This window comes from Nuphar pumila, chromosome 10, assembly GCF_984573655.1.
Source record: "Nuphar pumila chromosome 10, dmNupPumi1.hap1.1, whole genome shotgun sequence".
NCBI lineage: Eukaryota > Viridiplantae > Streptophyta > Magnoliopsida > Nymphaeales > Nymphaeaceae > Nuphar > Nuphar pumila.
In genome coordinates this window covers 97629404-97701492 of record NC_143258.1, presented here as the reverse complement: position 1 = coordinate 97701492, position 72089 = coordinate 97629404, and the positions used below count along the sequence as shown (strand labels likewise).

Here is a 72089-nt window from a genome sequence, read left to right as displayed (position 1 = left end):
TCTACACATTTATCACCATCTTCCTCATCTTCAAGGAGTTCTGAATCTCCTCCTATGAAGACAATAATTCTTCAAGAAATTTATGAAACAGCAAGAAGAAATCTTGAGGAAGACTTGGTGAATTTTGCTTTATTTGCGGACGTCGATCCAATTACTTATGAAGAAGCATCTCAAGAAGAGAAGTGGAGAATTGCTATGAATCAAGAAATGGACTCAATTGAAAGAAATCATACTTGGGAATTGACTGAGCTCCCAAATGGACACAAATCTATTGGCGTCAAGTGGGTATATAAAACAAAATTCAACTCAAATGGAGAAGTTGAAAAATGCAAAGCTCGGCTGGTGGTAAAAGGTTACAAGCAAAGGTATGGTGTTGATTTTAATGAAGTCTTTGCTCCTGTGGCTCACCTTGAAACAATTCGCATGGTGTTAGCTTTGGCTGCTCAAAGAAAATGGTAGGTCTTTCAAATGGACGTAAAATCAGTATTCTTGAATGGTCTCCTTGAAGAAGAAGTGTATATTGATCAACCTCTGGGTTATGTAAAGAAGGGTGAAGAAAACAAAGTGTGTCAATTAAAGAAGGCTTTATATGGGCTGAAACAAGCGCCAAGGGCTTGGTATAGTCGCATTGATGGATACTTCTTGAGGAATGGTTTCAAACAGTGTCCTTTTGAGCATACTCTGTTCATCAAAGAAGGCAATCAAGGGGAGTTCTTAGTCATATGCTTATATGTTGATGATTTAATAATTACCGTCACTAATGCAATCATGTGTGAAAATTTTAAGAAGGATATGATGCACGAATTCGAAATGACTGACATGGGGCTTCTCCATTTTTTTCTAGGCATTGAAGTAAAGCAAGCTGAAGATAGAATATTTATATCTCAAAAAAGGTATGCTAAAAATATATTGAAAAAATTTAGAATGGAGGGTGTCACACCTCTTAATACTCCCATGGAAGTTGGCTTGAAACTTAGCAAAAATGATGGTGAGAGAAAGATCGATGCAACTCTCTATAGAAGCCTTGTTGGTAGTCTTATGTACTTGACTGCTACAAGACCTGATCTTATGTTTGTTGTCAGCATGATTAGCAGATTTATGGAATCTCCTAATATTCATTGGGACATAGGCAAAAGAATTTTGAGATATGTGTATAGCACTATCAATTATGGAATTCATTATAAATATGTCGAAGATTCAAAATTGGTGGGTTTTTGTGATAGTGATTGGGGTGGAAACAAAGATGATAGTAAAAGCACTTCAGGTTTCATTTTTCACATTGGCTCAGGTGCAATCTCATGGGCATCGAAGAAGCAAGCAGTTGTGGCTCTCTCCACAACCGAAGCTGAGTATATTTCATTGGCTCTTGCTAGTTGTCAAGCTCTCTGGCTAAGGTGGATTCTTCATGAGCTGAAGCATCCTCAATATGAAAGCACTCTTCTGTTTTGTGACAATAGTTCAGCCATAGCACTCACCAAAAATCCAGTTTTTCATGGAAAAAGCAAGCATATTTGAATCAAGTATCATTTCATTAGAGACTTGGTCAAAGATGGAGATGTCAATGTCAAGTTTTGCAAGACCCAAGACCAAGTGGCTGATATCTTTACAAAAGCATTGAAGAATGAAACTTTCAACAAATTGAGAGAAAAATTAGGTGTTGTCATAGTCTAGCTTAAGAGGGGTTGTTGGAATTATAAGCAAGACTCATCGTTTTCTCCCCTCATTTACTTGTCTTGGGAACCCGTTTACATTAAGGCTATTTGCAATTTTCTATGCAAACTCTTTGGGTTCCTCTCCCATTTATTTCTTTTCCTTGAAAATGTAATAGTCTTTTAGTTTTTCTATGGTAGGAATTTATTATGTAATTAAATTCTGATTGGGCTTGAATGCTATATATATAGCAGTCATGTATCCTCATTTTGACAAGTCATTGGATTGTTTTGAAGTCATTTGTAGTCTTCTCCTTTTCTAGCACCATTTCTGTGTGTTTTCACTCTAGAGAACAATCTTCTTCTCTAGTTTGCTGTTTTATTTCCAACAAGTGCTCGCCACCTAAAACAAACTGCATCTAAATGACAACACACCACGGACGATAATATCCAGAACAGGTCAGGTCCAACACTAACAATTTTTCAATTCCAAGCATACGTTATTGAACCTCGAACAGATTGCTGGACACTTATTTTATGTTTGTCACACACCAGACAAAAACACACACATAGTTGTAGGCTTAGCATACAAGAGTTAAAATCAGATTCTTTGTTTCTTTACGAAATATCACTGGAGGCACAGTATTTTTTTTCGGTTTCTAATTCTTGGGTGGGTGACCGCCCACCCATGCCCACCCCTGGGCTTGACCCGAGTTTTGATTAAGATCCCTAATTTTTCAATGAAAAAATGATAAAAAAAATGATTTTACCAAGGTATGGGTCTGGTTCATGTAATCCTTATAGGATCCGGGTTTGGTTTCTCTTATAGTGAATCCAATTAGATACGGATCCGAACCTGGTACCATCATCTCAAATGAGGTTTGGGTTTGGTTTCACCTGGATCCCAACCAAATCCTCAAACCTGTCATTTTAAGTCTAAAATTGGATATTTCTCTTATTAGGTGCATTTTGACCATCAAACGACATTTTAAGTTTTTGCAACAAGATATTAGATTTTCAAAACCACAAAAATCAATTTAATCGGATATTAAGATGAAAAGCTATGACCAAAACAAATTAAGCTATCCGCAAGCCCACTTAATGACAACCTTGGTTTTTTAACAATAAACTAACTAGTAATTAAGTCTGTTAATCTATCATTAGAGAATGTTTTCATGTTATTAATAATTTTATCTTGTTAATGATTTCTTTCTATTTTTGGACCTAAAGGCATTAGAAATGAGAATTTGCATGAACCATATTTAAAAAACAAAAAATGATCGTATTGTCCTTGAAAAATGGTGTTTCCCTAATATCTAACAATTTGACAAAATCACTGGCATATCCAAAATTTTGATTCTCGGCCCTTTTTAGGATATTTTTACCCCTCGCAAATATAGCATGACCTTCGCAACTATTGAGAATGTCTCCGAAATGTGGGAACTTCCATAAAAAAAACTGTCCAGGCAGGAGAACATTCACAAATACAGTATTATATTTGCAACTCATGGTTCTGAATGTCCTCAAAACGTGTGAATCTCCTTTTATTAAGTACTCTTACATTTGTGAATGTTCTCACACATTTGTGAATGTTCTCCTTTCTGTGCTCCTTAGCAACTCATGGTTGTAAATGTCTCCATTTTATCTATGGAGGCCTGCACTAGGGTCGGCTGGGTTAGTGCAAACAGATTGGATTTAGGCTGGATCCAAGTACATGTAACTCCAAATTCATACTTCTTGATTATCATCAAAATCCAACACAATGAATATGATCAGATTTGAAAGGTCAACTCAGAATCCAATCCAATATTATTACACAATAAACCGAATCTGAATCCGATATTGAATCCAAAAATCTGGATCAGAGTGAGAAAATGACAGGATAAACCAAATCTGACCATTTGGGTTCGGATTTTTATTGGATCTTCACTATAATCATGCTTTGTTATATCCATATTTGCAAATAAAGTATGGCAAACAAATTGATTCGATACTCATTTATCTGAGTTTTTTACAGAATGAGAAAAATGTCTCGTGTCAACAAATTTAATTAGGGGATATATACATTTTCTCATGTAACAACAAACTTTTTTTTAAGGTCCAAAACCTGTATATATATGAGAGGTTTTGGACAAAGAGGATGAAAATGGGGACATTTTTTATACAAAATTACTAACATATAGGCTTCTTATAGGATAATATTTCAAAATCTCATTGGTTAAGCAAGAATCTTGCAGTTATAAAGTTAAGGTGATCAAGAATCACCCTACGCAAGCACAATAGAATCTACATTGCTAAACAAGTACAAAATCAAAGCATAATATTTGCTTGAGACACTCTTCTGCAATTACCATTTGCTGTGAGCATAATACAGCATGCAGAACAGAAACTCTCTTTACTACAGTTCACAGCCATGCCTAGCCATAGGGATGGCAGTGGACTAGGAGAAAATGGGGTCCCGCCCTGCCTTGCCCCGTTTGGACTAGGGATAGAGGACATGAAACGAGGATGGAGGCAGGAAGCAGATCAGGTCATGCTGAACATGAGCGTTTTTGCTCATGCCGACATCATGGCCGTCTGTTTGCATTTTGGATGAATGCCACGTGGTTTTGTTGACTTTTGAGCTTTTTAAAATGCAAATCGGATGGCCACGATGTCGGCATGAGAAAAAACGCTCATGTTCAGCATGACCTGATCCGCTTCCATGGAGGCAGGGATGGAGATTAAAATCAAAACCCGTGCAGGGATGGACTTACGCTCCCCCCCCCTCTGGTCCACTGCCATCCATACCCAGCCACACCACATCTCCCCAACCAACATAAGTCATGGGTGAGGCCCATGAGTCTCACCCAATGTTGAAAGTATCACCTGTATCGGTATCATCCCTGAATTGTTTGGCAACCGACTCAGCTGTATCATCCTATACCGATACTCAAGTGAATCGTTGTGCATCGGACCAAAATAATAAACAATTATTATGTATCAATCATAACATGACACATGTTAAAACTATTAAAATAAATTTAAAATAATATTAAAATTTATTTTTTAGTATTTTTATATTTATTAAAAATAATAGATTCAAGCTTGAAGCATATTAATTTTCTGCCTATACGATGTGTATCGGGCGATACAGGCCGATGCACACCGATACTGACAACATTGGTCTAGCTCATGAAAATAGAAAGGATAACAGATTCAATATAGAAAATATATATTTTAAGGGTAATATATAGTAAATATATATTCTATGTATAAATAACATGAAATTTTTTTACAAGAGCCATCTTGTGTTTGGCTGGCCTCATTCCGGGTCAAGATGAGCTTGAGCTCTGTTCCCTGGTAAATGAACAAAGCCTGAACATGCCCTGTTCGGTTCATTCGGGTCCTTTACCTGCCCTTGCCCTAGGTGACACTTGAAAGGTATATCATTCTTCAACAAGCTGTTCATATAGGGCCGCCCGCTTGGTCAGCGGGGTGGTTGTGACGGTGCTGAGATGATAAAACTGGATCAAACCCCATTGACACACGGGTGTCTGTAGTTTTCAGAGGTGGGCCAAGTAAGGCAGGTTGGTCATGGGGTCTCACTAGGGGTGGCAAAATCTGACACGACCCGCCAACCCGCTTCATAGCAGGGTTTGGGTTTGTCTTAAACGGGTTCGTGTCGTAAACGGGTTGACCCGCCTAACCCGTTTATTAAATGTGTCGGGTTCGTGTTAGGGGTATGCCAACCTGGCTGACCCGTTTAATAAACGGGTTAGGCGGGCGGATCAACTCGTTTACCCGAACCCGCCAATCCATTTACTCAACCCCGACCCGCCAACCCGCCTGCCAACCCGTTTACCCGACCCGTTTATTAAACGGGTTAGCCGTGTTGTGTGTGGTTAACCGTTTAATCAATGGGTTGGGTTCGTGTTTGCCACAGCCGATTCGCTTAATAAACGGGTTGGGTTCGTGTTGAGGTATGCTGACCCGCCAACCCGACCCGATTGCCACCCCTAGGTCTCAGCCGGGGTTTTACTTGCTTTGGTGAGGGTTCCTCGTCATTAAAAAACAAATTATATAATAAAAAGAAAATGAACATTCATATTAAAAAAAATTGAACACCAAAATAAGGTATTGAGCCTGTATTAGCAAAACTTTACAAAAGATGGATAAAATGAATTTGGACTTGCTCATCCAACCTTTAGAAGTGCACTTTCCATGCCTTCGGTCTCATGTCAGGATGTAAATGGGTTGGATATATCCAACCTAAGCCCATGTCCCAAACATATTAGACCTGACTTGACCTGATTTTGATTTAACCTGAACAGATGTCCAACTTGACCTGAGTGATTTTGATAGAACCATGTGTTAGAATGCAGTCTGAAATATTGACCCATTTGAAAAGACAAGTCATGTTTTTTGTATAGAAAATACAAACACTAACCGGTTTGGACCTGAGCTGTTTTTATGCCTGATCCAAAGGTTTTATGCATTTTATAACCAAACTGAAGTGAACCTTGATCCAAACTGTTCTATACAAATTATATCCAAACTGAGAATTCAACTCAAATAAAAATATCTATGGATAAACCCCTTGATTCAAGAACGATTACCAATTAAAAATAAGATTAAGTTTTGATTGAAAATAGGTAAGTTTCTTTCATGTCAGACAATAATAACTAGATTTGTGAGGATTATGACTCTTTTGGAGTATATATATATACTAAAGACAAAAGCAAGATTGGCCCGTTCTATTGATTAACTCTTAACCCATCTGTTCCCAAACTCATTTCATACCCAACCATATCCAAACCCAAACTCGTTCCTACGGTGACCCATCACCCAACCAATCCTAATCCTCAAACTATTGTAAAACCCGTTATAATAAATTTTCCCCTAAAAAAAACCGTTATAATAAATTTAAACATCACTAGCATTAATAAAAACATGATTAATCAAAGTTTTTTTTATAATAACTAGTATAATAATAGACTCACCCACAAAAGCTCCACAAGTACAGTTGAAGGACATCAAGAGTTCAATACCGAGGTGCACATCTCTTCTCACAAAGCTGAAGCAATAGAGGGACCTTTCTAGCAGAGGGAGGGGGGTGGTACTAAGGGTGTCAATGGGTCAGGTTTGACCCGTACCAAAGCCTATAGGTTTAGGGTTTGGTGATAACGAAGGAGGTCTGATTAATATATGAAGCCAGATATGATTTATATGGAATTTCATACCAGACCCGGGCCCTACCCAAGTTCCCAATAAAATCCACAAATTTTCAATAAAAAATTAAAAATATACATTTTATGGATCTGATTATTAGACATTTTTAAAAGATGGTCTGTTTAAGGCCCATCCCAAATTATACCTAAACATGTTAACCTATACGGTCCACAATTTTGGTCCGACCTGAAACAAGATCTAGATCGTAGTCAAATTGGGTTGGGTTTGGGTTTAAGTTTTTAACCTGATGCAAAACAGGTCTATCTCTTGAAGATTCGTCCCATTTATACTGGACTTGAATTATACCCAAGTCATTATTAATCCATACAAGTCTACAATTTAGGTAAGACCCAGATCCAATCCCAAAACGAATCAAATTAGGTGGGGTTCAAGTCTAATTTTTATGCCCAATAATAAATGGGTCTGGCAAAAGAGTGCATTTTGTTAATGATATAGATTTATGTTCTTTTTTTGTCATAAAAAGAAACATTATTACAATTAACGGTATTCATCATATCTGAAAAAATAAAAAGTGCCACACTTTGAAGTTTGAATTACCATTTAAAATTTCTAACCCGTCTCTTTTGGTACTTTCCCGGATGAACAAGATAAAAATATGTGAAAATGGAGACGCGGGGAATCGAACCCCGTGCCTCTCGCATGCGAAGCGAGCGCTCTACCATATGAGCTACGTCCCCGTTGTTGATGCTCTTAGCTTTTAATTAAATGGTGAACTCGGCTAAAACTGTCCAATCTGAGATCCCCCCAAGAGAGAGAGAGAGAGAGGGTTACTGTCCATTGTCCAGTTCTAAAGATCATGCTCAAGGCAGTGATCCACATCTGAATTTTGGTGTCAGACCCCAACCTAAGAAGCAATGGGTCGATATGCCTGTCAGGCAACATTAATTTAGTGTATTCCCAAGCTTGGATAGGTCCATTGAGCCCAAAATTTTATGCTAAAACACATCCTACAGTCTCTTAAACCATTCTGGCTAAGGAAAGAAAAACTTTGAGTGTTTGATTAATCTGAACTGGCAAATGTATCCATTATAGTTTATTTAACAGAAATCCTATATTTGATTATTCAATTTTCATCTGTAGATATATTTTTAAAATCACAAAAAACAACGCTTCATATTGCACTAAAACTTGATAAAATAAAAGTCAAAATTTTTCATTAATGCGATTTAATGCAAAGCATAGCTTTTAGTAAATAAGCAATGATGAACACACAGCTGCAAGTTTAGATTAAGCAAAAAAACCTTTCAACTATGTTTTCTAAAAGTGTCTGCAACATTTTAGGATATAAAACTATTTAGGCGCTACTGATTATCATGTGTGTGTTTGTGTAGCTCTTAAACAATCTTATCTCCTAGATCATTTAAAATAGCTTGGGAAAAGCTATGGATGCATGTTTGAACAGTTTGAACATATAGATATAATGTACATAATTTGCTTAGCCAAAACATGTTTTGTATGCAGCATTTTTTATATTTAGATGTGTTTTCAGAGCCCTCATATTGCACTAAAACTTGATGATAAGAAAAATTATATTTTTTAGTTAATTTGATTCACCACCTTTAGTAAATAATTAATGATAAACACATTTGCAGGTTAAGCAAAAAATGCCTTTAGTGGTGTATTTTTTGAGTGTTTAGAATGTTTAGGAGATCAAAGTTGTTGAGGAGAATTTTTAAAAAATTATGAAAAAACGTAAGGATGTTTGAAACTATTGAATACAAATAACCTTTCTTTTCATTTTTTTTCGTAAACCAGGTCCTGCAGATTGTGGATCACTATTTAAAAAATAAAAATAAATTTTCAAAACAGTTTTTTCTAAAAATGGATCCAGGTTTATTCAAATAAGACAAGGTCTCCATTCTTCAAGAAAACATGTCTTTTCTCCTCCGTTGATCAGAGGTGCAACTTTTCATCTTTCAATTTCTTCACGTGCAATTCAACGTATCTCTACCTGATCTCCTAAAAAAAAGTGAGGTTACTGCTGTGGGGCACCATCAACACTTGAAAATCCCAAGAAACCAACAAGGATGTGAAAATTAGAGAAAACACATTCTAATAAAAATAAAACAAAATAAATATGAAAAGTGACTTATCACGAACTTAAGGAGCCCTCTTAATACTAGTTGATGAGCGCAGAATTCAGCAGCACCTCCGCAAGGCACAGGCTAAGGGAGGCTCGGGTCCAATAGAGTAAACCCTAGGGCTGAATCTAAAACTAAGTTAGGCTTGCTTATTCTGTAGAGTAGGAGCACCTAGGCTAAGGTAGACTCTCAGTGCAGTAAGGATTCCTCACTCCAATTATAGATGCTGGGAGGGGGGTTGGTAAACGAACCAAGCAGCTCGTGACTAGAATAGGTTCTGCTTAGGGATGGCAGTGGACCAGGGGAAAGCGGGGCCCTGCCTCGCCCCATTTGGACTGAGGATGAAGGGCATGAAATGGGGATGAAGGTTAAAATCCATCCCCATGCAGGGATGGACTTACGCTTTTCCCCACCCCGCCCCGTCCCCATCACGATCCCCGCCTTGCCCCACCAGTCCCATCCCCAATCCTTCTAAAGGATGGCAATAGACCGAGGGGAAACGGGGCCCCGCCCTGCCTCATCCTGTTTGGACCGGAGATGAAGGACATGAAACGGAGATGGAGGCGGCGGTGGAGGTTCGAATTTTGAGACGGTGCGGGGGTGGAGACTTTGTCCTCTGCCTCCGCCCCCGCCCCACTCCATTGCCATCCCTAGTTCTGCTAGGGGCACAGTTCTCATTTTAGCAGCTGTCTAGTGGCCAAGGCCCCCTCCACTTCACCAAACCCCTTGGGGCCTAGTTTGAATAAGGGTTTAATATACGAAAAAAGGAAATGATAGTTTTTGGAGATTAATGAAAGCAACCAGGAGAAAGAACACCCTATTTTCGACAGCAAATTTTTAAATGTTCAGTTTTCATAAGATTGGTAATTGTTGGATGGGTTGGAGGAAGAGATATCTCCTCTGCTAATTTTGTATATATTATGGACAAGGGCAAGACCAACAAAATGGGTGTTACCGTGGTGGGTGAGTCTTTAGTCTCTTTAAAAAGTGTCCGGGGTTCAAATCCCACCATTTACGTTTTTTCCTTTCTATCTTCTTTTCAAATATATATAAATAAGCTCAAATACCATGCTAGCCTGATTTGTTATTTCATCTTCAGGAAGCAAGGAACGTGCAAGGCATATGTTCTCAAATGGGGGCAAGGAAATTTACCAACTACAGGTTTTACAGAACGATATTAGACTCCACCTCTAAGGTTTCTGAACTTGCAGTTGCAGGGGCCATCACTGCGCTTACCTTCAAATTTGAGGTGGTTGAAATTTTTTTATTTTTTTTTTGAAAGGCAAGCTGGGGTTAGGCAAACCCATACCAATTATACAAAGATACTATTGGGATTTGAACTTGCAACATCCCAACCCAAGGTGACGTGCACTAACTGCTCCTACCAGACAAGTGGAGGCCCCGTTGGTGAGGTGGTTGAAATTGACATACTGTTATTTTGACACTCTGCCATATGACTAATCTTGAGGATGTTGTGGTGCTTGATCTATCATACACCAAGATGTAGGTAGCTCTTGACTTGCAATGCTCATTGGCAGATAAGGTGCGCTGTAGGAAGCAACACTCTCTCAGAGACCTTTTTCTCATATTTTTTCCTAATCAAAGGCTGCGGTCAAAGGGGGTGTGCCCGGTTTACACCCCTTGGGGGATGGTTTCCCCGTCCTAATTGTGAAAAAAAAGTAGAAATATGTAACTTCTCATCAGCAGGTGTTTGGGAAATTGAAAGTTCTGGATATTCGAGGCTGCGGATTAACTGCGACACTGGATTTTTGCAAACATGCCTTGCTTAGAGAAACTGATTAGATGATTGTGATGAATTGCTTGGAATTTCATGAATCCATTGGGCTTCTCAAGAGCTTAGTTTTCTCGAGTGTGAAAAAGTGTTCCTCACTCGGAGAGCTGCTTGATGAGATGTGAGTTGAATTCTCTTAGTGCAGGTTTGGAAGCCAGAAATAGATGTAGGAAAAGTGATGCAATCTGACCTTTCTAAACCAGAGACTTTTGCTGAAAGAGTTTTTCTAAAAAGTACACTTTTTTTTATAACAAACATTCTTCCATGAAGGGTGGTGGAGGAATGTTTGCTACCAATAATTAAGATAATTTACTTTTACACTCCCCACCACCCATCTTACCACATCTCACCACCACCCTCTTCCTCCTCTCATTTTTTTTCACTTTGTTTTTCTCATGCTACACAAACAGGTGAAAAACTTTCGATGAGCCAAGCTTTCCCCGTGGGCAAGCATCTTTTAAACATTTTTCAGGTTAAGGGCGAGGGATGCCATTAAGGTTATTAGGTTAAAAAAAACGAAACCAATCTCTCTATCTACGGCACCGCTGCTGGCATGATGCAGCCACAGTTTCTTTTCTTTGTTTTTGTTAACCAGGTAAACGGCCTAACTTAATTTGTTTGCAAGCATAAAAAATTTACAGATGAACGGTCATTAACGTCGAATGACCGAATGACCTTCCGGTCATTGAACGAATGACCTGATATGTATATTGAAGCTTGGGATCTTTCAGAAAGATCATTTTAACAGAGACACCTATAGAACGCAGGAATTGTGAGTCCAGGCCACCTTCTTCCGTGTTTCTCTCAGATGAGCAAATTAGAGACGCTTGCTTCATTGAGAAGTCTGGATTTAAGCCTCAACGAACTTGACAGCCTGCCCTCGATTATTAATATATAACCTTTCCAAACTCACGGAAACGGATCCCATCGTTTGAAATAGGATGGGTTCCATCATACATTCAATCCTAGCCATCCATGGCTAGGATTGAATGTATGATGAAACCCATCAAACATTGAATGGCTAGGATTGAATGTATGATGAAACCCATCCTATTTCAAATGATGGGATCCGTGTTCCAAACTCAAAAATCTCTCTCTAAATCGTTGCAAGAAGCTCAGGTCACTCCCCCCCCCCCAGCTTCCTTTATCCCTAGTCACGATCTTGACGCCTATGGCTGCAATATTTTGGAAATAGTTTCTGATGTTTCAAACTTGATAAATTTAAAGAGTTTGCTTCTAACAAGATGCCCTCAGCTCATTGATATTGGAGGACTTGAAATGCTTGCAGCTGTGTGGGTGCACAAGCCATACCAAGCCCTACGCCCAGGTGTGTTGCTGACTTGGCCTTGAAGACAATCCTAGACCTCCTGGTGGCCCAGATATTCGAGCCGACTTCTTGGGTGCAGCTGCTGCAGGCATGAGTAGGGCTAGGGCTTGTAAACGAACCCAGATTGGGCTGCTCGGGTTTGACTCGTTAAAGGTATACCCCAGCTTGAGCTCGGCTAGTGAGCTTGTCATGAGCTGAGCCGAGCTTTGTGAGCCGGTCACGAGCTGGCTCATTTTTCTTTAAAATTTTTAAAGTATGTTTTAAGCTTGATAATATATAAATATATATAATATGTATGAAATACATATAATATATATATAATAAATATATAAAATACACATAATATGTATATTATGTATAAAATATATAAAATGTGCCTATATGAGCCAAGTCGAGCCGAGCTTGCCATATTCATGCTCAGCTCATTTACCTAATCAAGATGGCTCGTAGCTTGGCTCGTTGAGCTCAATTTTTTAATCAAGCCGAGCTTCTCACAAGCCGTGCCTAGCCAAACAACGAGCTACTGGTCTCATTTTACAGCCCTAAGTAGGGCTGGGTTAGGGTTGAACCCGCATCCTCCCATATAACTAATAACCAGGTTCGGGTTTTGTTGGATCACCAAAATAAAATCTTAAACCTTGACACACACACACACACACACACACACACACACACACATATATATATATATATATTTATATATTACTCAGGTCAGGTACTCAGCAAAAAGTGACCCAAACCTAGTCCGTATAATTGCTCAGGGTAGAGTTTGGGTTGACCCAAATATTATTCGGGCCAGCACTTTCCATGCTCATACCCTGAAATTCGGGTCAGGTCGCGTGGGGTACTCAATACAAACCAGACCCATTGACAGCCCTAGGCATGAGACTCGCCGGTTGGCTTGAGTCTCACCAGCCTTGCAATCCTTGCTTGCATATACCCAGCCAAACATGCCCAATTAGTAGATCCAGCTGATTATTTTAGGGATATGTTAGAGTGGTTGCCAAAATTGGTAACAATAAAATGAAACTAGAGGTCCCTTATGCTCTTTGTGCTACCGTCATGGGGTGGCCTTGCAAACCAATGAAGTCTATGTTTACCAACAATAAATTGTGTTTGCAGCTAGAGACAAACAGCAACAGTCACCTTGCTATCTTGCTGCCAGCCTTGGTGACAAGCAATCTAGACGGCCCAAGCCAAGTCGCCCTTGGCTAACTCAGTGGTTGGCAACTATGGCAACCACAGTAGGAGGTATTGGCGTGCCGCAGGAACATGTTGGACATGGGGATGTCAATGAATTGAATTTTATCTGATATTCAGACTCCATTTAGTTGCATTTGGTAAGCCATAACCATATATGATTATGGTCCGATGCAGATATGGTTTTCATTTTTTGCTGTGAATCCAAAAAATATCCAAATTTGATGGAAATCTGAATCCGTTTAAGGTTAGATATGGTATGAGCTTTTCACCATCCGAATCCAAATCCATTTAGCCAACATCTGATTAGTTGAATATGGTATTGGTCACATTCAATCTGAATCCAAACAGTTTACATCCCCAGTTGGGACATGTCATCAAGTCAGTAGCCCCATCACATGAGTAATCAGTCTCTAGTTGGAACTGCTTTGGGAGCCATGCACTTCTCAAGGCAATCCGGGGTTTCATCCTTATGAAGATGGAAGAAACTATGGGTGAGTCCAATACCTCAAGGGAAGAGACAATAGATTGAAAGACCATGCCTTGAGGACAATGAGAGAGAGAGAGAGAGAGAAAATCTGTCCAATATATGATTAGAGTCATCCTAAAGTTAACTGGGCAGGTGATATAAGAGCGGAGTAAAAGATAAGGGTCCATTTGGTTTTATTTGTATTTTGAATATTTATTTGCTGTTTTGATATTTTTGTATTTTGGTTTATTGGTAACAAATATTGGATTTATTTATTAGATCTAATATCTGAATTTTATTAGATTAAGATAAGTTTTATCTTTTTTGAGGATTATAAAGGTAGGTAGTTTAGGAAAAATCTCATTTATTTATAGATGATGCATCTTAGTGCGTGGATGAACTGTTAAGTTGATTTGAGATAATGAATTCAGTTAGTTCCTTAAGTTCTTGTTATTTTTCTGTTTACTCTAGTTATTTCTTGTTTTTCTTAGATAATCACAGTTGGGCAGGATTTTGGTGTAAATCGAATCCTCCTATTTGCATCAGTAGGAAAGACTGGCATGACTTATTTTTTTTGTTCAAGATGTCCATATCCTTTCCTTTGAAGAGAAGGAAGTGTTTCTCTCTCTATCGCCATTCCTACCTAGCTCCATAGTGACAAACTTTAAAAAACAGAAAAATCTCGTTTTTCAAAAACTTGTGAGAATTTGAAATTTTTTCATAAATCTCGTATTTTTTTTGGGAAAATCTCGGCAATAAAAAATAATTTAAAAATATATATAATTTATTTTTATAAAAAATATAAATAAAATTTATTTAATAATAAAAATACATGTGTTTTTCATGATAAATAGCCATTTAAAGCATAAATATCATGTTTAAATCATGACATTTATGTTTTTTCCACAAATCTTGTGATATTTTGAAAATCTCGCTAGAAATTGCCGTTTTAAACTTTCAGGCAATTTCTCACAAGATTTTCATAAATCTCACGATATTTGTCACTATGCCTAGCTCCAGTTCTATCATTATTTCATGACATAAAATCCCAATTAAACTCCATATTAATTAAATCCAAAATTTTAACATGGCAATATAGCAAGTGATATTGTTAATAGGTTAGGCTAGAAAAATTATCTTAATCATTGGGTCCTTTCTCAATTTAGCAAATTGAATTTATCAAAGATCATTGAAAATGATATCCTATAAGCATGTGGTGGGTGGTGCATGAAGGATGTGTGCTCTTTTGTGAATGAGGTTGGGCTCACAATGAAAATGACATGCGTGAAACAATGTGACCAATAAAATATCACCTACTAAAAATTCTATGGGCCATCCATCAAATTTTAACCAGCATCTATCTCAAAGGTGAAGAACATTACATAAATTGTCCACCACAATCAACTGAGTCTCTTGTTTTCTCATAATTAAGTTAATTTTTTTTAGGAAGTACTTAGATATGTTTGCTAGTCCAAAAACTTGAAAAAAAACAACAGGATATTGCACCACCCACCACACTGTGATGCCATATCATATAATGACTTTTTAGAATTGTCAAGTTTATCCAAACTCTAAAGAACCCCAACTCCTTTTCCTATAATTTAATCTCTTTGTAAGACCCAAGGGGTTTGGCGCCGTTTGACGAACAATCTAGGTTCAAATCCCATGGGCGTCACCGGCCCCTTCATAAGCCGAAGCTTGGCGACTCCCTGGGGTTGAGGGGTAAGCCCTCAGAGTTTTATGCTGACATGAATAGAGACTGTAAGTAAGGCAGGCTGAGCCAGCGCGGCTAGGTCTGTGTGCCTGAAGAGGTTTTTTCAAGTAAAATAAAAATCTCTTTGTAATCTTAGATATAAAGACAAGTAGCAGATAGAACTCGATTGAAGCATGTACTTTTTAATAGATTGATTGTGATACACAAATTTTATTATCTTAATAATATTTCAATAAAATGCATTCTTAAATATTAAAATATCAAAAGTAAACTTTTATTTATTAAAAATTAAATAAATCAACTAACGATTCAGACCCACGTGGCAAATCCTTGTATCCACATATCCTTGTAACATAGATCCTACCATTTAGCATTTGAGATCTCTCCTTCTAGTGACGTTTAGCTTTGAGAGATGCCTGCGAAATCTGGGGCATCGCTCAAGCCCTACCTCACCATGCCCAATCAAGATCCTAGCTTCACTTAACTTACCCTAGTTTACCCTAACCCCCTCAGCCAAGTTATCTTGAGCCTAACCTAGCTCAGTTTATTTCCGAATCGAGTGCACCCCAACCTAGCCTAGCTAAAGCTTTTCCAGATCCGGTCCAGATTCCCTAGCTACCTGACCCTATAGCTTAATCAAAACTCTGCCTCAAGCCTCACGTAGACCTAGTCTAGTATAGCTACCCTATCCTAGCCCGAACTCTACCTGAGTCTAGCCTAGTCAACTCACAAACCAACTTTAAACCCTGCCCAGGTTTTAATTTAGATCTAATTCATTTCCAAGTGCAAGTTCGAACCCCATTAAACTCACTTTAGAATGAAGCCTACTTGAAGGTCCGTCAAGGAAGAAGATTTTTTAATTTTTAATCAGTAACAATATTTTTTGATATTTTAATATTTACATATACAATTCTTTTGAGATATTATTATAAATTATTAATAAATTCTAAAAATAATAAAGTAAATTTTGTACGTACGTGACATAGTATGTCCTGGGACATGCAGACAAAATGGCATGCCCCTGTGACGTAGTTTTCTTAGTAATTTCATGAGGAAATGCTCTCAATTGAAAATTGATTTTAATTAATTTATAGCTCCTTTATTTGCTTATTTTGCCATTTGATTATAATAAATCCTTTGACAATTTTAGGAAAACAGGTTGATAAAATGTTATTTAAAACTTTTGCCCCAAGTTTGAGAGACATAATAGATTTCTTCTCTTTCTATGCTAGAGGTCTACTCATCTTTGGGAAGCACTCTCTAGACTTACACCAACATAGGAACTTTTTTCATATCCATCGCTCTTCCCCTCCAGCCAAAGTCGGTGCCAGCTGTGGTCACAATGGTTTATGGTCCCCACTGCAATTCTCGATGAGAAGAGTTTTGGTCGGACCTTATCTTGGCAGATGTGTACGCCATTCTGCACATCAACCTTCCTAAGCTTCAGCGCAATCAGCCTTCATCGCCACCTCCTGAACCAGGGTGACGATCGTCGATCAACTGTATTTGTATTTTGCTTTTTTTTTTGGGCTTCTTAGCTTGTATTTTTCGGCAGGTTCAATGCTGGTTGAACCTGTTTTTCGCAATGTTGATGGCTATAGTTCGTCTCTCTCTATATATAGAGAGAGAGAGATATAGAGAGAGAGACTTGCTAAATGAAATGTGTTAAATGCATTTTTTTGTTCTTTTTTGCAGTTCTGACCACATAAATGTGTTGGGCATGGTTGATTTAGAAGGAATCCACACCTGGATAATGTGTTTTTTGACTAAAAAATATGATATTTAGAGCCTAAAAAATTTATAAAGATTTTGTACCGTTGATTGTTTGAACATTATAAAAACTCACCCATGTGTAGGAATCGATCACTTCAAGAATTAGTCCCCATAAAATCAATTTCATAGATCACATCTGTTTGGTCAGAATTTAAAAATAAAACAAAAAAACCCTAAAAACTCATTTACAAGGTACCCGTTATTCTATATATATTCACTATCAACTATGCATTTTCAAATGAATTTTATTGTATGAATTTGTCATGGCTTCTTTTATAGAAATCGTGTTTCGCATCTAGCAATTCCGATGCTAAAGTCATTTTATAACAATATCATTTTGGCGCAATTTTACCATCATTTTTCCTTGTAATTTTTAATATGTACTTTAACATGCTTTGGATCAACAAATTTAAATGTTTTTTTCTCTCGAAAAACATTTAAATTTGTTGTTGGAAAGCAAGTTCTATACTTACATGGTAAGTGAACCACAATAAATCCATTTATAATCATTGAAATTTTCACCAAGGACCTCTCTCTCTCTCTCTCTCTATATATATATATATATATAAACACAGACCACTCACAGAGACAAGGGCGTGTACTCACACACGCACACAAACTCTCTCATACACAACTGAGTTTTTTTCCATTTTAGGCAATGCATAGGTGCACCTCATTTTTTTTTTTGAAAATCAAACTGGGGTTAGGCAGACCCCCACCAGTAGGGGTGGGCATCGGGCTGGGCCAGGCCAAGTTCTAAGCTGGGCTGGCCCAGCCCAGCTTAGAACTTGGCCTGACCCATTTACTAACAGAGTTTTGGCCGGTTCTTAATAGTTTGGGTTTGAAGAGCTGCCCATAGCCCGACTCAATGGGCCAATGTGAAGCGGGTTGGGTCTGACCCGACCTGACTCAAATATATTTGTAAATAGTAATAATTAATAAGTTCTCAATATTTCATGCATCCAGTTAATTATTTTTTTATTTTTTTATAAAATTAATGTAACTAATTAGGTATATAATAATAGTTAACAAGTTACTATGTAATAGTTATTTTTTAATTTTTATATTATTAGAAAATAATAAAAACTCAAGCTCATCGGACTGGCACAATAGCCCCCAAGCCAGCTCAGGTATATAACAGGCCGGGGTTCGGCCCAATACCTAACGGGCTCGGGCCTAAAATCTTGACCTAAACCCAGTCCATGGCACGCCGGGTCGGCTTGGCCCATTGGGCTGGGTGACCTTACGCCCACCCCTACCCACCAGTTACTATTCAAAGTACCACTCAGGTTTGAACCTGCAACGTCTAACCAGGCCGAGCCCCGTTGGTACCTCAGTTTTTTTACTTTGAACGATAAAATCATAAAAGCAGACTTAACTTGTACCTCAGGTTCCTTGACTTTTTTGCCTTACTAGATAATGCTAAATTAAAGGTGTTGAGCCTTTTAGCTACCGGTCAGAATTTATTTCGTAAAGATTCCGAGCTTCTAGAGATTCGTCCCTGTGGTTGCTTGGTGGAAATTAAATGTTGGTTAACTTAAAAAAATAAGTTTTGCTCGATAGGTTAGATGGTCTAACTAATGCTATCTACTCGCTAGATCCAAAGCCCATCATATCATATTTTCAGATCAACACACGTTGGGCCTCTTGATTATATGCATTGTGAGGTGTAGGCACATCGGTTGTAGAAATGAATGTTTTCTTTGTTCATGATGGGGAATGAATTGTGTTCGAGGTACGATAGTTAATCAGTTTAATGAATGCCATCTTTCAGTCTTGTGCAAGATTTGAGAAAAATTGGGTGACTTGAGCAAGGGGAAAAAGCATCCCTCTACCATCCCGTCAGATTCTCTCTCTCTCTAGAAGTTTCCAATTTGAGTGAACATAAGAACAAAAGAAAAAAGAAACCCTACATGCATTCCAGATGGGGATAAGAAATGACCTCGTGAATGAAGATTAGATTTACAGTTAAGGATTGTCCTTTCGAGAAGATTTCCAGAGGGAGAATTGGCCTATTTCACAGTTACCATTCTAACTTTCAAACCTCAAAAGTAGTTGGTTTGCTTAACTCTTGGCGTTGTTTTTGACCAAAATACGACTCACATAATTTATTTGCCCCTTTTGTGTGTGTGTGTGAGAGAGAGAGAGAGAGATGTACGAGGCTATTCTTGTCCACAGAATAAGTTCACAGAGCAAAATAAGTTTTTTCTAGTTGTTCAAGTTGTAGAAAGTGAGAAGAGATGCATCCTTAAATAGGGAATTGTGGGAAAAACCATCGACAAAAAGAGAGGGGGAACGTGCTCGACTTTCGAGCAGATGCGTAAATTTTTTCCAACAATCAAACCCGGTCAGAGCCCACAACCAAAACCAAAACACCTAAAAAAACCAATAAAACCCGAAGAACCATCCCATAATCCCCCAAAGAAAAGAAAAGAAAAAAAAAAACGAAAAGAGATGAATAAAATCTGGTGCAGAAAAGCCCATTTCAATCCCAACATTATTTTTCTCTTTTTCTTAATCCCCGAATCTCGTGGGGAAGAAAACCTCACAAATCTCTCTCTCACTTTACTCTTTTTTCCTTTCCTTCCATTTGTTTTTAAAAACATTTTTTGTAGCTCCCCATTTGTTTTCTTCCCTTGATTCTCATTTGTTGACCTTTTTTTTTGTGTCATATGGTTCTAGAGATAGAAGAGAGAGAGAGAGAGAGCGGGATGAGGACGCACAAGCACACACACGAAAATAAAACTGACACCTACCCATTTAATTTTAGGTGACAAGTTTCTTTTTACTCTCATTTTTTTGTCTCTATTTTTATTCCATTTTTGGTCATCCCATCGAATGCATCCATCCTAAGAAAAATATTGATGATGGGTGGTGATGATGATGATGATGGTAGATTTTAATTATTTTTAGAATGTACTCTCTCCCCTTTGTCTATGGTAGGGTTTACTTTTTGGCCTTTTGGCCTTTCTTTGTTTTAGGGTTGTCGATTCCGTCGAGTTTATCGTTTCCCTTCTCTCCCTTCTGTTTCTCAATATATTTTCTCCCTCTGCATCTTTTCGGCTGCTTTTTTCTTAATGCTAGATTTTGGCTTGGTGGGTAGGCTTGTTTTGGGGTTCTTTTGCTCTCTTTTTTGGGGATTCATTGTGGGTGGGAGAGGAGTTTCTGGGTTATCTTTTCGTGTTTTAGTTGTTTTTGTTGGTGGGAGGAAAGGGGGATCATTTGGGGTTTGGTGGCAAATGAGGAAGGGTTGTTTTGGGGGGATTTGAGGGAATTTTCTGAGGGTCTGGTTGTGGAAGTGGGTGTTTGTGGTGATTGAGGAGTGGCTGTTTTGGGGAGTGATTGAGATTCCGAGGGGTTGAGTTTCTTCTTCGATTTTTTTGGGGAGAGTTGTCACATTTGGGTGCTTTCATTTGTGAAGTTTTATGGGGTTTCAACGTAGATGGGTGGGTTGAGATTTTTTTTTAGTGAACATTTGTTCTTGGCGCTTGGTACTCTGCGGTTGCTTCTAGCGTTTTGAATGTGTGGTCGTCTGGTGGATGCAAATTGGTGTTAGAAGGTTGGGATCACAAGAGTTTGTTTTCTGGGATTTTGGAAAGGTTTGCTTGGTGGGGTTTAGATTGTGAGCAGAATAGTGCTTTTGGGGAGAAACTGGTGGGTTTAGGTTTGGTCTTTTGGTAGGTTTGTGGTTTTAATCTGCTGTACTACTGGTGTTACGAGTCTTGAGCACTTGAATTTGATGTAGATATTAGTAGTTTCTATAAAGTTGAAGAAGAAAAGTATAGTTCGTTGGGTGTCATGTATACAAGATGTGGCAAGTTCAAGGAGGTTCTTCTTTTCAGAAACAAACGTGTACGCTTGTGGCTGTGTTTTGTGGGAAAGGATTCAATAAGAGAGCCTATGAGACTAAAAGCGACAGACTGGTTTATGCGTTTCCGGAGCTTGTTTCTGCTGGGCGCCTAGAGGCAAGTACTTTGCTCTAATTTTTCTTGTTTGAATTAACTCATCTGCTATTGGAGATTCTTACGCCTGTAAATTTTCATGAATTAGGTATTCACTTCTGTGCATGATTTTTTGATACAATGCTATATTCTCATCCTAATCACATTAATGGTTGTTATAATTTACTGAAGAGCATGAATAGTGGGTTTCATTTAGAGCTCCTACTAGTGTTTCTTCAATACATTTTTCCCATTTTGTATTTACTGATATAAATTATTGAAAGATTTGAATAATGGCTTTGCTGAAGGTGAAGACTTGCAATGCTTCTTTTAATAAACATGCTTGCTTTCACCATGTTAATTACTTTTTTCTCTTGCCTATCTCTATGTCAGCCAGTCTCTTGAAGAATATAAGAATGCTGTTTCTTTAAAAAATTTGAATTTCCATGGCTTATTTGTGTAATGTGTCTACCTTGATGTGGTTTTGATACTTCATTTTGGATGGTTCTTGATGGGTACAATTTGCAGGTTCATACTCTTAATAATCCCAGCACTGATGAATTTAGACGGACTGTGGAATCATTGGAGCCTGATTTTGTTTACTTGCAAGGAGCAAGCACCAATGAAGAGAAAGAAGAGATTGACTCGCTTGTTTGGGGAGATGTTGAGTTATCCACCGTTGAGGCTATAACTGGTCTTTTTGATTCTGTATTACCAACAACTGTAAGTTCTCTTCCTTCTTGCAATACTGTATAATATGTACTGGACTTAGAACCGTTTTTATGTAGAATTTTAAGAATATGCCTGTTTCCATGATATTGAATGTAGACTCTTTAGGAGTAGGAAGAGGCTTAATATGTCAATGATGCTCATGATCTCCCTTTTACAATGTCCATCTTTGATTGCTTAATAATAATTCACTTTTATTGCTTCTAAAAAAAGAGAGATATTGCATCATATTTGTCTTATTAAATCCAACATTTTTTTTATATGCAAGCTGGGGAGATAACCCTTATGGGATTTCAACCTGAGACCCCTCAGTTATGATAGTATGACTTAATCATCCAGCTCTCATTGGACCCTAATCCACCAAAATCTTTATTATACATTTTTGGTATCATGTAGAAGATACTATTCCAATAGGAAGGAAAAAACCAATTTGGTATTGTTGTCCTTGGAAGAAATGAACTGGAAGTAAATTGTACTTTTTCTCCGGAAGCAAATCTATTGTGTGTACAATAATACAATATACTATATGAGCTACGAATTTGCAAAATAAAAAATAAAAAATTTAGGCAGATTTCAATTGCTTTTTGAATTTTCCTCTTTAGAAACATGTGTGCTTACTGTGGAATCTTTAGGTCTGTGCCTCCTATGGTTGACTGGCCTTGCTTATTTGGCTGATATGTTTTCTATATGTGTAATGCATGCTTTTAGATAACATTTTCTTTCCAGTACTATTTTTTTACCAAATGGACTTTCTTTAACACAACAGAAAATACAAAAATGTGTAGTGTTTATTCTGTTACATGTTCTGAGAGTTTGCGAATGTGAATGCAGGTTTATTTGGAGATTCCTAATGGTGAGAAGTTGGCAGAGGCCCTTAGGTCAAAGGTGAAAGTTCATTTCTGATTCCCATTCGATGCTTTTGTTTGTTCATTTTCTTTTATCATACTATATGAATATTTTCATGCACTCTACCTAGAACAGGAAAATTCTATTTTTTCTAAGACTACTGATCTAGGAGTAGTGCAGCTGACCATGGTATGTCCAGAAAAGTTGCCAGTGAAATATAAAGAGATGCTCTGAATTGGTCCCACCTAACTTTTTCTGCTCCATGTTCATAGCCCGAGTTTTCACTAGTGAGCTGTACCATGTTCTTTTGAGTGCAGACGTGGGTTGAGATGATGTAGATAGTTTTTCATATAGAATGAATGAAGGTTTATAACTTAAAGCTAGCACAAAAATACTTCTTTTAGAGTCTTGCCACTTCATAATGCAGCTAAGTAGCATTCTTTATTCAGTACTTGACTTGAACCTTCATTCTCTTTAGCACAAGATTCTGATCTTGCATGTCTCCAAAATCACTATCAAGGCTTCTTAAAAGCAAATCATATTCTCCATGAAATGATAAAGGCTCATTGTTTTTCATGAGTTAGAGATGCAGAGTATACTGACCAGGCAGGACTGATTTGTTTGACCATTTGTCACTTATTATGTCTGTTTTGGATGCTTTGAGCAACGAGTGCTTTAAACAGAATTTTGTCCCTTCACTGAAAGAAAAAATAAGTTAATACATTTTAAGGCTTAAACACGTGTTCTATTGGTAGTTAACTATCAAATTCAATAATTTCGATATGAAAGGTGGAAGTAGCAGTCATATAAGCAGTAGTTGGAAACAATTTTTAGATTTCAGGCTTTACGGTGTGCAATTCAAAATATCTGAAAACTTAGTCATTAATTATTTCTGTGCTCTTCAAAGTAATTATAAAACCTATTCATCTATAAAACATTAGTATGATTCATATAATCAAGAAATTCTTGGTATGTTTGCAAGTGAATCTGTGAGGAGATTCTTAAAAAATTGTCCTATTGGGGGAAATCTTCGTAAACTCGAATTAAACATGGAGTGGTTTATGTTCAGAATATTTTTCTATTTTTTCCATAATTCTGGTGAGTTTCAAGAAAAATGTGATGATATTGACTTTTCTTTTGAGAAATTAAATGTCTTGCAATGTATCTCTGAGAATGTCACTTTTTTAATTTCCTGCTGGCTGATATTTGTGACATGGGTTTTAACTTTTAATCGCCAAACAAGAATGATGTGGCCACAAATATTCTGTAAACTTGATTTGAAGTATGGAAAACTAATTGCAGGTTGTTGCCCACAATATTTTTTGGCATCCATATAATTGAGAATAGCTATTCTTCTTTATTCTTGGCATGGAGGTTGCAAGCTAGGTGCTAATGATATTATAAGTTGTAATTTCTTTAACTAGTGGCATGATATGTTACCATCTCGCTATTGAAAATATAAACATGATCCTGCAATGTTATAATTTTTCTTTGACAGGGTGTTCCATATGTAATCTATTGGAAGAATGGATTTTCATGTTATGCAGCCTGCCATTTTTGTCATGCACTGGTGTCAGTTTTGCAGAGGTGGTTTTCCCTTTTTTATCAGTTCTTTGCTGGTTTCTTAATTTGGGACTGATGATTCTTTTGATTAGTTGTTGTGCCTCATTCCTTTTGCTTTTGGAGATAACAGTTCTATCAGCCATACCTGGGATGTGTTCCAGCTTGCACTTGCATCCTTCAGGCTATATTGTGTTCGAAACAGCCGCGGGCCTGCTAGTGGCCAAAAAGTTAGTGCTAAGCTTGGTCCCCGGCTTCTTGGAGAGCCACCAAAGATTATCATCAAAGATACAAACGAAGGAGAGGGTTCACCTAGTGCACTTCCTGCCATCAAAATATATGATGATGAAGTGTCTATGCGATTTCTTATCTGTGGAGTATCGTGCACCCTGGTATGCATTGCATGATATTTGTCATTTGTGGTTTAGTGTTAATCGGTCATGTTGGAAGGATTGTTGCACCAGTTCAGGTTGAGTTTGGCTGTTAGTTCAATGGAACCAACCACTTTAACCTTGATTTGTTGGTCATTGCTTTGGTGTCTTACCCAGTCATAGCTGATCATCTTGGTTTGACATGGTGATAGGTCCAGCTATTTTGTGGAATTGATGGACAGAAAGTTTCTCTCCTTCCTTTTTTTTTATTTCTTTCCAACATAGGAAAAGAATTAAAAAGCATGACTCCCTTTCATAGGAAAATAATAATGCATGAGTCATACTCTGAGTTGAAATCTGAGAACTGAGAAGAAGTTTTTTGCAATTTTTCCCATTATTCTTTATTGTCATTGTTCTGTTTAAGGTTATTGTTATTGAGATCATTGTTGGTGTTATGTTTTCAGTACTTCTAAATTGCTTCGTCTTGTCATTCTTGATTTTTCTGCCAGAAACCTTAGGAACCCAATCACACATGAATGCGTAGGATATTTTATTAAGTTTATTCTTTTGCAGGATGCTTGTTTGTTGGGATCCTTGGAAGATGGTCTGAATGCCCTGCTAAACATCGAAGTGAGTTGGCTATGTGCATTCTTTCTCAATTTGTATATTTGTGTTCCATGGTCACTATGTTACACACTTGTGTCTATGGTACCACTGGTGCATGCTCTGATGGTTTCTGTCCTTTGCAATGCTGAGTACTGGTGCAGTTGTTGGCATCTAGCAAGAGTCAATACTCATGGCAGGTTTCCAGCCTTCTTTTTGAGGAAGCTGAAAATATTTATTAACATAGAAAGATCATCAAGTACAAAGAGTATGTCCTGATGGTTGTTCAGAATGGATTTTAACCTGATTGTGAGCAGAATGGTGCATCCTATCTATCCAAAATTTCATAAATCTCCCTGGCCAAGTTAAGGATTGGTGTGACTTTTAGTTCTTCCAAAATTCCTATCCAATCTTCCCATAACCCAGAGCCACGTTTCAAACTGCTGGTATGTACCCTTCTGTGTGGTCTGTCTTGGATGGGATATTACTTGGTTTCCATCCTTGTCCCAGATGTTACTGTTGGAATGCCATTCAGGTTCCTACAATATAGAGAGATTCCAAGCTTGACCACCGAACCCTCCTCAATCAGCATCATCCTCACACCACCTTAGCTGGATATTTATCTGTTTGGCTGGCAACGTGTATCCTAGAAGGTGTGCGCACCAACTATTTATGATCAATTTGCTCTAGAAAATACTAGTCCCATGACAGAAAAATATGCTTGTGCATAAGTTATGACCTTGCACCTTGTATGTATGAATATGTGCCACAGTTTGGTAAGTATGGTCTTTATATGGTTGAATTATTAGAGAAGAGCTTTTAGGTTTAAATTGTGCATGCTGCTTCACAAGAAGGGAAGTCTTTGACGGTTTTTTGCCATAACTGTGTTACTCAGAGACCTGGTCTTATGCTAACCAGCATCTAGTTGCATTTGGCATTTCCATGGATGCATAAGCATATTAGCATCAGCAACTTGTTGATTTATTCATTTACTTATGCTCTTGCATTTCTTAATTTGGCTACTGCTTGGGTTTCAACCTGTTCCCTGTTTTCTTCCTCAGATACGTGGGAGCAAACTTCATAACAGAGTCAGGTACCATGTTGCTTCTTTTACTATAACTTTGTAGTTTGTGCAGATTGTCCAGTATTATAGAAAATGAATTCCTTAATATCTACTTTTCTGCTTCAGTGCATTGTTAGCTGTCTTGTTATCTTGGCATTTGTTGGAGCTTTTTGTCGTTGTGTTTATAAAGTGATTTCACCTTTCTAGTAATTTTTCATGGAGTAGTCTTTGGTTATTATACCATTTAGTCTTGTTCTTTCCCTATTCCCTGCTGGTTAGTACTTCCGTTTGTGTGGCCCAAAGATTTAGATGGTTCATTTCACATCCTTAAGCAACTGGATTTGTTAGCTGTTTCGGTAACGGGAATGCTATTTACAAACTTCAGGATATGAAAATCTTGCTTTAGAACAATAATAAATAAGAACTAGATTGTCAGTTCTCGCATGTAAGAATGCAGTATCACATTGTTTTGCATACTTCAAGTAAAGCTTTATATGTATGGATATAGGTAACAAGAATAACTAGTTATTATAATTCTGGTGTTCATCCCCTTATCTATGCATATCGTGGAAGGCTCATACTTGGGTATAATGACAAAATTGTTTAATACTTAAAAGCCATCACTCTCTTCCATGGGCTGTCTCATCTACAAGAGGCATACACCCGGACCTCTTCTTGGATAGAAGATGTTACTTCGTCTCTCTTTCTCTCTCTCTCCATATGTATGTATGTATACAAATTACCAATCATGCAAAAAGGAATGGGCTTAAAGTGGATCCTTGGATCGAAAATGTTACTTCGTCTCTCTCTCTCTCTCTCTCCATATATATGTATGTATACAACTTACCAATCATGCAAATTGTATATGAACTGGGCATTTTCAGCACAATTCTAGGCCATTGATTTTCAAGCCCTAAAAAAATATCATCACGTCATTGGACGTTCCAAAAGCTTTCGTACAAAATCAAACATGTAGAACACATCCATGTGGTCAGATTTAAAAGAAAAGAGGTGAAAAAACCCTAAAAAAACTCGGTTTGTAAGGCATTTTGTCGGATCGATTACCTCTCTCTATATATTTATATATATAAATCAGTCACCTATATCGTTAAAGGTAATTTCTTGGCGAGGGTATTTCTTGGAGAGATTTTCAAAAGTTGATAAATCTCGGGAATATCTTGGGAGTTTAAAAAATTGAAAAAATATAAATAACAACAAAAAAGCTAAGAAAATAATAAGTTTTGCATTATTTTTATTTCAAAAATATAAAAAACATGTTATAAAGGTTTTAAAATATAAAAGAAACAAAAAATAGGAAATGCAAAGTTATAATTAAAAAAAGAAATTTTCTCAAAAAATATCACTATATTATTGCAATATTTTGTTTCTTGCGATATTTTGAAAATATCACAATATTTTCAAAATATCGGCGGTATCGATGACAGTGATATAAATGTCAGTCACCTATATCGTTCAAGGTAATATCTCAGCGAGGGTATTTCTCGAAATATTTTCAAAAGTTGACAAATCTCGGGAGTTTCAAAAATTGAAAAATATAAATAATAACCAAAAAATAAGAAATAATAAGGTTTTCACTGTTTTTCTTCCAAAAATATAAAGAAACATGTTTTAAAAATATAAAAGAAACAAAATAATAGGAAATGCAAGCTTAAAATATAAAAGAATAGTTTTTTACCAAAAATTTTGTGATATTATCCCGATAATTTGAATTCTGGCCATATTTTGAAAATATCGCGAGATATTACCTTTAATATCGGCTACCTTCAAATAGCTGATATTAAATTGATATTTCAAAATATCGTCGATATCGGTGACACTGATAAATATATAATATAATATTATATATATGTGTGTCTAACTTTTTAAGGCTTGCCGTGTTTGACACTTTTTACTGATATCCAACACTGAAACTCATGTCAGTATTCCAATAACATAGTGTACAGTTATAAGTGACATGCTACAAGCTGTTTATCGATCTTGAGATATATTATGATACTCTTGGAAATAAAGAAAATAGTCAAAGCTTCAAGTTTTGCAATATTTTAGCCTATTTTGACCTCAGAGACTAAGTTCTTCCTTGTCAATTTTACCAATTCTTGTTTCAGCAATGTATCAAAGATTTCCCTTTAAACCTGAGAGAATCAAACTTTTGAATTTTTTCATAGAAAATCCTTTACGAGTAAGTACCTAAAAGGTTTAGGAAGTATGAAAAATGATTGCAACTCTTAGCTTGCATGGGAAACGCTACATTTGCATGCTGTGGTAAAAGTAGCCAGCTACATCTGTTTCTGCCATAGTGCAATGCAATGAGAGTAAGGTGATAATGTATTTGAAATGAGACCAAAAATCTGAACTTTGTGCCTTGTTCTCTTAGCTGTGGCCCTTTTTCTAGCCTTTAAGTTGGTGGGTGATGCTTTCTTAGATCCATCTTAGTATAGTGGTTATCTCGATCCTACTAGTATGTTCAGTGCCTTGTTCTCTTCAACATCTTCAGAAGCAGCATGTCTTTGATTCTGGATTATCTGGAAAAATTTGGGATGCTCATTCACTCATGGAAACACTTAAAGTATCAAGTTTGAACACTATGGACTAGAAAATGCACAGGGCCACAACATGATTGCTCCAAATTCCTGAAGATACCTCTATTATGATTTCTCTAGAATCTTCACTTTCTTTTCCTAAATTCTTCATTTGCTCTTTGTTTTTCTGTTTTTTGGCATCCATGTTGTACCTCTTAGTTTCGTATTCTGCTATAGAATTATGACCACGTTTAGGGCATGTTTGCAATGCCTTGGGGTTCTTGGATTTTCTTAAGATCTTGTGATTGTAAATCACGATCACAACACTTTCTGAAGGTTAGTGAAACATGAGAAAAGTACAAGTTGTGATTGTGATTTCCAGTTATGATTGTTCCTGCCTTTAATCTTGTGAAAGTTGGTCACAAGATTGACCTTGTGACCAACAATCACAGCTTCTACTTTCTCTGCTGTCATTGTTCATCCTCACCTTTCACCAAAGAAAACATGTCCCTAAAGCTGATTTTTTAAGATTCATGTTCTTGTAAATTCTGGAAATATTTTAAACAGCATCTGGTTCTATCAAAATATATGCACCTATTTGTCTTTTCTATTGACCTATGTGGATTGTGAAGAGTTAATATAATTGCTTTGCAAAGTAATGCCTTTGATGCTTCTTGACACTTAATATTTCACGCTAACAGGCTAACTTTTCCTTTTTCATGGGCAGTGCTGCACCTCCACCTCTTGCTGCTGGAACCTTTTCTCGTGGGGTCATCACAATGCGATGTGATATGTCCACTTGTGGTTCTGCTCACATATCACTTCTGGTGTCGGGTAGCGCACAGACTTGTTTTGATGATCAAGTATATCTTCCTTTAAACCTCACATTTTATTAGTTTTTTGTCGATAATTGAGTGTAAATTTCATTTTTATTTTGTTTGAGAGGTAAAATTTGGATTAAGAGTTATATTTTATTGTCAGTTGTTAGAGAGCCATATCAAGAGCGAATTTGTTGAGAAAAGTCAGCTGGTTCATGCGGTGCCCCGTTGTGATGAAACAAAGCCATCTTTATGTGAACCCCGTAGATCTGCATCAATTGCTTGTGGAGCCAGTATTTTTGAAGTTTACATGAAGGTTCCAACATGGGCTGCGCAGGTTCCCTTATGCCTAACCCTTCTTGTTTTTTCTTTTTTGTTTTCTCTTTTTCACTGTTTTGGGTGCCCCTATAACAGTTCTGGTTTGATGGCTTTTTCAATTTCCACTTATAAAAGATAGAAAGAGAATTATGTGGTCAATCTTTCCAAACCATGTCAATCTCAGATGAAACAAGAAAGTCTCTGAGTCCATCCAAGTTGGTTTTGTAAAATGTAGACACAATGTATGCCTGCTGTAACATTATGTTTGTTGTGCATCATATAGTGTAGGTATCATGGAATCAATTGATCTCTTATATGCGCTGCTGCATCATTCATCAGTTACCAACTATTGTTGTCATTTTTAAATATTTTAAATACATTGTCTACTACCTGGCATGTAAGTGAGGAATGATTCTATTCTCACAATTACAGTTTTTTGTTTCTGCTCTTTTCCCACTTTCAGATTTGAGTGCAAAAGCATTTATTGTTGAAGTTCCAACCTGGCTTTTGAGTTTAATTGTGTTTCAGTTTGTTGAGATCTATCTTAAGCTTCCTTGGCCTATGGATTGGGTCCTTATGGTTTCTTGTGCTGATAGCATGTTAAAACCTTGAAGTAACAGCTTTTACTTCTATCCAGGTTTTAAGGCAGCTTGCACCTGAAACTTCTTACCGTAGCTTGGTTACACTCGGCATTGCAAGTGTTCAGGGTTTGGCTGTTGCTTCTTTTGAGAAAGATGATGCTGATCGCCTTCTCTTCTTTTGTAACAAAAAATCAAAAGACTCTGTGGCACTGGAGAGTCATATGGAGCCACCAGACTGGTTGAGGCCTCCTGCACCTTGTCGAAAAAGGCCTTTTTTATTGCAAACTTCGAGGCCCTCTGTCAATGGCTGTCCAGTTGATAAGGTTTCTAGAGCTATGAACACTGACCAGGACCGGGATGTGCATATGGAAATCGAGATGAGAGAGAGCAAATCTCTGCCCTCGTTACCAAGTAAGCAAAGACTAAAAGTTCCAGCCATGAGGCCTATTCCACACACCAAGAAGCATAAGTTACCATTTTCTGGTGTTTCTGAAGTTGAACCACATGAAGGAAGCCTCTTGAAGACTTACGTTTCCAGTATGCCATCCTCGAAGCCCAATTATGCAGCGTCTGCTCCAGTTCACCGGAAATCTTCAAACTCTTTTCAGGCGCAACAAATTATTTCCTTGAATCCCTTACCGCTGAAGAAGCATGGATGTGGTAGAAGTCCCATACAAGAGTGCTCTGAGGTATTTACAGTCTAACAGCCCTTGTTTTTGAAGTTCTTCAATAATCACTTGCATACAAAATGGGTCAAATTATAAACTTGGATGAAGTTGGTCAATAAAAACCAAGTACTGGTTCCAAGGATTTGATTGAGTTTGTGGTGTTGTCATAGAACTACCAGCTGGATTGAAGCTCAAGCCTCTGTCAATGGTATTCATGAGATAATACTTTACTGGCATGAGGCGTATGACTTACTACTCACCAATCATTCACTGAAGATTTAGGCACCTGACTTATGCTGGATGGCTTCTTAGCTGTATCCTAGTGCCCTTCTGTAAATTATCTTTATCATAGCTTACCTTTTCAGCTTTCATTAGAACTTTGAAGTGCTTCTAGTTATCTTGGGAAATTGGAGAATTTTAAACACAATAACTAATAGCAGATAACTAATGTCATTTTATGTCATTGAAGATAATCTACTGAATCAAGTAAATAAATCTTTTGCATATTTTTTCTCGGTTCAAGATTTACTTTGAAAACTGTCACATAGACACAGTTGTACTATATATATATATATATATATATTAGTAATGATAGGGTGCTCTAGGAGCACCTACACCCACTTAAAGAAAGCTTTCATTTTTTTAAAATTCTTGAGTTTTTTTGTTGTTCAGACCATATTGATATGATCTACATGCCTTTTTTTAGTAGAAAACAAGTTTTGAATCATGTGAATGTGACCTATATGCAGGCTTTTCAAGATCCTAAAAAATCGATCGCCCACAATGTACCAACATTTCAAGACTTAAAAAATATTATTTGTGTCCAAAAAACATGATCCAAAGCACGATTCCTGTCAAATAAACTATGTTGAATGCATCTATGAAGTCTGATTGAGAATATATAACTTACACATATGGTTCTATTAGGTGGGAGTAGGTGTATATATTTATATATAAATGTATATGATTATGTGCCATCAAAATTCTTAATCCACAGCAATAAAGCCTGAATATCATCTTAAGTGCAAATTCTTGATAAACAATTCTAAATCATTATGATTAAAAACATTAAAAAATATCTTTTCCCGGAAGAATCTGTGCATTCCTGACTTCCATATGATATCTTTTGCAGGAAGAATTTTTGAGGGATGTGATGCAGTTTCTCATCCTTCGTGGACATACTCGGCTTGTTCCTGCTGGTGGACTTGCTGAATTTCCTGAGGCTATACTTAATGCGAAACGCTTGGACCTTTACAATCTGTATAAAGAGGTGAAGTATTCATTTTCTTATTTGTAATACTATCATTCTACCATATAACTGTTCTTCTCTTTTAATTCTATGTGGGCCTCTCGTTTTTTTTTCTTTCAGAATGAACCATTTTTATGATAGTGAACTGTGTCCTAATCTTTTCACATTATAGTCCTTTAGGGCACGTTTGGAAGTGAGAAAAATGTAGGAAAAGTGATACAAAGTGAGTTTTTCTAAAAAGTACACTTTTTGATAGGAAACGTTCCTCCAGGTGGTAGGTGGAGGAATGTTTCCTACCAAGAGAAAATGGTGAGGTCCACTCCCCACCACCCATCTCACCACCACCCACCATCACCCACTTGTATACAGTCCATGAAAAATCACCCACTAGAGTATGCAGAAATCATGTTTAATTCACCTTCGATATACTGACATCCACAAATAGGTTATGCAGATGCATAGATTAAAAAACATGCATGCATGTTCAAATCCCAATGGGGGCTCCGGTTGTCTGGTAGGAGCAGTGAGTGTACGTCACCTTGTGTTGGGATGTTGCAAGTTCAAATCCCAATGGTATGGTTGTATAACCGGTGGGGGTCTGCCTAACCCCAGCTTGCCTATCAAAAAAAAACATGCATGTATGATTGTTTTTTTGTATCTGTTTGAAGCTTTTTGAAGCCCTGGTGGCGTTGGTTTGTTTAGGGCTTTTGAAGTCCTATTTGCAGGCTTCCGGTCAGACATGGTATCTTTGGTTTGCAGTGGGCTTTTTCCCTTAGTGCCTTCGCTGCCCAGAATCTGGAAAGATCATCAAATCCTTTCTGCTCTCTGTGGAAACAGCGCTCCAACATGTATTTGAACCCTCTTCTAAAACTAAAAACAAGAAAGATAGAGAGTTCTAATCGGTGTAGGGCCTTTGCACAGCGTCAGATATAGGAAGGTTGGAATTCTGTGTGTGTGTAACTCTGACGACCTTCTCCCCCCTCCCATTGGGAATCGCCGGCCGTTCATCGTTTGGGATGGGTTGTCTTCCTCTTGGCTGTGACCTTCTTCTTCTTATCTTTTTTTTTGTTTGTGATGGTGGAACCTAAAAAATTGCCCTCTTTTCCATTTTATTTTTCTCATGTTACACAAACAAGTGGATTTTTTTCATTTAGAAAAATTAGCATATTAAAACTTCCCATGGGCAATTTTTTTTTCCTATGAGAAATTTTCTTTCTTCCGAATGTGCCATTACTATAACCTTTCTCATGCTAATTGTTTTCTGATTGGAGGTGGAATATGAATTTTGAGTGTTTTTAATATAGGCTGTTTTTTATCATGTTGAAGGGAAACTGTTTTATCAATATGGTATATATGCTGTCTTCAAATTTAGTGTTATTCAAATTGACAAAAGGTACCCTAATACTTCTATTCGGTAGGGATTAAATGACTTTAGGAAGAGAAAGAGAAACATTCAACTTTTATTAGAAACATTTTTTAGTAAAAGATAACTTTGGGAGTCTACAGATGATTACTGTTCTGGTGCAATTAGTTTCACTTTCCTTGTGTTCATAAAATGTCATGCAGTAATATATTTGACTTGTGTAATGTTTTAGTGCTGAATTTGGTGTCTCCATGCATGATTAGGTGGTTTCAAGAGGCGGTTTCAATGTTGGGAATGGCATTAACTGGAAGGGACAGGTCTTTTCAAAGATGCGGAACCACACAACAACCAACCGAATGACTGTACGTTCTTCAACATGATCTCCTACCTTTTGCAATGAGAGAAGTAAAAGATCATTTTCATGTCCCCTTTTCCCCAAATATTACCAGTCTGAACTTGGTGAACCTGAGTGGCCAATACATTTGCTATTGGTTGGGCATATGTAGCATATGGAATTTGTTTAGGGAGGACATGCTTGAGTTGTCTCTCTCTGACTGCATGTATCATTTGAATACTTGAGTCGGTTGAATACATGGTTTTCTAAAGTTTGGTCTTGCAGTCAGGACTCAGGACTGTCAATGCATAGTATCAACTATTTTTTAGAAAGTGTTTGAATGTCTTGGTGAGTTCGACTCCTGTACTCTTACTCCAGATCTAATCTTTCCTTCTTAGGGTGTTGGAAATACATTAAAAAGGCATTATGAGACCTATTTGCTTGAGTATGAGCTTGCACATGATGATGTTGATGGGGAATGCTGCTTGCTTTGTCGAAGGTATGATGACTTTTGACTTGCTCTTCAATCTGGATTGTGATGAACCCATGGTTGTCTTTCATTAAGCAAATGAACATACTGCTTTGGGCAAAATTAGGGTCCAGCAATAGTTTGATTAACCTGGGAGCCATTAACTTGTTCAAACATGCAATCCTCTGTTTTGCAGTAGTGCAGCTGGAGACTGGGTGAACTGTGGTATGTGCGGCGAGTGGGCTCACTTTGGTTGTGACAGACGACATGGTCTAGGGGCGTTTAAGGTAAACACTACTTACCCATCCTTGCCTTGTGATAAAAATGCTGCTAGAGTTCAGTTCTGGTTTTAATTTGTTCATGATGCAGGACTATGCCAAAACCGATGGACTAGAGTATATTTGCCCTCGGTGCAGCCTGAACAAATTTCGCTCACAATCAGGGCGGAAGTCTCAGAAAACTGCAAACGGATACTCACAGGCATTAGCAGTGTAGCCTTAGCTCTGTATTTTTTTTTGTTTTTTCACCTCACCCCCTTCAATTTTTGTTCCACAAGAGGAGAGCCCCACTTGTTGGTGCTTTATTATATATAGGTTGTATCATAAAGTTATATGCTAATGATCATAGTCATACACACTGTTTCCTTGTTCCCAATTTGTAAATTAAGGTTGTGGGGATTTCATCCTCTTGGGGTTCCCCACATGCCTTTTGTTCATGCGATCTTTTAAATCTTGTCAAATCATCTCTCTCTCTCATACAAGCATGTGCCATGAACATGTTGCTGACCTGTGCTTACACGTGCACATATTACAGATGCGTACAGGCATTCAGACACTGGTGAACTCAGAAGTCTGGATGTGACACATACAAACAAAAGAGATGTCATGCATGCGTGCATGCAAAATATGCAAAATGCGGCCAAGATGTCCCCTAGTCAAAATTGGATTGCAATTCTACTCGAATACACGAGCCAAACATATTTATCCATTTTTGGCACAGTACTCCAGGCCCTGACCAGCAGGCCCTTGGGTAATGATCCTTGTTTGTTTCGTTTCTATCTGTGGTGATGAATTACTTGACACAGAGACATGGAAATGGATCTCACCAACATCGCTCTTGTATTTGTTTGTTTGAATACTCAAACTTCAGAGTAATTAAAAGAAAAATGCCAAACTCTTCAGTCATTTACAAAGAGGCTGTCTTAACATCTCATTAATCATCTACCAACGGGGGTTCCGCGTGGTTGGTAGGAGTTGCACGTCTCCTTGTGGTGGGACTTTGCAGGTTCAAACTCCAGTGGTAACTTGAATAACAACTGTTGGGGGTCTGCCCAACCCCAACTTGCCTTTCAAAAAAAACATCCCATTAATCATCTTTAGCTGCCTGCTTTTATAATTTACATCAGGAACGCAGGATTGGTCGTAAAAATCATTCAGTTTTCTGAGCTACTGCTTTCGTTTTAGCATTCCTGTTTTTGTTTTTCAACCATGTGCACTTTATAGTGATCTGGTGCAGGCCTTTTGTAGTTTTGCATGTTCCCTACCAGTGCCCTTTCTTCTCCTTTGAGCGGTTTGTTTATGTGGGTGGTGTTTAGTTATACACCAAGGAACAGGCCCGCCAAGTTCTCTCCCTTTGAGAAAGTTGAAGATGCAATACTCGAGGACTTACAAAAATATTCCCAGTTAGCTCTTTTCCTCAACTCCATGGTTCTATATGATCTGGTCCAATTGTGGCTAAGGCTCTATTTAGGAGCCATTGTTGGAAAGGGTGATGAGAGGTGACAAAATCGACTGATTTGGCAACATCATCTCAGAGATGTTTTGAAATCCGTTGTTTTTTAATGCCATTGCCCCTCCGAACTCCACCTTGGTATCCATCTCCCCACACAACGCAATGATGATTTAAAATCCATTGATTTTTAATGCCATTGCCCCTCTCAACTCCACCTTGGTATCCATCTCCCCACACAAAACGGCAATACCAAGCGATGGAAATGATGGGGAATCCATGAAATTCAAGGCCCTTTTTGAGGTGCTGAGCCTTGCAGGCTCCATTGCTGATGCTCTTCAAATTTGGCAAGCATGAAATTCATCACCATGGAGTTTCTTAAGTTGTCATTTGAGGAAATGGGATATCCATCCTTCATCAGTGTATAGAGATTTTTTTTTTAAAAGGCAAGCTGGGGTTAGGCCAACCCCTACCAGAACAACAGCCACCCTATGTGCAGAGGGATTAGATCCTGGGCCCCGCTTACCAAATGGGATACCACCTCGGTGGGGGGACAGGTTATATGCCCCCCCCCCCCCCCCCTCGAACAGGGCAGTTAGCTACATCTCATGTTCGGGGGGGTCCCAAAGAGCACCACATATGTAAGCATGTGTGTCTCGTATCCTCATGTTTGTCAACATTAATTAGCGTTGGAGTTTAATGCAATTGCAAAGACTTTAGTACCCTCTCCTTCATTGGTGTAAAAAAAAATGACGATTCTAGAAAATGAGTGGTTGTAAAGACTTAAGTGCCCCGAAAATGATTATTTAACTGCAGGATTATCTAAGAAAGAAATCTCTCTTGGAGGAGGCCATGAACATCAACCCTCTCACTCACTCTCTCCCTTCTCTTTCTGCTTACCAAATGGGATTCTGCTTACCAAATGGGATACCACCTCGGTGGTAGTGTATAGAGATATTGCAATTGTTTAAGTTCAAGTATGTGAGAGAGAGAGAGAGAGAGAGAGAGAGAGTTTTGTTGTCCTTTTATTGAGGCTCGTCTTTATGACAGATTGATGAACAGTTACTGCCAGCAATTTCAATGGCTTTTATAGTTTGTTTAGATTTAAACACTTTATTCCTGTTCATCGTTTTAGGACGTGTTTAGATTCAAATAGTTGAATCTTCAGTATGGGACTCAACAACACACCTGTCTTGGACCATCATCCAGCACGAGGCTGTCAGGTGGTCCAAAGTTTCACTCATTGTGCCTTGCATTGAGGACATGAAAATGCGTTCACCATTTACTTAAAAATCACCATGTTAACCAAACAGGGAGATGTTAACATTCACATTCCAATCCTCACCATATAAAATCACATTCCAAAAACTCAGTACCAAAGATCATCAGATGCACATCTTTGATAACCTGTACAAGATGCGGGCGCATATGCATGGCATTACACTGATTGCAGTCTTTAATGGGCTCTTTCTGATCAAGGCCTCGTGTGAGGCCGATATGATTTCTACCATGAGGCGGGGAGCCTGGAGGGTTGCTGGTAGGACCTTGGTTTCCTATTTGGAACAGGTTGCCAGGCCTCTCGGCTGAATTATGGACACCTTGTTTCACTGGGTTGCCAAGTACCTTGGTGGTTATTTGCAGGCCGTCGACGCATGCACTAAAGCTCAGGCCAGGATTCAGTAAGCAAGGATATGCATAGCGTCCCCTCTATCTAGCGCCATGCGTGCATCCCTCTCTATCTAGCACCAAGGGCAGTCGTGCAGCCCATCGCCTCCTCTGCACACTCATATTCACGATTGCAGGTGCTTCCAATCATAGTTGCCAGAAACGGGTATGGGTACATGGTACTGGTACAGGTATGTTAGGGCTTAAAAAGTTTAAGGATACATTTTTATTTGAAATACATATTGATACGGTTCAGAAAAAGTATTGATATGAGTTTCTAATATACATTCATACGGTTTCTAAAAGAATTTGTATGAGTTTCTAAAAAGTTAATACGAAGTATATGTTTTTATAATTGACCAGCATCCCTTTGTTCTCATTTTGAGTACATCGGAGTGTCCTAAATAGAACAAATATTTTGTCAATTTCTTTGCAGTGGTAAAGATCAAAAGGACCACATGCACTTCCTATCATGGAAAGATACATGCAGACCTTACGTTGAGGGAGGGGTGGGTTTAAGACTGGTTGATGTGAATAGGTCCAATCTGGAGTACCTAACAGTAACCATTGTTGAACGTTTGTCTCTTTGGGCCAGATTGACTTTCTGGGATAAATCCAATTAAGTTATAGGATGAAAAATAAAATACATAAAATAATAAATACTTTTATAGTTGTTTCTGAATAACTATATCCTCTATTGTACCAAATAAGTTTGAATAATCAAGATAAACAATATATTAGATTCATAGAATCATAATTATCATATGCATAAACATATAGATATAGGCATGTGAAATTTCTAATGTGTCATGTGATTGACCTGATGATTCAAGTCACAAACGTAACTAAATGCACGTAGGATGGGTTTAAGACTGGTTGATATGGTGGGTTTAAGACTGGTTGATGTGAATAGGGCCAATCTGGAGTACCTAACAGTAACCATTGTTGAATGTTTGTCTCTTTGGGCCAGATTCATGTATCTCCATTTAAAGATCCTTTGGTCGATTGCACCAGCACGGCATGGTTCATGGGCCTGGAGAGGGATTATTAGGGACTGGCATGCAATCGAGGATGATATCAAATGGCACCTGGGAGATGGGCGTCACGTTAAATTTTGGACCGATTGTTGCCTTGAATCTTCTATTGCTGATGGCTTACAAGCATCCCAACTGGATGATGTTCATAATGTGATGCTGAAATCTGTCGGTCCCTACACTATCTTTGTATGATCCCAACCTGCCTAGTTGGGTCCCTCAATCATTCAGCAGAAGATGTAGAGTTATATGGGTGGAGAATGGATCTCCTAATCTCACTTGGTTCAGCATATGGGAATTGGTCGGACTTCGACACCCTATTGAGCATTGATGTTGCTTGATAAGGGAGTCGAAGGCACTGATGGATGCTATTTAATGCTATTGAACATAAACTCCCCACTCTTGATCGCCTTCAATGTTTGGGAATTCAGTGTGCTGTGTAGACGGGCAGAGGAGTCATGCTAGCATTTATTTGTGGACTGCATGGTGATGGCCAAAAGGAGGAAGGAGGTGACTTCACGGTTTTCTGTGCATAGATATCCTTGTAGCTCTCTACCCGAAGAGTTTTAATGGTGGAGGGGCAGAAGATCCAAGCTAACTATGGTAAGAAGCTTGTTGGAGAGTGGCCTTTCACATAGTTCTCGGTTGCATTGTGGGCCATTCGAAATATAATACCCCAGCTTTATTATAAAAAAACAGATCAGATACACTCTTATCCCCACAGTATGGTTGGGCTCTATTTATGATGTTGCTTGATGGTATATGGCATGCAAGCCCAGCCATGCGATTTAGGTTGACAAACATTGCCTATTCATCAACCTCATTATGGAATTTGAGTATTGAGGTTTTAAATAAGCTGGATGGGTCTGTCATTACGCTGATGAATGCCTGGTTGAGTTGTTCACAAAACCAATTAAATCAACATCAAAGCAAGCATTCTCAGGTGGAAATAATATGCACCCAATAACTCTTTTAACAATGAAGATAATGCACTAGGAGATCGTTATGTGATGGCTTCATGCATTTGTAATAGTGCAGTTCTTGAAGTCAAAAACATGGTTAACACATCACACATCAAAACTTCCTGGCCTACTGCTGCCCTACTTCATGCTGTGCTGATGCACGCTCTTCATTTCCCTGGATCCACCTCTCTCTCATGCGCAGGTACAGATGAGATGTATAGATGAGATTCATATTAGAAAACTCAATAATTACATGCAAATATCCAAGCCTGCTCATGTATTTTCCAAGATTTTGGGAAAGATGATCCATTTCCAAACATTTCAGTAAAAGGAGATACTGTACAGAAGCTTCCGTCTATGTTGCCTCTCAAATGCAGCAACAATGTCATCGATCTTGTCCTCCCAAGAGTCTGCATGCTCTAGCTGCAGTATTTTCAACAATGTTATCATCCACATACATAAAATGATAAACATAACACACAAACGTGAAAAACTTAGTGATGTCATTGGTCTTGCTCACCTCTTGGCATAGATAAAGTGCAAGCTTTGCACCTATAGCTGCCTCTTCATGGTTGTCTTTTACATCCAAATTGATCACCAGAACAGGTTTCATGAGCGAATGTTCACGGTTATGAAGATCTGCACACCATTTTTGCAGGATCAACTACTTGAAAATAGATAGATGAAGCAATTTGATGAAATATAACAGTACTAATACATCTAATTTCAGAAAATTTAAATTGCAGCAAATCATAACATAACTTGATCGTAGTTCTCATGTCCTTTTGTTTACTACATGTAAACAATGAGAAATCTATTACATGGCTATCTAGTCATACTGGAGAAGGAAAAAAAGGTCACAGTTTTTGCTGCCACATGTAATGGTGTAAAGCTGTGGGAGGTTCTTTCAGAAGAAATGCTTTTATCTTTTTGCCAAAATTCCCTCCACAGCTTGACACTGCAAGAAGGGACACACCAGAACAGTGGATTGACTGTAAGACTATGCACAGTCACTACATCACTACTCAAAACAGCAAGGCGCAGATAAGGAAAATGGCAAGAACCAAAGTCCTTGTTAGAACCAAGAAAAAAAATGGTAAAGGAGAATACTATACTTGTATAAAATTAGATCCATTAATCATTCTTCAAAGGACCAACCTTCGATAACGATATCAAACACCTTCTCCTCAAATGTGAACACTACATCAAAGGAACCATCAGAAGCGTTCTCTTGCCAACGTTGAGGTGCTAATTTGACACTAGAATTCCTTCTGAGCATCGGCAAAATGCCATTGCGCTTGTATCTGTCGAAATGTATAGGACGTGCTACATTCTCAAAATTGAAGTAAATTTAGAAAGCATCAGCACATATAATATACTTGTTTGCTTGACAGTTTAATACTACTTCTCAGAAAAGCATTGAATACTATGCCTAATTAGACTTGTGATGGCATTCAACTTTTACAAGCCACAATCAAACATTTAAAGGAACCACGAACATAGGGATCAACTTTCACAAGCCACAAGCATAGGGATTACATTTGTGAAACCATATAAGGAAAACCAGAAATTCAAGAACTAAAAAATTTTGTTATCAGGATAGTGATTAACCAAAGTTCAATGGAATTACCATGTCCATTTAAAACCAAGTTTGGCAATATATCTAAAATATGGAAGGCAAAAAAAAGATAATGATATTTACATGATCAAAGAAGAATACAATTAACACTTTATGAAGCCTAAACCAAAGTAGAAAAGAAGGTGGTGACTGTCATAATCAAATCCCATCGATCAAGCACATTAATAAGTTCATATTAAAAAGACAACCATGAAGATAATCAAATCAAGAGAGTTCATCAGGCAACCAATGGTCAAAAGCAGTAATAGAAGTGTAATGGATAGCAGTTCATAAAAAAAAGGATACAATTCAGGGTCCTTGCGCCTTAGGTCATCAAACATTTGCTTGTAAGGTGTGCCAAATTCATAAACATTGGGTTCCCTCAAGGAAGGTCCAGGAAGCTTCACATGAGCTCCAGTTCCGTATGAAGAAACATCAAATCCAGATCTTGTCAGAATTGAATGAGCCTCCATGCTGCGGTTCTGATTTGAAGAACAAACCATAGCATGCCGAAGTTTCATTTTGTGTTGCACCAATGCAATAATACCTGACAAAAAAATTGAAAAAAAAGAGATCAACATAAAATTCATAGATGCACAAGAAATGGAAGTGAACTTGTCCCTACAGTGTCTTCCCTCTACCCATCAGATACACCTCTCTCACCTACACATACACCCTCACCACTGTCACCACTGTGCTATATGAAAAAGCGAGAAACACACAAGGAGGAAACACGGTTTGCATGGTTCGGTCCAACAATGACTTACGTCCACAACTTACATTCATATCTCACACTCAACAACCTGCCGTGAAATAGGTTTCCATTAAATAGAGTTTCAATACAATGGGCATGTTTACAACTTTGGAGTTTTGCAAAATTAGAAACCAAACTTGTATCCTCATCTTTAATGTGAGAATTAGAAAGACTTACAATACTTCAAGTCTTCTTTCTTATCTTTATCAAGCCCTTGAGTTTCCTTCAGCTGGATTTCCAAAGCCCGAAGTTTCTTATTCAATTGCTCTCCTTTAATCTCAGCCTTGGAGACTTTCCTAAACGTTCTTCTGGATCTGGTCCCAATTCTGGATCAGCTACCGGACCTTCATCGACTCTTAGATTTTTTTTTGGATCAGATATTCTAACACCCCCCCCCCCCCTCAAGCCAATCTCTATGACCTTGAAATTGAGCTTGTCTCGAAGACCACGAAACCTCAGTCCTGAAAGTGTCTTGGTAAGAATATCAGCAAATTGATAATTAGAAGGAACAAAATTAACCTTAATCTCTCCCTGTGCACTCTTTCCCTGACAAAATGATAGTAAATTTCAAAATGTTTGGTTCGAGCATGAACCAAAAACTGGATTAGCTGTCATAAAAGTTGCTCCCGGATTATCATGCCACAACAAAGGAGTCTGAACCTGAGAAATTCCCAGTTCTTTAAAGAGTTGTTTTAACCAAAGTAATTCAGAAAAGGCCCCAGCTATGGCTTTGTATTCAGCCTCCATAGTGGACCTGACAATAGTACGTTGTTTGGATGAGCTCCAGGTTATGAGGTTTGGACCTATGTCACCTTGGTACAGGCACGGGTGCGGACAGGGAGGGTACTGAAAAGAAGCCATCATTCACGAACTGGGTTTGGATCTTATCCAAACCCAATTCGTGTTTATCTAATTACAGATTTAAGCACATGTTCATTAATAGTATTAATGGCATATTGTAAATTACCTTTGTTGTATGATGGGTATTTTCGTACCTTAGTAATTGTAACAGTGTGTATTTGATGGGAAGCCCAATACCGCAGCCTCCAATTGAGGATTCTACAGCAGCTTTCACGTATTCTCCCATCATTGCTTATTCTTGTGTATGACAGAAGGAACCCATGAATTTTATCATGGTATCAGAGCAACATGTTCAAATTTAAGGATTGTGATCTTATGAACATTCGGTAACGCTTCTTCATCCGAGTATGGACTCATTTTCTCACTCTCTGTCTGGTCTTTCCTCAAACTTCCTTAGTCAACTCGTGTCCGAAAAACTGAACAATTCCAATTTCCTAACTTGGAAGCTACAAATCATACCATTCATAAGAAGTCAGGATCTTTCTGAACATCTGGATGGTTTTGTTTATGTTCCTCCAAAGTTCATACCATGGTTGCCAGTTGAGGAAGCGCGGGAAGTGAGGCACTGTCAAATTAGCTATTAAGGTTAAAAGAGAGTGTTATAGAAATCTAAGTAAGAGTCGTGATAATGAGAATTTGGAGAAGTATATGATAGCAAAGAAGGAAGCTAAAAAAGTTGTTCGAAACGCGAGGGCTAAGGTATATAAGGAGGTTTATGACAAGTTGGATACCAAAGAAGGCGAGAAGGATATTTATAGGCTTGCAAAGATGAGAGATAGGAAATCGAAGGATTTGGGTATGGTTAGATGTATCAAAGATGAAACGCAAAGGGTTTTAGTCAAAGATGAGGAGATAAAGGAGAGATGGAAAGATTATTTTGATAAGCTATTTAATGATAGTCATGCTCAAGATCTTGGAGACTTCTCCATTCCTTTTCATGAGATAAATCGTGACTTCATGCGCAAGATTCAAAAGAAAGAAATTGCAGAGGCTTTGAAGAAAATGAAATCAAGAAGGGCAGTTGGCTCAGATGGTATACCTATCGAGGCTTGGAAATGCTTGGGAGAAAAAGGTTTAGAATGGTTGACAAATCTTTTTAACTTGATTTGGCGAACAAATAAGATGCCTAATGAGTAGAGGAAGAGTACTTTGGTGCCTTTATATAAGAATAAGGGTGATATACAAGATTGCACAAACTATCGTGGTATAAAACTCATGAGTCATACTATGAAACTTTGGGAGAGGGTGATTGAGTCTAGGTTGAGGAAGGTTGTCATGATATCGGATAATCAATTTGGTTTTATGCCTGGAAGATCAACTATGGAAGTTATACATCTTCTTAGGCAACTTATTGAAAGATATAAAGAGAGGAACAAAGATTTGCATATGGTTTTTATTGATTTAGAGAAGGCATACGATAGAGTACCTAGGGACGTTCTCTGGTGGACAATGATGAAGATAGGTGTTTCTCTCAAGTACATTAGTATAATTAAAGATATGTATGAAGGAGTAGTAATCAATGTCCGCACTTGTGGAGGGGTGACAACCAATTTTCCTATAACGGTTGGGTTACATCAAGGATCTGCTTTAAGCCCTTTCCTATTTGCGATAGTGATGGATGAGCTTACGAGATCAATTCAAGAAAATGTACTATGGTGTATGTTGTTTGCTGATGATATTGTTTTGATTGATGAGTCTAGAGCTGGGGTTAATGCTAAGTTAGAATTATGGAGACAGACATTGGAAGCTAGAGGTTTTAAGTTGAGTAAGAGTAAGACTGAATATATGAAATGTCGGTTTAGTAAGCAACGAAGTAGGGATGGGAGTGTAGTGAAGCTTGGTGAGCAAGAAATACCGGTGAATGATTATTTCAAATATTTGGGATCCATCATTCAAAAGTATGGAGAAATTGATGGAGATGTAAATCATAGGATAAAGGTTGGGTGGATGAAATGGAAAAGTGCAACTGGAGTGCTATGCGATCGTAGAATGCCATTGCGGTTGAAGGGAAAGTTTTATAAGACGACTATTAGACCCGCTTTACTATATGGTACAGAATGTTGGGCTGCCAAGAGACATCATATTCAAAAAATGAGTGTAGCTGAGATGCGGATGCTTAGATGGATGTGTGGAAATACAATAAAAGATAAGATTCGGAACGAGGAGATACGTAAGAAGGTAGGTGTTGCACCCATTGAAAATAAGATGCGAGAGAATCGTTTACGATGGTTTGGACATATTCAGCGAAGGCCTAATGATGCTCCAGTTAGAAGGTTGGAGAAATGGGAAAATATATTAGTTAAAAGAGGTCGGGGTAGGCCTAGGAAGACTTGGATGGAGATGATAGGAAAGGATATGAATGCTTTGAACCTCACCGAGGACATGGCATTGGATAGAAATGATTGGAGGAAAAGGATTCATGTGGAAGACCCAAAATGAATTTCTTTTTTGGTTCATATCGCTGACCCCAATTGTTTTGGGATGAAGGCGTAGTTGTTGTTGTTGTGGGAAGCGTGGGATCACTTAGGAGTGATTCAAGAAGCGTCTCGGAAGCAACCTAGGAAGTGTCTCGAAAGTGAGGGGGAAGCGAAAAAAATAAAAATCAAAAATAAAAAAAAATGAAAAAAATAGGGAAGTGTGGGGGAAGCGTGGGGGAAACGAGGGGGAAGCGTGATGGACTTCCCAAAAAAAGGGGACGCTTCCCCGCACGCTTCGGAAGCGCGACGTTTCGCGCTTCCCCTTTTAGCTAGGCGCTTCCAGTAACCCTGGTTTTTTCTTCATTTTGGTCAGCTTTTGAGGAAAACTCAGTCTCATTGCTTTAAATGGAAACCGTATCTATGAATGCTCCAAGTAGTTTTCTCACAAAAGCATGCAATAATTCATAACCGCAACAAATACCCTTGGTGGGCAAAAACATTTCCATAATCCAGCTGCGGATAAGCCAAGTTTCAGACTTCAAACACACCACATGCTTAGCTCACATATTTCCCACTCCTTCCATCCCCAACATAACCTTTTCATCATACATCCACACAGGTGTTCAGTGTTGCAGTAACAAAATGGCATATGCCAATGATTCCAGTTCCACAGTCAACTTACAATTTAGAAACATTGTTCATAGTTCTGGACTTCTGTCCACAGTTGGCATTTTGGTGAATCCAGCATAAATTTCACACAGAAAAATCCTTTCTGAATATTTTTACTCAATGTGAATGCTTCAACACGTTTCATATATCTAATGAGTCTATTAACATAAAACATAAGTGTAACCTGTGCTTCCAGAACCCCATTGTAACTCAAGGTTTGGAAATACAGTGAACTAAAATCCAAAATTATGGATGCCCTCTTTTGGCATTTCATAGAAAAACTTTAACACAAGATAAGAAGTAGCCAACAGGTGTCTCATTATGCGCATATGGAGTGGTGATGGAGTAGGAAACCATTTTTGCACTTTTTCATGATGGAGAGTACATTTGCAAACTTGAAATCTTGAAGCAGATATAGTTGATGAAAACAAACTCACAAGCATATTATAGGTTTAAAGTATGCTGAAAAGGAGTAAAACCAAGCCCTAACTCTGGCTGTCCAAGCTCTGTTCTGCTGATATGAGTGTTGAGTCTGTTGACTCAGTTTGAGTCCAGCTTGAAAAGCCAACTTCAAGTTCAGCTATCAAACATGCTTCAGCTAAGCTCAAGAAGCTTTTTTTTATTCACTAAAAACTATTTTTTGTCTCTTACTCTCGACAAGGAAGAGAAGGCCATGACCTCAATAACTAGGAAAAGATTCTACCACTAAGGTAGGAGATTCATTATTTAAAAAAAAAAGGAAAAACACTAGTTTTAACCTGAAATTGGCTTGCTAAGTAAATCAAAGAAGTAAAATAAGATTTTTGCAAAACTAAGTATGAGTAGTTTGCATTTTCCCTTTTTCTGAAGGAAATATAACTTTAATTAAGAAAAGGTGATGAGTAGTCACAAGGAGTAGTTTACAAGTTAATAAAAGAATCAGAAAGATAAAACTGAGTAAATAGTGTAACGATAGCAAGATCAGGGTGCAGTGACAACTCCCAATCTGCAGGGAACAATCCAATCTATATTGTCGTTACCCCATTTTTCCTTGGTAAAAATAAATAGTTGTGTTTGAATCCTGCTATGAATGACTAACAAATCCTCAAATAGCTTTTTAGCTTTTTTCCTGGTCCAAGGTGCTAACTTGTCTCATTGAAACTGTAGACTGGTTCACAGGATGCCAATCCTCTCGTGCTATATTTACAAGAATTTTTGAAAAAAAAAATCAAGGGACAAAGAAGATGGGAAGTGGACTTTCTGTCCTTAGTTTTGAGATTTGATGGTGTAGGGATCCTATCAAGCAAGACCAACCAGGTGAAGGATACTTCCCTGGGGTTTGGGTGGGATCCCCAGATTGTTTTCATGGGAAAATGTTGTTTATGGTGGTAGTAATGACAAGAAACATGATTTGGTAGTGAATTCACCTTGTCTAAAGCACTTTCAGCCATGGTTGCCAGTTGAGGAAGCGATACGGGAAGCGGGAGCGGGAAGCGAGGCACTTTCAAAATTTTAGGAAGCGGGAAGCGTGGGACCACTTAGGAGCGATTCAGAAAGCGTCTCGGAAGCGAGAGGGAAGCGAAAATAAAAATAAAAATAGGGGAAGCGTGATGGGAAGACGCGCTTCCCAAAAAAGGGGACGCTTCCCCCGCACGCTTCGGAAGCGCGCCGTTTCGTGCTTCGGGGAAGCATGCTTCCCCTTTTGGTTAGGCGCTTCCGATAACCCTGGTTCATACCACAATAAGAAAAGAATGGTAAGGGAGATCTTTCGATTACCTATGTTAGAAATCCAGAGTATGTAACCTGGATGAAGCGAGATCAAGCACTGGTTGCATATATCACTTCTATATTGTCACAGGAAGTACTTGTGGCAATTCCAGATGATTGTTATGCCATGCAATTATGGCACCGACTGGTTCAGACATATTCTCAAGTTTCTCAGGCAAGAGTATTATTTTTAAAGAAAACGTTTCAAATGCTGAGGAAGGACTCCATGACCATCATGGAGTACTTGAACAAAATGAAGACCATTACAGATCAGTTGGCCATAGTGGGATGCGCAGTTAGTGACAAAGATATGGTGCAACAAACTTTGAGTGGGCTGGGATCGAATTATCATATGATGGTTACTTCTTTATTGTGTTTGCTAGATTTACCTACATTTGAAGATCTTTGTGCCAAGCTTTTACAGTATGAGATGACCTTGAAGGGCTTTTCTGAAAATACTCATGTCCAAGTTGGAGCACACGATGTTCTTACCACAGGAGTTGGCTATGGGCGAGGACGTGGTAGATATAATTTTCGGGAAAGAGAGGGTCAAGAAAGAAATGGACAAGGAAGTCGTGGAATATTACCTACACCCAGTATTCCTCCAAATGATACCCATCTGTTTACTATGCAATAAAAAGGGGGCATATGAAAGTTAATTGTTGGTTTAATCCTCAAAATAGAGGCAAACAACCAGAGACAAGGGGTCAGATAAATTGAAGAACAGTGTCAAAGTCAAGGAGTTGTTACTATCTGCTCTAGATGAATTGAATTTAAAACAAAATGATCAGGGCACTTGGTATGTCGATTCTGGTGCAGTCACTCGTCACTGGTGATGCTGGTAAGCTCATAACTCTTGTTCCTTATGTGGTAGAAATAGTATAGTCACTGACGATGGATCTCACCATCGTATTCTATTTCTCACATTGGAAACTCTGTCATTCCTATGTCTACTTCTTCTCTTGCTCTTTCAAACATCATTTATGCTCCAAATATCAAGAAAAATATTGTTTTTGTCTCTAAGCTTATAGATGACATCAATGCTTTAGTTGAGTTTACTCTTTTTTCTGTTCGTGTCAAGGACCTTCACACAAGGAAAACGTTCGCTGAAGGAAAACGACAAGGGAATATGTACGTGTTTCAAGAGAATCCTTCCACCATGAAGCTCGCACCATTAACTTCTTCAGTTTCTTCTGAGAATGTTTTTAGTCTTTCTGAGTGTAATAAGCTGAATCTTTGGCATGGTCGTCGGGGTCATTATAGTAGTTGTTTCATTGAAAAAATTGTTTCAAGCAGTCTTATTCTCAAGTCAAGTCTAAGTTTAAGTGTCAATGGCAAAAAATGTTTTAGTTGTCTTTAATGTAAGAGTCATGTTTTTCCATTTCATTCTATTAATAAAAGAGCTTCAAGACCTTTTGAAATTATTTGTTCTGATGTTTGGGGTCCAGCTCCAGTTCTCTCCATGTCTAGCATCAAATATTATCTTATTTTTGTTGAGAGCTATTCTCGAAATACATGAATTTTCTTTATGATATGTAAATCTGAAACATTATTTCAGAATTTTCATTCCTTTGTTCAAAATCAGTTCTCTGATAATATCCTTTGTTTCCAATGTGATGGAGGCGGTGAATTCTCCTCAAATGACTTTATTAATTTCCTCTAGACAAATGAAATACGTAGGCAGGTGTCTTGCCCTCATACACCTCAACAGAACGAGATTGTTGAACGAAAGCATCGTCATATTGTCGAGAGTGCAATGAGCATGATGCATGATAGTAACCTTCTAGTTACTTTCTGGGCGAGGCGTTTCATTCAGCAGTTCATATCATAAACCAATTGCCTATGAATATCCTGAAAAACAAATCACCCTACTTGTCTTTACATGGTGTTCATGCAAATTATCATGATTTACGAGTATTTGGGTGTGTATGTTATGTTCATGTTGACAGTTCAATACGACACAAGTTTTAGGATAAGGCCTTGAAGTGTAGATTTGTGGGGTATGCTGATGATTATAAAGGGTATAGATGTTATGATCAAATGAGCAAGCGTATCGAAATATCCAGGAATGTTGTATTTAATGAATTGAATTTTGACCACAATGCTAACACCCTTCCTGCAATTGAAGTTTATCATCCCTGGTTGCACTCTGATCTCTTTTCTAGTATTGATGATGTTTGTTCTTCAGAATGTAATCACAGAGATGAGGGAACATATCTAATGTTGCACAAAGGACTCAAGAAAGTGTCATTTCCCATCCTCTCTTGCCTTCCGAAAGATATAAAAGCTAGTTTACTCTCGACGTGAGAAGGGAATTCTCCCCAATTCTGATCAGGAGATGCATTCTTTTGTTCCCAGAAGATCCACTCGACCTCGACATCCTATTGATAGATGGGTAAGTTATGAGAATTTCACTATGGATTTTCAACTCTTCTTAACCTCTTTAGGTAAGGAAGATCAGCCCACAACATTTTATCAAGCCACAAATTCTAAGTGATGGATTGAAGCTATGAATGAAAAAATGGAGGTTCTTCATGAATGTGGCACTTGAAAGATTGTTCCTAGACCACATGATCAAAACATGGTTGGGTCCAAGTGGGTGTATAAAAAAAAGTATAAACCAGATGGTACTATTGAGTGATATAAGGCTAGACTGGTTGCCAAGGGATTCACTCAGAAACAAGGACAAGACTATGATGAGACCTTCAGTCCGGTTGTGAAAATGGGTACTACTCGCATCATCCTATCATTGGCCATTGAGAATCAATGGATTATTAGTCAACTGGATGTAAAAAATGCATTCCTACATTAAACTCTGAAAGCGGAAGTGTACATGGAGCAACCCACTGGGTATGCAGAAGGGAATTCCAAAGAATATGTGTGTAGATTAAAGAGAGCTAATATATGGTTTGAAGCAAGCTTCTAGATCTTGGTTTGATAGTTTTTCTCTTAAAATAGAGAAATATGGTTTTAGTCAATCTCTTCTTGATCATTCTCTTTTCATATTCAAATGTAAAGACACAGTTACCTTGTTATTGATATATATAGATGACATAATCATTACAAGTAACTCCAATGAACATACTGAGTGGGTCAAAGAACTCCTGAACCACAGGTTCAAGATAAAGGACCTTGGTAAACTGCAATATTTTCTTGGAGTAGAAGTTGACAGAACTATTGAAGGCATGACCCTTACCCAACATAAGTATACTATTGATGTTCTCAGCAAGGTAGGTATGAAAGATGGTAAGCCTCTAAGCCTGCCTAGTGTACTTCATCAGAAACTCAGTTCTCAAGATAGAGATTTGTACGAGGATCCTACAGGATATCACAGGATAGTAGGGATGCTTCAATATCTCACCTTTACTCGCCCTGATATTGTCTATTTAGTCAATAAGGTATCTCAGTTCATGCATGAACCACGTAATGGACATATGGAAGCTGTTAAACGCATTCTCTGATATTTGAAGGGGACTATTGGGGATGGTCTTTTGTACATAAAGAGTATGAGTGAACATCACATGCATGAACTTGTTTACATAGATGCGGACTGGGCAAGAGATCCAGATGATCGTAGGTCAATCTCAGGATACTGTGTTTTCGTTGGCCTAAATCTTATCTCTTGGAGTAGTAGAAAACAAAGGGCTATTGCCAGGTCGAGCACAGAAGCTGAATATAGGTCAATGGCAGTTGCTACAGCTGAAGTAACATGGATCAGACATCTATTAACAGAAATAGGAGAATCAATATCTAAATGTATTCTCTTATGTGACAATCAAAGTGACATCAACATGTCCTTCAATCCTATCTACCACAGTCGTGCAAAGCATATTGAAATTAATCAACATTTTGTAAGACAGAAAGTCGAAGAGAAGGAAATTGAACCAGAATTTGTTCGGACTACTGATCAAGTTGCATACTTGTTTACCAAAGGGCTTATCAAGGACAGATTCTGGATGTTGAAAGGCAAGTTGTTTATGGTTCAAAACCATGTACAACTTGAGGGAGGATGAAAAGAAGCCATCATTCACGAACTGGGTTTGGATCTTATCCAAACCCAATTTGTGTTTATCTAATTACAAATTTAAGCACATGTTCATTAATAGTATTAATGACATATTGTAAATTACCTTTGTTGTATGATGGGTATTTTTGTACCCTAGTAATTGTTAGGGTGTGTATTTAATGAGAAGCCCGATACCGCAGCCTCCAATTGAGGATTCTACAGCAGTTCCCTTCATTGCTTATTCTTGTGTAAGACAGAAGGAGCCCATTATAGCACGAAAATTTCAAAAAATTAGGGTATAGGGATATGGCTATATATATATATATAGAGAGAGAGAGAGCATTGGGGTCTTGGTGTTTTGAGGGTCCTCACTTGAACCTTAATATAAAATGGGTTGGGTTTGGATCATATGTGGATCCATGGATTAAGGTAAGTGAGGACCCAACCCTTTTATATTAATGTTCAATATAAAAGGGAAAGGGGTATTTGTAACCCCTCTCTCTCTCAACGAAGGAGAACGAGAAGATGAAGACGACAATGAAGGAGGGGCCAAGTGGGGACATATCCCCACTGCCTCTCTCTCTCCCCAGCAAATTGGAAGAAGAAGAAAAAGGTTCCAGGTGTGCTCTCTCTTTCTCTTTCTCTTTCTCTTTCTCTTTCCTCTTCTGCTTCTTTTCCTTCCCCGTCTTCCTCTTCCTCTTTCGTCTTCTTCTTCCTTCTCCTCCTCTTCCACTTTCGTCTTCTTCTTACTTCTCGTTCTTTTTCTTCTTCTTCCTTCTCCTCATCCTCCTCTTTTTTCTTCCTTCTCATTTTTTTCTTCCTCACTGCCTTTCTTTCACCGACATCAAGCCTTTCTTTCACCGACATCAAAAAAGAAGTTTGGGTCGGTGTTGGACCCGACCCAGTGGGGTGTCGGACTCAACTGCTTTGGTGTGTCTTGATTAAATAGGTTTGGACCAAAAAAAGAGAGATACCACTAGTTGATTTCCTATCATCAGGACACCCTGTCCGGTTAGAGAAAATAGACAACTGTAAAGAATTTTTCTTGTTTATATACAAATCAAAATTCATGGTTTCTTTTAGATAACACAATATTCTCTTAACATAATTCCAATGGTCAATGGTGGGATCATGCATGAACTCACATGCTCTATTTACAGAAAAAAACTATATTTGGATCATATGTGCTGGGTTTGGATCATATGTGGATCCAAGGATTAAGGTGAGGACCCAACTCTTTTACATTAGCGTTCAATATAAGGAAAAGGGGACCTAGGTCGCTTTCGATTCGCTTCTCTTCTTGCTTTCGAGACAATTCCTTATTCACTTCTAAGTCATGCCGCACTTCCCGCTTCCTAAAATTTTGAAAGTGCATCGCTTTCCGCTTTCGCTTTTCCGACTAGCAACTCTGGTCATGACTAACACGAGTCGGGCATGCATGACACGTTGACACGACTATGACATGTACAAACATTAATTTAATATTTTAAAATATTATTTTATTACTTGTTAATAATATTTTACATAGAAAATACATTTTTATACATTAAAACATCAAAAAAATAGTTTTGTACTTATTAAAATATTCAAAAATCCATGTTGTATCTTAGTTTTGAAAAAATCTTCGAACATGCGTGTCAAACTCGATTCACATATTGGGTCGTACCCGTATCTTTGTGACAATTTGTTGACATGGAACATAATTTCAACAAGTTGCCCCTTAATCTTGTCTTATTGAATCGTGAACAAGTTGAATTGTGATGGCAAAATACATTGGCTGATTGAGTTGTGAAATTACTTACAATAACAAATTTATATAGTTTCATTTATTTTGGAATGACTACATGCAAATTATTAAAAAAGGAAAATAGCAGTCATAGGTATCTTCACAAAGGTGTCGTGTGTTCAAGAGCCTTGCCCAGCTAGATCATCATAAGACAAACAAAGAATCAAAATAAGAGGATTCTTGAATTCAGGTACATAGGTACATGAATTTCATTCAAGCATAAGGGATTCTCCTTTCAAAATCACCTCCTCTATAGATTTTGATCATAACTACAAATCCTCTAAACACAGAAAAAGGTATCAAATCTACACAAAGACTAATATCATCGTTTTTTTTTTGTTTGGGTTCATAGCAGCTGACGCCCCTAAATTTTGGTTTGGGGATTCACATCATCGCAAACCCCCAATGTGGTTCATTCCCAACACCACCGTATCACTATACTGTCCGAAAATCCCCAACTCGGGTATTTGGGTTATACGGTCGAATAAACCCTATTAGCATAAATCTGAGGATTCGTAAATCGGAACCTATCGTTATTTTTGACTCACACACAAAATTTCAACATGGAAGGCATTAGCTCGATTGAATCCCTCTTTCAAGTATCCGAAATCCCCAACTCAATCGATTTGGGATTTCCAGCACCATAAGCCCAAAATCCTCTTTTTTCGTTAGGGATTTTTGGCCACCCACACGGCATGCTCAAACCATGACATACCCAACAAGGAAAACAACAGTAAATCCTACTTTGTTTGATGATTTCCCCTCTTGTTCTGTCGTGAATCTGGGTGCAGCCGAACTCCTGCTCACCGACGAGTGTGAGAATGGAATGGAACGATTGGAGAGTCGTTGACGGGTGGTGCTGCTGGAAAAAGGGGAAGCGAAGGTGGCAGCGATGTCACCAGAGCTAGCAAAGGGGAAAAGTTGCAGGGAGGTTGTGGAGGACAGCGGCTCGGGTTGCTTGGGAGGTTGTTGGCGACGACAGCGACGGCGAGAGGGAGGCAGCACTGTCGTCGACCGACATCGCATGCAAAGAGAGAGAGAGAGGAGGTCCAGCGCCGGCTCAGTCGCACGCAGGGAGTGCGGAGCCGAGAGAGAGACGAGAGAGGAAGAGTGCAGGGGTGAGGGCCTCCCCTCACCCTTGCGTGATTTTAAGGGTGCGGGAGGGCGTTGATCAGGAAACCCCAGCAGAAGGGGGAAGAGGGAGAGCGGCGCGGGGAGAAGTTTTAAAAGAAACCCCTGGCCATGCGAGTTTTAACCCTAACGGGTTGGCAGATCCGGGTCGGATCCGGATCTAACCCAGGTCCAAATGTGTGTATGTGTTTTTTTCTTTACTTAATGCACCAATGGGGTGCGGGCTCAGTTCGACTGGGTCCGCAACCCACGAACCCCATGCATTTGGGCCCCATACGGGTCCAACCGCAGATCTAGATGTATATATTATTATTATTATGTATTTATTATTATTATCATTTATTTTATTATTTATTTATATATATATATATATATTTTTTTTTAACACTCCCAATTTGGCTACGGTTTTGGTTTGGCCACACTCATGACCCTCGACCCAAATCTTTAATGGGTTCCCACAATTGTGCGGTTTGGATCCATCTGAGGATTCGAATTATTACAAGCTTTAAAATACCCGTAATTGGTTTTAATGGGGTATGGATCCTCGATCCATTTGATCCATGGGCTCATATACGCCAATCTGGTCCAGGATCCAAATCTTTTCTCTTTAATACCATGAGGTGAAACTTTGGGTCCAATATTACTATGGATCCACCCAAAATATACCTTGACCCATACAACTTCGATGCAATGATCCGTAATACGATGCATCCCAAATCCAATTGGAATCGAAATTCAAAATAAAGATTCAAGCTTATTTATTCGATAAAATCACAGGTATTACATCCTTTCTCCCTAAAAAGAATTTCGTCCTCAAAATTTCGTTAAATAGCTACCTGTAGAGATTATAGCCTAAGGTAACTGATCTTCACAAGGGTGCTCGTACATTTGCGACCTCTCTCTAACATATATAAATTTTTTTAAAGGCTCAGGACAACTCATAATGAATTTCAGAAGAAAAAAAACTTTAGTTGAATCAAGTACAGTCGAGATTTCATTAATGACTTTTGTCGATATCAGCTCATCGCTTTTTGCTCTTATTATTTCAGCAGACTCTATGACCTCAATTAGTTCTCATTTCCCAAGGACCTATGTGGTCAACGACCTCTTGACGTGACTTCGCCCAAGATGTTATTCTTAGAACAAATTCATCTTTCCTCAAAATACACAATTTTAACATCACATCGAGATCCAAAATCAATATGATTATGATTCGCTAATCGGGCTATGACAGAAAACCCATATCTATATGTTCATGAGTGGCTACCTCGATCAATCTTAGTAAATCCTCACAGCTTAGCACAACTCTTTAACAAATCTCAAAGTCCATGTCGGATCACCTGATCTGAGAAATGTACGACCTCACAAAGAATTACTGCCCTAGAGGGTATACTTGGTCTTGGACAATACACTTCCTCACAAGAATTCACTGTCTTTACGGCTACCCACTCTTGGACAATGTACTTCCTCACAGAGATCCACTACTCTAACCGGATTACCTGATCTTGATCATACATACCCTTACAGATAATCCTTTGGAGACAAGTCATCAACAAGTGCCGAAATGGTGATATATGCATCAATACAAATAACCAGTCTCAGGGTCAATAGCCACCAATATGGGCACAAGCATACATATCGTCAATATCATTGCATCACTTCATAGGACACTAAAAATCACGAAATCCACATTTCACCAATAAGGTTCCATGAACCATAGTTTACTATTGAACTTAAGCATATATCGCATGCTTTCAAAATTTCAGATGACGTGGCATTTCAATCATATCATACTAAAGCATATTATCTTATGCATCATATCATTGCCACTAGGAACATGGCATTTTCCAAATTTAACCTTGAAGCATGTGTAACCAAAGCATGAGTCCTATACAATGTGATCATGTATATATCAAGAATCAACTAAACCTCAAGATACGTAACTTTTACATAGTTCGAGTTATGCTCACAGTAGTCCAAACACGTATCTAATACATTCAAATTATTTCATCATTTCATGTGCATTCACAGGTCGATCTAGTAAGTCCAATAATATTTATGTGTTTGGTATATCATTTACACACATATTTACAATCTATGAATTGTAGTATTCTTACAATTATTACAAGTACACGTACACATACACCATATACTTTAAAGAAATATACAAGCAACATAACCAATAACAAAACAAAATAAATTATACTCACAGCAGGGTGTGGCACAACCGTGATGTTTGATTTATTGTTCTCAAGCTCTGATACCATTTGTAACGCCCCGAAATTTTAACTCAAATTTTGAAGACTTTTTTTATAGCAGCAAAAACAAGAAATACTATAGGGTTAAGCATTTCGAAACATTACAATGGAGAGAAAACCCAACACATTTATTTCATTCCATTTATCAATGAAAATCATCAGAATTAAGGTAAAATGCAAAACATAAATTTTTGTTAGTAGACTTCATCGGAAGTATTCTGCTGCAAACACTCAGTCAAGAATTTTTGTCTTAATATCTACTTGCAGAAGAATTTTCCAATGTGAACCCCAACGACCCAAATTTCTATTTTTGTTACTTACACATGAAATAAAAAGCGTAATAACATACAGAGACTAAGTGTCAGTTATTGCAAACTAAATTGATGTACACAGAGACTAATATCATCGCTTTTTTTTGGATTAATAGCAGCTGACACCCTTAAATTTTGGTTTGGGGATTCACGGCATCGCAAACCCCCAATGTGGTTCATTCCCAACACCACCGTATCACTATACTGTCCGAAAATCACCAACTCAGGTATTTGGGTTATACGGTCGAATAAACCCTATTAGCATAAATCCAAGGATTCGTAAATCGGAACCAATCGTTATTTTTGACTCACACAAAAAATTTCAACATGGAAGGCATTAGCTCGATTGAATCCCTCTTTCAGGTATCCGAAATCCCCAACTCAATCGATTTGGGATTTCCAGCACCATAAGCCCAAAATCCTCTTTTTCGTTAGGGATTTTTGGCCACCCACACGGCATGCTCAAACCATGACATAGCCAAGGAAAACAACAGTAAATCCTACTTTGTTTGATGATTTCCCCTCTTGTTCTGTCGTGAATCTGGGTGCAACCGAACTTCTGCTCACCGACGAGTGTGAGAATGGAATGGAACGATTGGAGAGTCGTCGTCGGGTGGTGCTGCTGGAAAAAGGGGAAGCGAAGGTCGCAGCGGTGTCACCAGAGCTGGCAAAGGGGAAAAGTTGCAGGGAGGTTGTGGAGGGCAGCGGCTCGGGTTGCTTGGGAGGTTGCTGGCGACGACAGCGACGGCGAGAGGGAGGCAGCACTGTGGTTGACCGACATCGCACGCAAAGAGAGAGAGAGGAGGTCCAGCGTCGGCTCAGTCGCACGCAGGGAGTGCGGAGCCGAGAGAAAGACGAGAGAGGAAGAGTGCAGGGGTGAGGGCCTCCCCTCACCCTTGCGTGATTTTAAGGGTGCGGGAGGGCGTTGATCAGGAAACCCCAGCAGAAGGGGGAAGAGGGAGAGCGACGCAGGGGGAAGTTTTAAAAGAAACCCCTCGCCATGCGAGTTTTAACCCTAACGGGTTGGCAGATCCGATTCGGATCCGGATCTAACCCGGGTCCAAATGTGTGTGTGTGTGTTTTTCTTTACTTAATGCACCAGTGGGGTGCGGGCTCAGTTCGACTGGGTCCGCAACACACGAACCCCATGCATTTGGGCCCATACGGGTCCAACCGCAGATCTAGATGTATATATATTATTATTATGATTTTATTATTATTATCATTATTTATATATATATATGTATATATATATATATATATATATTTTAACACTCCCAATTTGGGTATGGTTTTGGTTTGGCCACACCAGAGTTACCGGAAGCGCCTAGCTAAAAGGGGAAGCGCGCGCGCTTCGGAAGCGCGGAACGTCGCGCTTCCGAAGCGTGGGGGGAAGCGTCCCCCTTTTTTGGGAAGAGCGTCCCCCTTTTTTGGGAAGCGCGCTTCCCTTTAATGGGGGACGCGTTTCCCTTTAATGGGGGACGTGCTTCCCTTTAATGGGAAGCGCGCTTCCCCCTCGCTTCCCCCACGCTTCCCCTGTTTTTTTCAATTTTTTTGTATTTTTTATTTTTTATTTTTATTTTTTTCGCTTCCCCCTCGCTTCCGAGACGCTTCCTATGTCGCTTCCGAGACGCTTCCTAGGTCGCTTCCGAGACACTTCCCGAATCGCTCCTAAGTGGTCCCCCGCTTCCCCGCTTCCTAAAATTTTGAAAGTGCCTCGCTTCCCGCTCCCGCTTCCCGTATCGCTTCCCGCTCCCGCTTCCTCAACTGGCAACCATGGGCCACACTCATGACCCTCGACCCAAATCTTTAATGGGTTCCCACAATTGTGCGGTTTGGATCCATTTGAGGATTCGAATTATTACAAGCTTTAAAATACCCCTAATTGGTTTTGATGGGGTATGGATGTAACGACCCCAACTCAAACCTTTGAAAAATGCGAAATTTTTTTTTCTAAGAGTTGCAGAAAAACATCCCAGAGACCTGGGGACCTTACAGTTCCAATTTCAGTTGGATAACTACACACCACAAACAAACTTACATTTATAATCAACCAACTAAACTCTTTTGTTAATGAATCAACAAGAGTCTCATACTCAATGTCAAAAGTAAAATAACAACTTGCAGAAAATAAGAACTAAAAGAAAATAACAATAGAGCCACTCTGTCCGTAAGTGAAGCAATCTAAAGCAAATGTGACCCTCGTGTCTCCTCAGAACGAGTCAATTTCACTGATCACCTGTATCTGGGAAAAACCATTAAAAATAGAGGGTCAGAAATCTGAAGAATTCTACGTACAGGTTTCCCTAATGAATCAAATAAGAAAAAGGCATAAATAAGATTCATGTAATATTTTGAGGAATACGATTATAATCAATTCATAAGACAATAACCATTCATACAGAATTAAACTAAACATTAAGCATGAAGGAACACGAAATAGGTAACACTGATCACAATTTAATCGATAGGGCAATTAAATGCAAAAGATATCAACATCATGCAATGATCAATATAAAACAACAAAGTGAATAGGTAAACACGCATGAACTAATGTATAGCAAAAATATGCATGATTTTATGTGCGATGCATGAACCCTTATTATCTTTCATTAAAGCTCCCCTCTTTCCATATGCATGGCCTATTAAATGCACACAATCTTTAAGTTACTCTTTTTAATTTATCATTGCCCACGGATACACCAAATGAGTACGGTCCCCGAGGTCAAGTAGGGTTCCCGGGGTAGCTTAACACACAATTTGTATTTTATTACCGGGTTTCACACTTAGCCCTCGACCGATATCAGGAAACAGCACCATCCATCAGAACCTTGGAAAACAGCATCCAAAGTCGGGGATACCATGGAAAACAGCATCCACTGGCGCCACTTTATTGGTATACCAAACAACAACAGTTGTGTCAAAACACCCCCCACCCAGGAAAAGTGGCGGACTCTCCCTAAAACCGTGGCCAGGAGAAGAACCTCAATATCGGGTTCAGGGGCAACAATGCACACGGAGTTTTTGTATCCTCACGGTTTTCCCCAAACCGCAACATCCAAGATTCCCACGCTAAAGCAGGAACATCAAGGAGAAATTGAATTACACTGTTCTTTACTTTATTTTATCTGGTTATTAATTCATCTCTTTTACATTTGCAAATTTAAATGCAGAATTAATAACATAAGCTTGCACATCAGCATGCTAAGCTTTTCACGAGACCACAGCCCATGACAACATAGAACAGTGAAATTAAAACCACAACGTCAAATATGACTTTTACAATGCATATACAAGTAAAGCAATGAGCACACCGACTCAAGGCATCTCACAGCCCATGATGATCCACCTTGATCATCTATTCATTCATATGCAAAAAGCTTAAAAACATGTCAATGCATTCTGTTCATATCACATGTCTTTCGATGCACAATCTTCAATGCCCATTTAGAGATGTGCATGAAATAATAATATTCATATACATGTATTCCTTACTACAATGCATGCTTCCATATAATCATGCCAAATGCACGCTTCCATTCATAAATCACTCTACTTAGAACACATGAGTACTTATGCCAATGCACATAAGCATAGCAATAGAAATTCAAGATTTGCACATGCCCACAAGATGTGTAACATTGCATTTGAATATTGATCATGCATAGTTATTCAAGGCGAATTCCAATTCCAACGTGCACGTAACCGAAGCATTCATAACAGGCAAAATCTGGGAATTTAGTGCACTAAACTGAATTTTCATCAACCTATGACCACATATTTAAGGTATACAAATCTTAAGATTAGATCCACATAATCCGGTACATTATCAAAAATTCCTTTGAAATGTGTAACAAGTATGAATCTACATTCAACACATGCGAAAAAATTTCCGATTTTCTAATTCAACAAAAACACTCAAGTGTTTCATTACTTAACATTTTTTTTTCAAATCTGTCCAAACCTATCCCAGCCGACCCAGTAGGTTGGGCTCTGCCAACATATGGCTGCCCAAACAAACACCAACAGTGCCCATTTGTTTATTTATTTATTTATTTTATTTTATTTTTTTCTGCAACGTCCCTACACAAGGTAACGGTGCACTAGCTGATCTTACTAGACAATAGACAATAAAACAAGAGGTTAAATTCCCAGTTTTACACTATGATCAAATCATGCTTAACCACAATAAGGTATTGGCAGCAAAAACAAACTTTGGTACAGAAATTTCTGATCCGACATAAACCCAAAATAATTGTATTTGTTCAGTTAGGTAAAAAAAAATTCAAGACGATATACACTTTGTATATATTCAAAACAATGGTAGACACCGATCTATGATGGGCCAAATAAATCGAATCCTACTCAAACAGATTCCGATTTTTGCCCAGCGTGAGACCTAGTTCAAGAACAGTAATGTGGCCCAACACACGTGTATGCCCGGCTTACATCCTAATCAAAATCGATCTCAGCAAAAGAAGAATGATTCTTGTAGATTCACAAACACTAGACTAAGTCCTTTGCCTATAGAATCTCATGAGAAAGAAAAAAAAACATACAACATGCTCATTATGAAAATAATATAAATATATAATAAGACTCTTATTACAGCAAGTTCTAGCGTACACAAATGAGAAACACGGTTATTGAATCGGATACATATTTATATCAGATTAAGCATGCTGGACACAGGTTTAAATCCTATCAAAGATTTACAAACTGGATTGCATAATAAAACCCAGATTTATTATCAAACACAGTTTTGCAACAGATTTGTCATATATATATAGAATATGTGTGTGTGTATCGATCATACAAGCATGCTTTTTCCAGGAGAAAAGGGGTTTAAAAATTCTGAAATACACATTTCCAGCATATATCAATACTACATAGGTTGATTATGTGAATCTAAATCAGATTCATGGTTTCCTTCGAAAATATCATATAAATCAGATTTAGGCACTTTTCAATATTCGAATCAAAAGAAAAAAAACCGTACCTCTAAAATCCAACGCTTGGGGGTTGCGGCTATCGTAAGAGGGCGAACGATTCCACCGGCCTTGACTGCTCTGGTGTCATGGAGGGGATCTTTGTGCCGGCATCGGTGGTTGTCGCACTCAGGGGAAAAACAGGAGAAGGGGCTGCCGTAGCCTGCGGTGGCTGCAGCCTTCCGACGACCTTCAGCACTCCGCTGCACGCCCACACGAGGGAGAGGGAAGAGGGTGAGACCCCTCTTCCACCTCCCTTTTATCGCCGAACCCCCCCCCCCCCCCCCTCTTGCCGAGAGGCGCGGGGTTTCGGTTACGCCTGCCGACCCCCTGCCTCCCTTCTGGTATTGCAGGAATCGTGCCTACGGCACGATTCTTGCCTTTCTTTCCCCTTTTGAAAACAGCAACCCGATATCGGGTTTAAAACCCTACCGGGTTACGGATCCGGGTCGGGTCCGACCCGGGTCTAAGGGCTTCCCTTTTTTTTACGAGGGGGCCGGGTCTGCGACCTGCGGCTCGGGATCCAAACCCGACCGCAACTTTGGACCCTTGCCTCCCACTTGGTATGGATCCACGGATTGGATACAAATGGATCCAATCGTGTACCCCCTAAAAAAATACTCATATAATATATATTTTTATATATATTTAATCATGTATACGAATATATAGGGTATTTTACCTATATCCAAATGGATCCTATCTGGGTATTGGATCCGAAATGTGGATCCCAAGCCCATATATACACTATATACGTAGTTATCTCTTGAATAATTCGCCTAATTAAAATTTTTGCACTTATATAAGTACATATATGTTTTACAAGATAAATATATATATAAAGACCCCTTTATGGGATCCCAGGCCCAAATCACATAAGTTTTAAAAAAAAATCATGGTTATTATATCCCTACCCCCTTAAAAGAATTTCGTCCTCGAAATTAAAACGGCTACAGAAGTGTGGGTAGTACGGAAATCAAGTATATCATAAGTCTAATGGTCGATAACCAAGAGGATACCTTCGATCAAAACAGTCTCATCCTTCTGCGTAGAGGTCGTAACAGCATAAACTCTCCCATTGGTCTTTCTTTGGCCTTGTTGTTGTCGAGGTCTCTGTTGTTGTTGTTGTTGTAGTTGTTGTTGTCCTCCCTGAGCGGTTGGCGGGTTTGGACAGTAGGGAGCGATGTGCCCAGGCTGCTGGCACCGGTAGCAAACTCCCTTGAACATCGAACAAAAACCCTGAGGATGACTCTCATTACATCTGCGACACATTGATTTAGCTTTCCCCTGTTGTTGCCTCTGCTGAGGTTGTCCTTGATGCGCACCTTGATGACGTCCTTTCTGGGTTCGCTGCCTCTTGCCAACCTGAGTCTTTTCGCCTATCGGCGGGTCCTTCATCTTTCCGCATGAAGCATTCCCTCCATTCGTGCCTCCCTTTTGTGATACATTCCTAGACCTCTCCCAGTCCTTGGTCAGAACCGTGGCTGACTCGATCGCATCGGCCAAGGTAGGAGGCCGACCCGACAGTACGCGAGCTCGTAATCCATCCTTTAGTCCGTGCACGAACTTCGACGCTCTTGCCTTCTCATTCTTGAAGAGGTTCGGACAGTACCTCTCGAGGTTCCGAAACTTGGTAGTATAATCTACCAGACTCATGGTTCCCTGAGTCAAATCAAAGAACTCCCGTTGCATCTGTTCCTCAACGTATGCGGGGAAATACGTGTCCAGAAACTCTTCCCTGAACGTCTCCCAGGGGATCTCATCCCAATCGGCGAACTTCACCCTTCGCAGGGTGTCCCACCACTTCTTGGCATCGCCCTTCAGACGGTACGTGCCAAAAGATGTCTTTCTGTCCTCAGGAACAGACAGGACGTCGAACACTCGTTCCAACTCCTCAACCCAGTTCTCTGCTGCCTCTGGGTTTGCCTCTCCTGAAAAAGTTGGCGGATCCAGCTTCAGGAACTTTTCGAAGGAAACGCCGCTCGCGTTTGAAACAACATTGACAGGAGGGTCACGAGCTGCTGCCTGTGCGGCTGCCTGCGCAGCAGTCTGGGCCGCTTGTGCAGCCTGTGTCGCTTGCACCGCCTGTGCTGTTTGTGCCGCCTGAGCTGTCATGGTCTCGATCATGGTATGAATGGCTTCCATCATGAAATCCCTTTGCTCCTGCCAGTTTGCGGGAGCAGCAGTAGAGGACGAAGCACCTTTGCGAGTATAATGCGACATCTACAATGCACATTCTTTCATAAAAATTTAGACCTCGTATTAATCCTACCCCCTTACGATTGATCCCGTATATTTACCGCATTTACGATAAATACACTGATACAAGCACATTGCATTTTCTTAATTCATAAAAGAGAAAACTAAGAAATGAACCATAAACACATAAGAAGTTCGCATACTTTCATAAAAGTATATCATAGTCATACCAGTGAAGAAGACTGCTCTGGAGTACGAGGCACGACTTGCAGACGCTTCCGGACAGGGCTCACATACCAAAATTAAAAATTTAACACAAAAAAAATGATAAAAGTGTAAGTCTTTGTGGTGGCTCTGATACCAAACCTGTAACGACCCCAACTCAAACCTTTGAAAAATGCGGAATTTTTTTTCTAAGAGTTGCAGAAAAACATCTCAGAGACCTGGGGTCCTTACAGTTTCAATTTCAGTTGGATAACTGCACACCACAAACAAACTTACATTTATAACCAACCAACTAAACTCTTTTATTAATGAATCAATAAGAGTCTCATACTCAATGTCAAAAGTAAAATAACAACTTGCAGAAAATAAGAAGAACTAAAAGAAAATAACAGTAGAGCCACTCTATCCGTAAGTGAAGCAATCTGAAGCAAATGTGACCCTCGTGTCTCCTCAGAACGAGTCAATTTCACTGATCACCTGTATCTGGGAAAAACCATTAAAAATAGAGGGTCAGAAATCTGAAGAATTCTGCGTACAGGTTTCCCTAATGAATCAAATAAGAAAAAAGCATAAATAAGATCCATGTAATATTTTGAGGAATACGATTATAATCAATTCATAAGACAATTAACCATTCATACAGAATTAAACTAAACATTAAGCATGAAGGAACACGAAATAGGTAACATTGATCACAATTTAATCGATAGGGCAATTAAATGCAAAAGAGATCAACATCATGCAATAATCAATATAAAACAACAAAGTGAATAGGTAAACATGCATGAACTAATGTATAGCAAAAATATGCATGATTTTATGTGCGATGCATGAACCCTTATTATCTTTCATTAAAGATTCCCTCTTTCCATATGCATGGCCTATTAAATATACACAATCTTTAAGTTACTCTTTTTAATTTATCATTGCTCACGGATACACCAAATGGGTACAGTCCCCGAGGTCAAGTAGGGTTCCCGGGGTAGCTTAACACACAATTTGTATTTTATTACCGGGTTTCACACTTAGCCCTCGACCGATATCAGGAAACAGCACCATCCATCAGAACCTTGGAAAACAGCATCCAAAGTCGGGGATACCATGGAAAACAGCATCCACTGGCGCCACTTTATTGGTATACCAAACAACAACAGTTGTGTCAAAACACCCCCCACCCAGGAAAAGTGGCGGACTCTCCCTAAAACCGTGGCCAGGAGAAGAACCTCAATATCGGGTTCAGGGGCAACAATGCACACGGAGTTTTTGTATCCTCACGGTTTTCCCCAAACCGCAACATCCAAGATTCCCACGCTAAAGCAGGAACATCAAGGAGAAATTGAATTACACTGTTCTTTACTTTATTTTATCTGGTTATTAATTCATCTCTTTTACATTTGCAAATTTAAATGCAGAATTAATAACATAAGCTTGCACATCAGCATGCTAAGCTTTTCACGAGACCACAGCCCATGACAACATAGAACAGTGAAATTAAAACCACAACGTCAAATATGACTTTTACAATGCATATACAAGTAAAGCAATGAGCACACCGACTCAAGGCATCTCACAGCCCATGATGATCCACCTTGATCATCTATTCATTCATATGCAAAAAGCTTAAAAACATGTCAATGCATTCTGTTCATATCACATGTCTTTCGATGCACAATCTTCAATGCCCATTTAGAGATGTGCATGAAATAATAATATTCATATACATGTATTCCTTACTACAATGCATGCTTCTATATAATCATGCCAAATGCACGCTTCCATTCATAAATCACTCTACTTAGAACACATGAGTACTTATGCCAATGCACATAAGCATAGCAATAGAAATTCAAGATTTGCACATGCCCACAAGATGTGTAACATTGCATTTGAATATTGATCATGCATAGTTATTCAAGGCGAATTCCAATTCCAACGTGCACGTAACCAAAGCATTCATAACAGGAAAAATCTGGGAATTTAGTGCACTAAACTGAATTTTCATCAACCTATGACCACATATTTAAGGTATACAAATCTTAAGATTAGATCCATATAATCCGGTACATTATCAAAAATTCCTTTGAAATGTGTAACAACTATGAATCTACATTCAACACATGCGAAAAAAATTCCGATTTTCTAATTCAACAAAAACCCTCAAGTGTTTCATTACTTAACATTTTTTTTTCAAATCTGTCCAAACCGATCCCAGCTGACCCAGTAGGCTGGGCTCTGCCAACATATGGCTGCCCAAACAAACACCAACAGTGCCCATTTGTTTATTTATTTATTTATTTTATTTTATTTTTTTCTGCAACGTCCCTACACAAGGTAACGGTGCACTGGCTGATCTTACTGATCTTACTAGACAATAAACAAGAGGTTAAATTCCCAGTTTTACACTATGATCAAATCATGCTTAACCACAATAAGGTATTGGCAGCAAAAACAAACTTTGGTACAGAAATTTCTGATCCGACATAAACCCAGAATAATTGTATTTGTTCAGTTAGGTAAAAAAAAAAATCAAAACTATATACACTTTGTATATATTCAAAACAATGGTACACACCGATCTATGATGGGCCAAATAAATCGAATCCTACTCAAACAGATTCCGATTTTTGCCCAGCGTGAGACCTAGTTCAAGAACAGTAATGTGGCCCAACATACGTGTATGCCCGGTTTACATCCTAATCAAAATCGATCTCAGCAAAAGAATAATGATTCTTGTAGATTCACAAACACTAGATTAAGTCCTTTGCCTATAGAATCTCATGAAAAAGAAAAAAAAACATACAACATGCTCATTATGAAAATAATATAAATATATAATAAGACTCTTATTACAGCAAGTTCTAGCGTACACAAATGAGAAACACGATTCTTGAATCGGATACATATTTGTATCAGATTAAGCATGCTGGACACAGGTTTAAATCCTATCAAAGATTTACAAACTGGATTGCATAATAAAAACCCAGATTTATTATCAAACACAGTTTTGCAACAGATTTGTCATATATATATATATATATATATATATATATATATATAGAGAGAGAGAGAGAGAGAGAGAGAGAGAATATGTGTGTGTATCGATCATACAAGCATGCTTTTTCCAGGAGAAAAGGGGTTTAAAAATTCTGAAATACACATGTCCAGCATATATCAATATTACATAGGTTGATTATGTGAATCTAAATCAGATTCATGGTTTCCTTCGAAAATATCATATAAATCAGATTTAGGCACTTTTCAATATTCGAATCAAAAGAAAAAAAAACGTACCTCTAAAATCCAACGCTTGGGGGTTGCGGCTATCGTGAGAGGGCGAACGATTCCACCGGCCTCGACTGCTCCGGTGTCGTGGAGGGGATCTTTGTGCCGGCGCCGGTGGTTGTCGCACTCAGGGGAAAAACAGGAGAAGGGGCTGCCGTAGCCTGCGGTGGGTGCTGGTGGCTGCAGCCTTCCGGCGACCTTCAGCCCTCCGCTGCACGCCCACACGAGGGAGAGAGAGAGAGAAACGAGGGAAGAGGGTGAGACCCCTCTTCCACCTCCCTTTTATCGCCGAAATCCCCCCCTCTTGCCGAGAGGCGCGGGGTTTCGGTTACGCCTGCCGACCCCCTGCCTCCCTTCTGGTGGGCACGATTCTTGCCTTTCTTTCCCCTTTTGAAAACAGCAACCCGATATCGGGTTTAAAACCCTACCGGGTTACGGATCCGGGTCGGGTCCGACCCGGGTCTAAGGGCTTCCTTTTTTTTACGAGGGGGCCGGGTCCGGGTCTGCGACCTGCGGCTCGGGATCCAAACCCAACCGCAACTTTGGACCCTTGCCTCCCACTTGCTATGGAACCACGGATTGGATCCAATCGTGGACCCCCTAAAAAAAATACTCATATAATATATATTTTTATATATATTTAATCATGTATACGAATATATAGGGTATTTTACCTATATTCATATGGATCCTATCTGGGTATTGGATCCGAAATGTGGATCCCAAGCCCATATATACACTATATACATAGTTATCTCTTGAATAATTCGCCTAATTAAAATTTTTGCACTTATGTAAGTACATATATGTTTTACGAGATAAATATATATATAAAGACCCCTTTATGGGATCCGAGGCCCAAATCACATAAGTTTTAAAAAAAAATCGTGGTTATTACAATGGATCCTCGATCCATTTGATCCATGGGCTCATATACAGGATTCAAATCTTTTCTCTTTAATACCATGAGGTGAAACTTTGGGTCCAATATTACTATGGATCCACCCAAATATACCTTGACCCATATAACTTTGATGCAATGATATGTAATACGATGCATCCCAAATCCAATTGGAATCGAAATTAAAAATAAAGATTCGAGCTTATTTATTTGATAAAATCACGGGTATTACAAATCCACTGGGCGTTCAGTTACTATGGTTGCCTCTACTGCTAGTGGGGTTGGTAACTTTCTTGCTCGTACTTCTGCCGCTTAAATGGTGGTTGCTTTGCCTTATCGCCCAAAATCTACAACTTGTGCTCCCACCATTACTAATCGACCTCCTGGATTTCTCCACCCTAGATTTCTCTCACTCTTCATTCAGAACGGACACCGACTTGATTGCATCGCTGGAGGTCATTGGGTGACTAGTCATCACACGAACCCACAACCCACCCTTGAGTCTCTGGACATACTTAGATGTCATCGCCTTGTCGTTGCTAACATGTTTAGACAATAGTGCTTCAGACTTTGAAACTTGGTGATATAGTTCACCAAACTCATGTTTCCCTAAACCAACTCCAAGAACTCTTGTTGCTTTCTCTTTTTAGCAAATGGAGAAAATATGTCTCCAAAAATACTTCTCGAAAGGCTTCCTAGGGTATGTGGTCTACCCTAGTGAATCACATCTACCGAACCGTATCCTAGCACTTGTTGGCATCACCCTTCTGGCGGTAGGTATCAAAATCAATCTGCCTTTCCTCAAGCATAGAAAACAATCATAAGGCACACTCGATCTAGCTTTTCACGACTTTAGGGTCAGCCTTTTCGAAAAGCATCGATAGGTCAAGTTTTAAGAATTTCTCATAGGTCACTACACCTGGATTATGGTTAGCACCTGTAGGCGAGTGTTGGCCATTGTCATTCTAAATGTGAATGTTCATGGCCTGAGCTAAGTTGTTAAGAATATCTAATACGAAACCCTTCTATTGTTCACACTCGTTTGAAGCATTCACGTTTTCACGATGAGACATCTATAAATTAACTCGATAAAACTTCTATTACTATATACCCTTCAAGTCAAACCTACCCCTACCCCTTTTAGGCTTGATCTCATTATCGCAAAATAATCACATCAATAACATAATTTTAATCACTAAAAAAAATAATTATTTTGAAGTAGTTCATACTACATATAGCATATCAACAAACACATAATTGCAAGCATAGGAAAGTAATTCAAATCACAAAATAACTCTTACTGGTAATGCATAAACTGCTTTTGGAGTGCAAATTTATGAATCATAGGGTTGTTTCTAAACTTTGTTATGATACCAACTCTGTAATGACCCCAAGCAATTGAAATGTCCCCTACTACCATGGTTGGGAACACGAACCTCAATGTCAGGTTCTTAAAAAAAACACTATAAAGTTTAGTACAACGTTGTCCCCCATGACAACACCATTCCAAGGATCCCACAATATACGTAGGGCAACCAAGGAGAAATTAAGTATATTGTTTAAGAACCTTTAACCTCTTAATTATTCATTGTTCTCACCGTCAAGAATAAATTGGTTCCATAATATCCATAACACATCATTATATTGCATGAGCTCCACATCATCTTGCATCATTAATTAAAACATGCACATGATTATGCTTCATAATTTAATTCAAACATACACATCTCCATGCATTATCTGATTGAAAAATCCTCGCTCGATCACAATAGTGTATTAATTTGTGTCAACAAGTGCAAATAAAATATATGCATTATAACACATGATAAATAATGCATTCAAATGATTAATATATCAATTATGCACTAGCACATAACCGTCCATAGTCTCACATGTAACTTACCAATAAGCCACAATACAAATTGATTTACCCTTTCAAAGGGTATCATTCATTCAAGTAGGCATTACTCGTTAGACGATAATTAATGCTTCCATGTACCATGGCCACATGATTATCATGAACATATACATTACACATGTTGATGCACATAAATCACATGGTGAAAATTTATAACCAACACATGCATGTAAATCAACACATCTCATACAATAAGCCCAAACAATTCACATGCAAAATTATGAAAATAAATTTTTTATATTTTTATAAATTTTGTCGTACATTCCAGTCATTGAAATAAATATTAATTTTTTTATTATAGATTTCTCTATGAGCATGATAACTATAGTCACAAACCTTGGTCAAATTTAATCTCGGACCAGGGAGAAAGAAATCTTTTACCGAAATTGGTTTTCTCTTTCACTAAACAGACATGTTCAGTTCAGTCCCTCTGAAGAAACATCAACAAACAAATTTATAGAAACCAACAAATTTATAAAACGAGAAAAATTCTATAAATTTTACTGTAGCTAGATGGATACGTCTGAAAAAATCTCCCAGATAGATTAAGTCCAAAATCCATCCCAACTATGAATTAAAATTCATGGACTATAACTTGTTTAGGGTTTTTGACAAACTGTGTTCTAGAAATTTTTAGGTTTCAGAACCATCTTTCATGATTTTTAATTCGCAGACCATAATAAATATGAGTTTAAATTTTTTATTGAAAGTTCTCTAAACCATGAAATAGATTAGGAGAAATAAAATCCACGAACCTATGCAATAAAAATAATTAGACATTATGCTTTTTAATTAAACATTTAACTAATTTCATGATTTTCATAAGAAAACACTATAACCATACATCCAATGATTTTTTATTAATCATAAGCACATCACACACACACACACACACACACACACACACACACACACATATATATATCAATATCTAAACATA

The 72089-nt window shown here is 38.5% G+C and overlaps 2 protein-coding genes and 1 non-coding gene across 6 annotated transcripts; 1 reads left to right on the top strand and 2 right to left on the bottom strand.

The window, feature by feature from the left end:
- Positions 1-7485: 7485 nt before the first annotated feature.
- Positions 7486-7558, bottom strand: TRNAA-CGC (transfer RNA alanine (anticodon CGC)). Its single transcript has one exon. It is a non-coding gene; the product is annotated as a tRNA-Ala (tRNA).
- A 12335-nt stretch (positions 7559-19893) lies between these two features.
- LOC149827513 (AT-rich interactive domain-containing protein 4-like) lies at positions 19894-35405 on the top strand. Of its 2 annotated transcripts, none has more exons than XM_090019437.1 (15): positions 19894-21202; positions 21707-21901; positions 22739-22792; positions 24252-24340; positions 24447-24705; positions 25258-25314; positions 26349-26380; positions 29618-29753; positions 29872-30045; positions 30664-31296; positions 32408-32545; positions 34151-34249; positions 34620-34720; positions 34887-34977; positions 35060-35405. In XM_090019437.1, exons 1-15 carry the CDS (start codon positions 21047-21049, stop codon positions 35183-35185), a joined length of 2340 nt encoding a protein of 779 aa, XP_089875563.1. In that variant the 5' UTR covers positions 19894-21046; the 3' UTR covers positions 35186-35405. The 2 variants fall into 2 exon arrangements, with proteins under 2 accessions (XP_089875563.1, XP_089875562.1); XM_090019436.1 differs by having other exon boundaries at positions 24252-24343.
- Positions 35406-40087: 4682 nt separating this feature from the next.
- On the bottom strand, positions 40088-68699 carry LOC149827512 (Ssu72-like family protein). Of its 3 annotated transcripts, none has more exons than XM_090019434.1 (5): positions 68340-68699; positions 42004-42244; positions 41238-41383; positions 40600-40718; positions 40088-40502 (listed from the first exon to the last, which is right to left on the bottom strand). In XM_090019434.1, the coding sequence occupies exons 2-5, from the start codon at positions 42216-42218 to the stop codon at positions 40401-40403; spliced, it is 582 nt and encodes a 193-aa protein (XP_089875560.1). In that variant the 5' UTR covers positions 42219-42244; positions 68340-68699; the 3' UTR covers positions 40088-40400. The 3 variants fall into 3 exon arrangements, with proteins under 3 accessions (XP_089875560.1, XP_089875559.1, XP_089875561.1); XM_090019433.1 differs by lacking the exon at positions 68340-68699 and adding an exon at positions 62636-62766; XM_090019435.1 differs by lacking the exon at positions 68340-68699 and adding an exon at positions 42629-42935.
- Positions 68700-72089: the final 3390 nt, after the last annotated feature.

Excerpts from the sequence above, each read along its gene's own strand:
- LOC149827513 (XM_090019436.1), top strand. The coding sequence starts at position 21,047 with ATGTGGCAAGTTCAAGGAGGTTCTTCTTTTCAGAAACAAACGTGTACG. Across the intron at positions 34,250-34,619 it reads CAACAACCAACCGAATGACT|GGTGTTGGAAATACATTAAA; the intron begins GTACGTTCTTCA and ends TTTCCTTCTTAG. Across the intron at positions 34,978-35,059 it reads ATGGTCTAGGGGCGTTTAAG|GACTATGCCAAAACCGATGG; the intron begins GTAAACACTACT and ends TTCATGATGCAG.
- LOC149827512 (XM_090019434.1), bottom strand. The coding sequence starts at position 42,218 with ATGAAACTTCGGCATGCTATGGTTTGTTCTTCAAATCAGAACCGCAGC. Across the intron at positions 41,384-42,003 it reads AGGCGCAAGGACCCTGAATT|ATACAAGCGCAATGGCATTT; the intron begins GTATCCTTTTTT and ends ACATTTCGACAG. Across the intron at positions 40,503-40,599 it reads CACTTTATCTATGCCAAGAG|CTAGAGCATGCAGACTCTTG; the intron begins GTGAGCAAGACC and ends AAAATACTGCAG.